We start from the raw sequence: 60,948 nt of genomic DNA, 5'->3' as shown, positions 1-60,948 counted from the left end.
GTATAATGTTTTGTGTTGGGTCTGTTACTTCCGCTATACTCTCTGCTACAAACTGTTTCTGCAAGTGTTAGTTAAGCAAATCTTTGGTGGTTAATTCGGTGGAGAAGATATTTATTTTGTCTGTTATATTCAGTAGTTGCTAATGACACGACGGATGACAGATAACTAGTAATGTTGAGACATATATTTGACTCTGAGATATTGTGATTAAATTTCTATTATTATCATATATTAATATAATATTCATCTCCAAGTCTGACATATCAATGGAGTATGGAATAGTGTAATCTGGAGCAAATAAATAAAGTCAACCGTTACAACAAAATTAAAACCTTAACCCGCACTTTATTTGTAAGAAATATTTCACTTTAACAGGGAGTAAAATGAGTTCTACTGATTGACACTAATAAGTCATGAGATGCACACATACTTAGTCTAATGTCAATGACACATGACACAATTATTGAGGAAACCTACATTTCTAGGGTTGTGTAATAGTCTAGAGGGCAGATTAAACTGTAATATGTAAAAACAATGTGTTTGTTAAAGCTTAATTCAATCAAATTGCAGACATTTCAGGTTGTAGAACCTCAAACATACGCCAGAGACAGAGTTCAAGATTAAAGACAGATCTATAGTCTAGGCTCACACACACACAAACACAAAGAGAGACACACACAAACGCACACAGTTGTGTCATGTAAAATTAGTTCACAATCCAGTTTTTTTTTATTCATTTATTTATTTATTTTTCCACAGATGCTCTGGAATTATTACAGTCTTCTTTATATTTTTTTCTTTTCTTTTGTTTCAAAATAAATGTCAACAATACATAATACATTCTTACACAGTTTCCTTTTTCAGTATTGCAATTTAACTCAATAAGAATGACCCTTTGTGAATATTTTTGTTAAACGACTCAGTTGCCAATTGCCTTCTGTTGCCCATCATCTGTTTATGGAACGATACAATAACTACTTTGGTATATGTATTAAAATAAAAACATTATGATGTAGGACCAAAGGTACAAATAATGGTTTCCTGTAGGAAAGTAGGAGTTTTTCCCGTTGAAAAATAGGGTATATTGAAGACAGTTATGCTACACATTCAAAATCCTCTAATCTGCAGAGCAAAGAAGAGAAGACGAGATGGCGATTGATAACATTTCCATATGTGCATGAACAAATTGAAAAGAAAAAGAGGAGCCTATATGATAATAAAGGTAGTTTTTTTTCTCGAGGCCATGGTACTGATGACACGTGAGACTTTTTTTTTTGCATGGCGACATGAATCCACTTTCACTTGACTTTTTATTTTGAACATTAATCAGGCAAACATCTTCAAGCACGTGAAAAAAGTGTCAAGTCATTTTTAAATGTGCCGGGGGAGGTTGTGTATCTTACTCAAGGGCACTTTGGCAATCACGAAATAAGCCTGGGACGGACCAACGACGGGTCAAGCAAACCTAACAAGGAATTCTAGCACTTATGAGCAGCTAGAATTGAGAATCTGGCTCAAGAACCGTCCGACATGCCATTTAAAAAAAAGCCAGGAATTCAACTCAAAAATTCAGGCAATGTATTTTTTTTTCTTTCATGCTTTCATGACAAATCTAAAAAGCAGAATTAAACGTAAGATACCCTTGACCTTCGCTGACCTTGACACGTCAGAAACATTTATGACTTGAAAGCAGAACAATTCTCTCTTTCTGTCCCACTTGAAAATACAGATTACAGGTGTACCTAAAAGAGTCAAAAATATTTTTTTCTTCACAGTTATTGTGTTGATGACATCACAACCGTATCGTACTCTATGGCTCCTCCCATTGATTTTTAATACCCTGATTTTCATTTTTCAGTTTGTTTGTTTCTCCCAGGATTTGGTGAGGGTCGGCCCGACTTCGACAAAAAAAGAGTTGAATATTGCATTTCTCCATTCATTTATTTGTCATTCAATTTACTATTTTCTCATTGGATGCTGACCATCACCAATATTTGCAAATACAAGGGGCCTCCATAACACAGTTGAGAAAAACAAACACATGTTTTCTTTTGAAAAATGAACGCAGGAAATGACATTATTTATGAACCCATACATGTTCAATGAAGAATGGAGCAAAAGGACCTGCAAACATAAACAATACTCGACTGATTAAAACCTTAATATTTTTACCAGACCAGAATGCTGACTCAGCATCTTCTAAAAACCCGAAGAGCTACTTTTTTTAACCGATATGTTCAATGTTACAAAAATAAAATTAGATCACAGCAGATGAGGACAGAAATCTCTGGGTGGATCCGAACGAAAACAGCTGCCGTTGAAGAGAGAAGACACTCTGGAGGAAGAACCTAAAGTGTGAGTTCATAGGAGAAGCATGGAGGGTGTTTTTCACAGACATTAACTTTAAAAAAAAAAAACAACGTTTAGATGTGGCCATGAAAACCAAATGTCTTTAGATGTTATCCTGTTTTTTCTTTTTTTTCTTAATTATTTGCATACAACAGAAATTTTACACAACTGATCGCGTCTAGCCCTGTTGCTTGAAAGGGGGGAGGAGGGGGGAGGGATAGCCTGCAGATTTCATGCAGTATATTCATGCACATAGTAAACAGGGTGTCAACAATGCATTTTTCTCTAACTTACGATCCATCTTTTAACAGCATATTAGAGACGCTCTCCTGCTGGACCTCGTCTAAGGGAGGCCCTTCACACAGAATCTTATCTTTCGTCACCTATCAGGTTTGCTGTGTTGCATATTTTAGCAGTCAAGTAATGAAGTGACTCTAATGGTTCAGCTCTCCTCATTCACTTCATCAGCAGCTCCACTTTGAAAAAAGACTATATTCCTGCTGATGTTTATCATCGTGCCATGCACTTCTTTTTTTCTTTTTTTTTTCTTCAGGAAAGTGATGCAGTGCAGGGCAGTGGCTCCTGAGCAGCAGGAGAGGGAGAAAGTAAAGGAGCTCTTCTTCTTTTTTTTTTTTCTTTTTTCTTTTTTAAATCGACAGACAGACTCGCTACGTAAACCTTTGGCCTCAGCTAAAACGACAAGTCCCGTGTCCGAACATCCGACAGAAGTTCCAGTTGCAGGATGTTCTTCTGCCAGCAAGGTTTTTTTTTTTTTTGCGGAGTAAGCATAGCAGATGTGGCTGATATGTATGAGTAGATTGAACCTGCCAAAATCCTCAGCTGGAGCGTAAATGACATCACGGTGCTCCTCCCCCATCTGTTTGCATAGAGTTTTTTTTTTGTTTTTTTTTTGAATGCCAACAGTGGTTCTCACAGGAACAGAGGGCTTCTAAATGCTGCCTGATGTATCAAATCTAGAGTAAACCCACATGAACATTGTCTCTGAAGGATGAATGTCTGCTGTAGCGCTGCGGTTTTAAAAAAAACGCTCGAGCGCTTCTTTCTCTCAATCTTGGTGTGTTTGCAGTGGCTTATGACGGGCTTGTCGAGTCATGAGAAGAGAGGGATTAAAAACTGAGCACTGTGAAGAAGAAAGAGAAAGATCGACCATTAGGAAGAAAATCAAATGATCTCCAGACACCAGACGAGTGATAAATATATGATCTAACATGGGGTTGGATTCATGCTTAACACTTACTGAGGCCCCCTTAACACGTGGCTTAAAATGCGTTTTTCTCTTTTTATTACATTAACATTTGTGTGCTGATGAATTGAAGGATATGAATAGATATCACTTAGGAGGTCAAAAGATAATGTAGAAAGAAACAATTGTTTAACTATATCTATCATTAATTACTAGTCTCTAAATTAGACTATACTTTTTTTTTTATTAGGAATTGTGTGAGCATTTATTGCCACTAAAAATATTCAAGTGGATATAAAAAAATAGTATTTTGAATTGATTTAAAAAGGGTAAATAATATAAAATAAAACAATAATTTTAGCATATTTAGCTTTGATTTTATACTTCTTGTTGACGGTCCCTTACAACAGCCACTGTATAAAATGTGGCACCTGAAGAAAATGTAATTGAAAGAAGTTCATAAAACACAATCCACTAATAGAGCTCAACACTTTTGACATGAATCCAATCTGTATTAACTCCATGTGTGTCTTGGGAATGTATAATAAAGTAAATATGTTTTCTGAAACTTTGTGGTAAAAAGAGCGGATATTCGAACAATAAACGCATTCAAGTCACCAAGTGGAAAGGGGGTCAAAGTGTTGAACAAATACATCAATATAAGCAAATACACATTTTCTTTTGCAGTTAAAATCAAAGTCACATAAAATATATTTCAATACTTTTCTCACACTTCCAAGAAGGGTTCAGGTCAGGAGCCAATAAACATTTAAATTGAAAAAAGTGGGAAGAAAATGAAAATATGGAGCCATATCATTAATTTTCACAAAGTTCATAATAACATAACTAATATAATTTTTTTTTAAAAACTAGAACAGTAAGGATAATGAAAATTAATAAAAATAAATGTGTACATTTGTGTTCTATCTCAGATTACTTTAATTACATACAATGTACCATTGCTTTTAATGTATACAGTTAAGAAATAGTCTTTATATTATAAAACATATGTTTTAGAACAAAATTAATGAAAGTGGTTAATTTTATAGATGGTCTGATGAAGCTTCATGAAACAGCGTCATTATTCTCAGAGTCCACTAGATGGCGGTCTCTGCACTAGTTCCCATTGTTTTGAACAATTGTTCTAACAAAAAACATAAGTGATGGCGCAACTTCTGACCTCTGAACAACATGACACTGTTTCATGAAGCTTTGCAAGTCCATCACTAGTAAATTAGACCTTAGTTTTTAAAAGTTGAGTTAAATTTGTAATGTTTCTTGCTTAGATTCAACATTTTTTCAACATCAATGGAGGGTTTTCTACGGCGGTAATTTGGTGCTAAAGTTCCCAACATTCATATGGCCCCATATTCTCTCACAGATGTAATGCAAAATATTATTCATTTTGATTATAACATTGTGTTACTATAAAATAATGTGACTTTGTTTAACACATGCAGAAGAAAAGTACTTTACACAACAAAAATACAATTGCTTTGCTAAACCTTTTTTTTTTTTACTAGAAAAAGTGATCAATAATTAATTTGTGAAAATAAATGTTTCCCCAGAAGGTTTCGCCAGCAATTTTGCATCATGCTCACACTTTTAAAAATACTTAATAATAACACACAATGAACATTTATCATAGTATTTTAGACGTGTTATCTGTACACATCGTGGTTAGAAATGTTTGAATACGCCTCTTCACCAAATGCATAAACCACATTAAAAGTGTCTCTGTATTCTTTTACTAACAAGATTTGACACATTCATGTAAAACATAACGCATGGATCCTCTTGTGTATTGACATTGGATTATCTGTATGCTAGAATATGACAGTTATTCATATTTTTATGTAGTTTGACAGTTTAATGTCCATTTAAATTGTTCATATTTTATTATATTGTGATTCCAATGCAAAATATAATCATCAATTGAACTGCATTTGTGAATGCGTACTGTGTGCCATCTTGAAGTTATTTTCTAAATATTTAAAATTGCTAGAACCAGGGTATCTTCAATAAGGACTATTCTTCATTTTATTAATTTTATTAGTATTATTTCAAGAGATCATTTGTTTAAGTGTATTTATCAAAACAAGCAGCAGTTTTGTTCCCCCACAAAAAAAACCAGAATTGTGTTAATTTAAGAAGTTATTACAACAATATGTGAACTATTTTACACCCTTTTCCTAGTCAGAGGGTGAAAAACATATCAAATATGTAACTCTGACTATGTAATATGAGGCTGACGAATGTATTAATAATTTGAAAACTGCACATTGTGTACTTTTCTACAAGTTAGGCTACACAACATCAGCATCAGTCACGATTTACAAAGAGGTTTCTTAAAAGTATTTCCAAAATTCGCTTTAGAAATCAACATTTTTGACTATTTAAAACATATACAATAATCTGTGTACGCAGGTAGACGATCTGAACATCATAATCAATTTCCATTTTGTTTAAATGTGAAGCTACTATTCTTTTTTTCCCAATAGAATGTTTTAAATGAGAGAATAGGTGCTTTTTAAAAGTAGTACGGAAACAAACGGAAACTAACCTCTACAAATATTCACCAGAAAAGTAAGATGCATGTGGAAATTGATTACTTACTAAACTACTTTTTATTTTAGGTGGGTTTTTTTTTCAGATCAGGACCATTTGATGGCATGCAGTTGGTGAAGCGGCATCACGGTTAGAGGTACAATGACAAAACTGTCTCACAAACTGCAACAGTTGATTGATTTGACTTTCCCTTGTGTGACAGATTGATCATTTTTTGAAAAAGCTAAAGAATCTTGACGTCGTTTAAGCAAAGAAAAAAAACCTCATGCAACATTGTTGAGCAAAACACAGACACACACACACACACACACACAACGCACACGCTGTTTAGTCCTTTGAGGCTCACACGGTCTAAAGATGATAATTAGATGTTTGACCTCCTGATTAAATAAAGCCGTTCAACTGCTGAAAGTTTGTTTCAGGGTTCAGGACTCAGAGGACCACAGCCGAGATCTGCACCAATCAATCGGAAAAAAAACTCCAGCTTGTCACATCAGGTCAGTGAAGCTAAAACACTGTCATCGCTTTGTTACTATTAGTGTCAGTGATATTCTCCTTCTTTTGCAAATGTTGGTGAACACATGGATGGACAGAGCGAACAGGGTAGATGACTGAAACAAATGATGCAGCAAATCCTGCAATTTCAAACTTTGATCGCTCAAATTTATAGACAAATTGAGAAATGTTTCAGTCTCTTGTGAATAAAACCATCACTTGCAAACATGCTCCTGACATGAGACCTGGAATTGAGATGGTAAAGCGTAGTCTTTCATGCAGTAAGAAAACAAATGAAAAGCTCAGTGAACACAACACCAAGACGACACCAGATATGACAGAAACACAAAACCAGACACGTGAGGAAAGACAAACACAGAGTGTACACATTCTTACATGGAGAAGCCATTTTGTTTCTCTTCTCTCCTTCTCCTCATCACCACACAAAGTCCTCCCAAACATTTTCCTCCTCCAGCTCCTCCGGCGGTGCTGCCAAGGTTTCTTCTCTCACATGATCGCGTCACAAATGTGCTCGATCGGCTTTATTGACAGTCTTTTGTTGGTCCATACAATGTCCATTTCTGTTCTTCGGTAGCTTACTTCTCTTGGCAACTGGTCGTATCATCGTTCTATTAAATATACTGTTGAGTCACGAGGAGTTTAATGTCTTAACAATGGGTCCTCTCATTGACGCGAGGAAACAGAAAAAAATAAAAAAAATAAAATAAGATTTGACTTAGGAAAAAGAAAAGTATCTAATATTCACCCATCTATTCTGTAGGAGCTTTTGTAAAACAGAGGAACAAAGCTGAAGATAGTTGGAGATACCTGAGGATTGTCAATACATCGAGGATACTTAGCTACATTTGAGGAAACCTCTGCAAAAAGAGACTTTTTTCTTCCGTGTTTGAGTGGAATGTGAGGGTGAGTTAGTATGATGAGTCACTGATATAACAAGAACTTTCCAGCACTTCATTCGTGGTCGCTCTTTCTGGACTTGACTGTGTAGCAGGAATATAGGGTATCTACTATATTTACTGGTTATTTGGTTCCTGTATGACCATCGTCAGGGTCTGGTCCCCTTTTCAGTCATTGTGAGGGTTGGACCACCCTTTTACCACCTTTTCTGTTCACAATATCCAAGGACAGAATCTCTCTGCACAGTCAGGGCGGAGACTGCCTTCAGTTTCGTGTCTACCAGATCTAAGTGCTGCTGTTTGCAGATGATGTGGCGCTGTTGCATACTTTTCGCCAGAACCTTCTCTCTTCCCTTAGAGTGCTATCCAGGTTTAGATAGACTCATCCACAGGTAGAAGCCAAACCTGACAGTCATGAGATCTCGAGTTGGTCTATGTGGTGTGGATAGAGCTGAGCCAAAAGGTGAAGCTCTCTAGTCAAACCTCTCACCTACTGTCACAAACTTTGGGTAGTTACGGAAAGAACAAGAGTGCAGACACAAGTGGCAAGTCGGAGATTTCTCTGCAGTGTGTCTGAACTCTTTCTTGGCGATAAGGTGAGGAAGTCGATCATTTTGGAGGGACTCAAAGTAGAACTGCTGCTACTCCACATGAAGTCAGTCTCAATGGCAGAGAGACCTTTATAGGACACCTATTTAGGAGGTTTTGGGGTCATGTACAACTGGGAGGGAGCCTCGAGGAACCCCCTGGAACACCTCGGTTTTCACTCCCACAAGAGCTGGACCAGGTTTCTAGGCCTCTTTGCTGCGGCTCCAACCATTTCTAAGTGGTGGAACTGAATCGACCTAAACTTACAAGCCAAGGTTACACGTAGAATACTTTTGTTCTTATTTACCAGTGACATTAGTAGAGATGAAAACATATTAGTGAAGTGTCTGTCAATGTAGTTTCATAATACAGATGTAAGTGTGAGTTTATGTACATTCAGTCTAAAATCTATCGCATGTAGCAAATGATTCTATGTTGCAATGAGAAACGTCTACATATCAACAGAAAGGTCAAATTGTTTGGGACAACAGACAGGGCTGCACTTAACAGAATTGACGTGCAAATTCATCAAGCAGAGGTTTCCTTCCTTAAACACAAGATTTAAAAAAAAAAAAAACATGGAACAAGAAGCTTTGGTGAAGCTCTCTGAGATACATTGATGGAAGAAGCTGGATTTGTTCTTGAATGCATTAGGTCACAGTTAGTGCTTCTTTTTGCATATATTTCTGCCAAGCACAGGTTCCCAGAACAGTTCTCTGTGGAAACCCAGCCAAAGGAAAAATAAAAGCTGCAATTATTTTACTCTCATCTCAAATCTCATCGGATCAGTCAGAAAGCAGCTATGCAAGAACTAATATATAAATGCCCCCCCCCCACCCTTATCCTGCAAAAATAAACTTTCCCACCCTCCCCCACCCTGATACAGCACCTATCTCGGCCTGTTCTGACTAGTATTATCAAAGCATATACCATGCATAACTCCAACTCTACTTGCATTCAAAGAGGTTGGATTTTTTTTTTTTTTTTTACCTGCATGCTTTGTTAGTGCATGTGTGGAAACACACGTCCACACACACACCTGGTGGTTCTATACACATTCTTTAAGCTTGACACTAGAATTCATCCAACCTCCTCCTAGTATTAGTCTTATTGCTTGCAATGTAAACCCATGCAGAGTCATTTAGAATGTCACACACTTTTACATATATACAAGAGGATGTGACCACGGATTGTACCCCTGAGGCATGTTTGCCTCGCAGAATAAATGACCTTTCATTATTGAACCGTCGATCATTCAATTCATTCTCATTCTGTTCAACTCGTCAAGGCAATATGATAGAAAAATGACATACATTTTTATCATAATCTAGAAGTTGACGATATTTCTAATCTTGAACTATATTCCAAATTACAAAGACAACAAATGTGATACTTGGAAAAAAAACAACATTTTCAAACAACATAAATGGAAACTTAACATTTTGTGATCCAAGCTACTTCCTTGACCAGGAAAAATAACTAAATGAAGCAAGTAGTTACATTTATGAAAGCCAGAGACATTTTTCTTTCTGATTTGTTCTTCTACAATTCTTTGGGGAAAAAAATAGATTTCATTTCTTCTTTTCTTCTATAGGTTTCTGACCAGAAAGGTGGAATACAGTGGAAAATAGCTAAATTAATTCATTACATCATGCTTTTTTTTTAGAAGCAGCAGATAACTGAGATATTTAGTATCATTAGTATCATCACAGAGGTAGAAGCAAGTTGAAAAGGACATGGAAACACACAAACATAACGGCCCGTGGTGCACAGACCCAGGAGCAGGACAGAAATGTTCCGGTGGAAGACAGTTCCGATCTATCTATTAGACTGAATTTTTCTTTTTGCAGTTTCTGTTGTCAGGCGTGGCTCTTCCTCCCGTGGAGCGTGCTGTGTTCATCTTCTCACCACTCCACTACCAAGGACTGTCGCTCCAGTAGCCATTTACAGGGCCCCCTACTGAGTGGCCATAGCCGGTCGATGGAAAAGAGATGGATGGAGGAAGGATGGAAGGGGTGGGGTGGTGGTGGGACAATTGTGGTTAAGGAGGGTCGACAACAGGAAAAGAAAGAGAAGCAAAAAACTAAAAATATTGCCACTGACGACGGAATCACATTGTTAGAATGGAATTAGAGATGAAGGTGGTGATGGAGAGATGACGAGAACTATATTCTTCACACTCCAGCACTCAGTTTAGAAGACAAAAACAGTAAACTTGCTGTTTTATTTCTGCTTATAGAGGATTTTAGATAACAAATAAAAAGCTGTATTCACAGTAAATAAGAAAACCTAGGAGGCTGACTACTTATTCACATTCTATTATTTTTCTGCAAAAGTTTTGATTACGCATTTACCATCTTTCTGAAGATGCAACTAATATTTTAATAATTAATTAATAAATACTAGCCATTTTTTCTTCTTCTTTTATCTTTTATTTCCTATTTAAGATGGTTGAAAATAATAATTTCTTTCATTTTCACTCTGATAGAGGCTTTTTTAAGTTACTTTCTGTTCAACTCAAAGTCTTGCATTATTCTCACATATTGCATTTAAATAATAGTTCTACAGTTATTTAATATATATATATATTTTTTTTTTAACTCAGAGATTATGCAGAATAATGCTGCATTTCAAAGTGACTTTGTTAGTCAAAGTTCTACTTCACAGTGCTCCGCCCTCTAACTGAGCTTCCCTTATGGTTAAATTCAAGGTGAAGACTGGTTAGAAGGCTTCAAACTATTAATAGAACCTGAGTTATGACAGGTAACATTTGGGTTTTTATATCCTGCGATTGCTATTTTATTCTTTAACACTTGGGAGGTCCTGCTTTTGGCCTCCGGAAGCATGGCTAGGGAGAGAGTGAAATATTTACGACAGTCTCACCTTCAGTGAAGGTGCTTGAACAACATTTTTTGTTTTATATTGGGACATTTTTTAGGAAAGGTTTAGAACAGAAAAGAGCGTGGATGTTGGTGATCATACCTTTTTTCTGAAGCTCTTGAAATCTACCTCATGTGTCTGCCATGAAATTAGTAAATATGCTGCTTAATGATCATTTCATCTGCCATTTAAAGTGTGATGAATTTCTGAAAGCGTATATTTAGTTTTTATGTGGTGATAGACATGGTAAAACTTCTGAGGCAAAATAAATGCAGCAGAAGATGTGTCTTTATTTTCTCCATAAGCCATCAATCTAACACAACTTGTATCCTTCCCTCGGAACGACTGGCCATTCAGAGGTTGCTGAGTAGATACAGGTAAAAATATATTTGCCGAGTGAATCATGCATACTCGAGTTCTACGATTGTGTTTGTGTCTGTGCTTCGGTGCATCTGAACTTATTGGAGATGAACTTGTAGTATTTATTATGTATTTGATCTCTGCTGAGATACTGATTGGTCGAACCTTAGCTAAGTATTGAGCACAGATAGAGACTACAAGATGGATGAAATGGGGGAGTGGCAGCGTCTGAGGCTCGGCGGCTCAAAGGGTTGGAAGGGGGGGACGGTCATGGGGGTAATGCGAAGCGGAGCGCCCATCATCCCAGAGATATTATTGAGGCTGCGTGACTTCTCATAACCTGTGGCTACACGTGCACAGGTCACAATGAAACGGTCATGGGAGTGAAATGGGGACGTGAAGTTATATTATTTTCATTTGTGTTACGCCAAGAAAGCATTGCACATCAGGGAGGACACACATTTTTTTTTTGGTCACAATTCAAAGCATTTGGAAAAAATAAAAGAAACAACCAAAAATATAAAGAAGTGAAATGAAAATAAAAGCCCAGCCCAACCAAGTAAAACATTTTTAGATCAATGGAAGAAGATTGACAGAGAAGGACAGAAGATGGATACAGATGAACAGAAAGGGACAGGACAAACATGGGTATGTGTTATGAAAATCCATTCATTTAAACACTTCAAACATAAAGACTTTTCTGTTTGGGTGGGGTTGAGTTGGTTCAAAGCACATATCGTCTCGTAACCTTTCTTGACTTTACCTGGACACAGACAGACAGACAGATCTCTCGAGGTAATCACTGCATTGCTTTTCTCATTTTTGTTATTACAATTTCAATATGGCTGTTGAACCTTAAGTGGAACCCTTGAGGACAAAATATGAAAATGCACTTTACGGCCAGGATTTAATATTTCTACAGCCTAATGGAGAACTTAATCTATTGTTCCTCTAGTGTGTGGGTGATCTGGGATATCCATGATGGAGAGCAGTTTATTGAATTACGTACTCCCCGCTCAAAACTCTCCCGCCTCACACCCGTTAAAAAAAGCCAGGTCAATTCTTGCTCGGATGCTGTGAGCCTAGCATACATAAGCATATAAAAAGGCATCAACAGAAGATCAGGAAATATAGTGATTCAAGCCCCTTCTTGAACACAGCCTTGGTGAGTGTTTTTGTTCATCTCCATGTGATTGACCATGTAACCTATGTAGCAACAGTCTCCACTATTTACTACACAACCATAAACGTAGATCAAGAGCACGGCTCTTAGCTGATTACCGTGTGGAACACACACACATGCACACAGACACACACACACACACATGCACACAGACCTACACACACACACACACAGATCCGATGAAAATAGAAGATTGATTGGGATCAATAACTGACTGTGTCTCCCATTCACAAGCATTATAGTATGCAGCGAAGCCTGAAACGGTCGACCAGCGTCTGTTTGAAGGTGTTAGAAGAGATCTGCATTCACTGCAGAAATCAAGCCACAGGAGCATAACCCGCATTGATCCGCGAACACACTGTCCTGAAAGTGAAAGCTGTTTGTCTTCTGTATTTGGTGACACTGTCCTGCTGTCCTCCTCAAATCTCCTGTTTAGATCCTCATTTGTTCAAATCTACTGTGGACGTTCCGGAGCTATTTTCAGACAGAAATTGGACACATTTTTATATAATTAACCAGATTCAAAGCTTATTTTCACATTCTTGATTTAGATGTCAGATCTACAGTGCGAAATAACCTTATATTTTTGGTTCTCCTTAAGTAAATCTCTGCATTATCAGATTCAACACACTCCACCACCACTTCAGGACTTCCTACGATTCAGTTATCAACACTATCCTGCTCCATAGTTTAGCTTGACTTCCTAAATCAATGAGCGTCGATCGTGAGTGAGAGTGCAATGCTGGTACTGTTGAAAACAGAATAGCAATGGCTACACTTGAATATATAGAATATAAAATATCCAGTACTTAACAATGTTGGCCTATTAAAATAAAAATAAAACAAAGAATAAAGAATATGGTATTTGGGTGTGACAAAATAACACCTGTATTTCAAACATAAGAACATTCTAAGCAAAATATACTTCGTCAACATGTTAACATTCATAGAAAAGATACTGCGAAAAGCATATTCAGGGGAAGGTGACCAGGCCAGAGAAACTATCCTTGTGTCGAAAACAGACCAAAAGAAAGCCAGGGTGGTATTTTAATGCTCCTCCGTATGCTTTGCTACATCTCTCTAATCTTGTTGCTTCAAGGTTTAGCATTCATAGATGTACTCCTAGGATTACTACATAAGTTATGGTAGATATAGGAGGAAACTTCCTTTAAGTTTTTGGCACAGCATCTGTGTGGATAATTTCCTTGACTATATTTTAAAAAACTCACAGAGTATTCGAGAGGTAAGAGTCGTCCCTATTCCTGCAAAAAGAAAATAACGTAACATGACAAAAACAAGCTGTTACTAGTTATGAGATTAGTCGTCTAGACAATCCGTACATGGGGGACCTGGGACCTTGGCCCCTGTAAGAGCCTGTCTGAGCAAAAGTGAGACACACATGTTTTTACACAAATATCCAACATTAAATATTGCGTCAGTGGCTGGAAAACCTCTGCATAGCCAGAGGTGATATCGGCCGCAGAGTAAACCGACCATTCTACACATTCATGGAAGCGGTTGAAGGTGTCGATGAGCACTTCACAAACTACTTGGTCGTAAACGTAATTTATTTAAAGTCAATGTTGCAAAAAAAAAAATCAATGCAGTGTATTTACAATGAAACGAGAAAAAAAAAAAAGATTTACAGATACTAGCAAAAGCTAGTTGTCAAATAGATAAGAGCATATTCACATCAAGAAAAGCAGAACGAAAAAAAGAAACCCAATTACAAAAGAAAACTAAAAACAACAACATTGACCTAAAATTTGAAATTGGCCTTGTGCTGATTGGATGGTATGCATTAGCATCTCTTGAAAATGAAGCTATATGAGTAATACATCCTAATCCAATACCAGTTCATTAACACTCAATCCATTTGTCAAAATATATTTTGCTCATTGTGGTCCAATTCTGCACCAACGCTGTAAAAAGAAATACTACTCACGAGAGTGTGAATTTGGCCACAACGACACTAATATATTTTGGCAAATTCACAGAAGTGGTACTTGAACCCGTAGAGCCTATTTTTTATATTTTCAACCTGTCAAGAGATTGACGTGTAATCCATCCAGTAGGTTATCTGGCCTCCCCGTTCCCTGTTCAGGTCAGTATTGTTGTCTTCTGTTATTGGAATTTTGATTTTAAATGTTGTGGTTTTTACTTTTAGTTTTGGTTATTGTTGTCTGTCATACCTATGTAACCTTGATCCATCGTGATCAATAACATGTCCTGCAGGTCTCTCTGCAGTGGATATGAAAGGCTCATATTTTGGAGGAAGTAGAGCTGAATAACATCATCCAGTATCCTTTTAAAATAAAACACATTTGGCGTCCAAATTGTCTGGACGAGCGCCGTAACACCAATAATCTTTGAGAAGTGAATTATTGGTAAATGAATCACGTCAGTACATTTCTATAGATCTCTGGGATCAAACAACGGGCTGCAGACGTTAATAATCGTCTCTCATTAGAGGGAAACCTCTGAGACAGCAGAGGACGAATCGATGTTTGTGCCAATATGTGAATGCAGGAAAAGGTCTTTGTTCTTCTTTCATTACCTCAATGAACCTTAACGTGCTGTTCAAGAGCCAGCTGCAGCTGATAGTATCAGCCTTTCAATGAGGAGAATCGATAGAGGGAAAGAAATGTGCAGAGAATTATTAAAACATGGAGGCATTCAGTTATGTAAAGAAAACCAAGATTCATGCATTTTTTAAATTGTCCTTTCACATCCTTCCACTCTCAGGTTGTGCAGCCGAGAAGCATTTGCAGTAGCACAATGCAGTGGACCATCTGTCACTCACATAGAGGGTGTAATGCACTGAGTTGGCCACTAGATGCAGTCGTGGTACTGCACCAATAATGCTTAGAGCGAGGACAAATACATCTGCAGTTTTTCACCCCTGAAAGAGAATCAGCTAAAGCTGTTTGAGTTGCAGATGCAGGACACAGATTCCGTTGTCCTGAAGGACAGTGGCTCGAAACAAGGTCATACAGAGAGACTGAGAAGTGACTCAGTAGAATATTTGTAGCAACAATATGGTAAGGAGAAATAGCTATCATATAAAACTATCTCAAGGACTGACCTTAAGATTAATCAAACGCTTATACTGCCGAATAAAATGGTGACCATGGATTCTTGCTATTCTCACCGATGCTTGAAACACTTACCCATTACTGACTCTCCAGTGTAGTGCCCCACTTTACCAAGATGTACTACATGAATAGGAAGTATCTTCTTACCGGCACCTTTTTTTTTGCTTTTGAATGTTAAGGGTGCCGATGATAGGAGGCAATAACAAATGTTGAATAAAAGGGCGTTGCAGGCAACGACTGGATGTTTTCCCTGATATACATACCATCAACTCTTAAATCCATTAGAATATATAAGTGAAATATTAAATGGTGGGAGAGCAGAGAGAGAGAGAGAGAGAGAGAGAAGGAGCTCTGTGGTTTATGACTTCAGGTTGGTGTGATGGCTGGATCAGGATATACAATACAATAAAAGGTTTGTAGACCTTTAAACTAATTGCCTTATCCCCCATGTTGAGAAGTACTCATGTCATAATACCTCCCAATGAACTCCTGGTACTGCTTTAAAGGTGCTCTGCTGTCTGACCCGGGCTCTGCCTGTACTCACCACTGAGACGATCAGTGCACTCACAACACACAGCCGGCGGCAGCGAGCCTCACCTGTACAAAAGGTCAACACTTCTGTTCTTTTTTTTCGACTTGACCAAAAGTTTGTTTGGCCCTTGTCGTACCTCTGCTGAATACAGGAAAGGGCAGCAAAGGGCTAGACCTGGTCCAGGACATATGTGAATGAATAAATGAATACTTTATTTCAAACATATGAATAAAAGCTAAATACCCTTGAACTAGTTGAGAAAAAGAAAAAACGTTTGAAGAGGAGTTGGGAGAAGCATCAGCTTATTAAGTCCAACCCCTTCTCCTGGTAACTAGTACTACAGCACTATCTTTTTTATTTACTTTTTTTTAAATATAGCAAAGTGGACGGTTTCATTAGGGTGTGTTACACAAAACATTCACGTGTTCCTAAAAGTTTGGGGTGGCATTTGCGTCAGGCAATATAAACCGGTGTCTGCACAGGGGTTCGCTTTGGCTGGATGGGATTTACACTGTTAGGGTTAATAGATTACTGATGTTCTCATCGGTAAATGGAGCTGGTTAAGATGGTAGAAAACCGTTTTCCTCCGTACCTAATCATTCAGCCAAATGGGAAAGCGTTAGGAGTTTTCATTGTAATTGTGGAACAGGGATTTGCCAGAACCCGGAATCGAAATCCATAATGAAAAAAGGAACCACTATCCAAACAATGCCTTAACCTTAACCTGAAATGATGTACAAACTTAATCTGGCTGTTTCCAATTCTGCCCATTATCGATCAAGAGCTGCAAAAACTTGATTATCTCATTCATCCTTTTAGAAAATGTTTTGGTAAGATATGTGTTACGACTGAATTGGTGCGTAAAATGGGCTCAGAAGAACAGTCTGGCCGAAAGTATCTGGGTGACAAAAATCCTCCTATGAGCGTAGACAAGTTCTTTGTTTGATCACGTGATCACACCAGATTTCTGGCTTGGTGGCTTCATGTGTAGGAAATATTCTTCGGTGTATACCTAGTTTAATTTGTCTCAATGGTTCTTCATGGTGGAGACTCACGATACCGCCCGTGAAAATCCAGACTCACTCCACCCACAGGAAGCAATGCCAAGATCACTTGATATAATTGAATACATCTTTACATAAAATTTGCTGCATTTTTCCAAGAAAATATTGCCTGCATCAAAGTAAAGTATAAGAAAATCCCTTCGTATTTCAGACGATACAATGTTGTTGAGCACCAAAGGCATTTTCTTAACCATTCCAATGTTAAACGCTAACCTGCTGGATTTTATCAATATTTTATTTGAGATTTTTCTGTCTGTCTGTTTTCCTGAGTTTGTTTGTTTATGTATCAGTTTTGAGCATAAAGCTCATGCTTTGTTCATTGAACTATGGAAGTACAACACTGGTCAGTGTTCCAGCTCAACCCAAACACAAATGATCATATTTCTTTTTCCAGTTCCAGAGGACAGAACGTGCTCAACCTACTCACCCAAACAAATAAGCAGACTTCCACAGTGACAGTTCACTCTGGCACTCGTCCCCACAGCAGTTATTAAATGGAATTGACGGAACGGACATGACATTTTTGGGGGGGAAAACAATTGCTACAAGGTGAATTATCATTTTAAATGACAAAAGATTGTTGTGAACTTTGCATAAGAAATATAATAGATTAATCAATAGTGCTGCTCACAATAATTCTTATCAAATGAACTTATTTCACGTTATTGTGTTTTTAAAAATGGTTTTAAATTATAAGCTGTAAATATATTACATTTGTATTCACATTCCTACACATCCAAATGTTTATTTTTATTGATATTTCCATTTTATCTAAGAACCAGATTGAATCAAGATTGATGTTATTGTCTTTCAAAACATGTTTTTTCATTCATCTTCAAATATACATTTTTTCCATCATATTTAAAGAGGCAAGGATGTCTTGAATGTAAACAGCATCATCTAGAACATAGGCTTAAATAGCAGTGTATTGGCGATTTATTTTGACACATTTAATTAACTTAAATATCTACATGGTTCACTAAAGTGTGTGTTTAACTTGTTTAATGACAAATTGCAGGACTTATTGATTAAGCGAACTATCTTATTGAGTGTAAAACTGGTATAATAATGAGAAAAATTAAAATTAAATAAATACATTATTGCACCAACTTTGTCAGTGTAATAATTTAATGTTACCTATGTTTCACATTAACTGGCCTACAGCAGGAATCACCTTCATTTTTAGTTTTAAGACAAATTTTGCAATCTCTTTTTCCGATGTTGTTATGTCCATTATGGTTGAGAAAAAGAGCACCAATTAGATTCTGCCGAGGCGGGAGCGAGATCCCTCGGTCAGTGCCAGAGTGAGATGAGACTGGCTGAGAGTCGAAGGAGAGGGAAGAGGACGAGCAGCAAAAGGGGAAGATGGCTACACAGAAAACAGAAACGGACACAAACTAAAACAGAGAGACAGATGAGCAGTGTAACACAGACCATGGCCTCACACAGGCTGGACAAAAAGACAGTGACAAGCATCAACAAAATTACAGTAGACCCAATGACCTTTAACCCCTTTAACCCTTTGGACTCCCTTACATGACATCCTGTCGTCTAGCCGTGCATATTGAGCTGCTGAGTACACTGACATTTGGGTGAAAACATTTGTCATATCGATGGATAAATTCATCGTATTTCTACCAGAATAGTTTGAACATCTTTTATGTTTCACTCTCAAAGGGGGTCATTTTCTGGAGTTTATAAGCATCCAACTGTATTTATGGGATTACAGGTTATAGAAATGTAAATGTTTTTTAAATAACTTGTGTAAAATGCTTTACCTATTAAGTATAACTATACTTTTTTTGGTGATATTCAGGCTGGTGACATAAGTTTATTGTTGTATTGTTGTATTGTTTAATCTTTGAACAGTTTACTGAATCATATTTGTCGACAAGATGTTGTATTGAATTATTTAACAAGCTCTGTCATGAGCGTCTTGTTCATCAGGGAGCTATCCTGTGTCAAATTTGTTGTACTTTTCTTCTAACAAAATGCACTATCACTAGAAAATAACCTTTAGAAATAAAAGGCTTCTGGACTGTGGATATACAATGATTCGTTTATAAGTGCTGTCCACACCTGTTGTGATCAGTCACACATACAGACAAACACCACAATGCGACACTTTTAAAGTGAATATAAACCAAAGATATCACCATTATGTGTTAGTTGAAACACAAAACACATTTAAAAAGAAATGTTTTACTTAAAACAAAAGTTGACAGTCTGAAGTGAGGAAGTGCTTAAAGTTACGTGGGGATGCAGAAGCTGTTGAAAAGGCTTCACGGTTGTTGTATTTGATTTAGACTTGGAGGGGAATTAGAATGTTATTGTACTGTTTTCTGTATTTGCATTATCATAATTGCCGATTTGTTCACAAATCTTCCATCTCTATATCACCGCCTAATTTAGAGGCTTGGCGGAACATTTTTAGAGTAAAACTTGAATCCCTTAAAAATAAACGATTTGGCCCTTACACATAATTAATAGGAATAGAATACAATATCAACAAAAACAAAATTAATATAATTTTACATAAGAGTTGGTAATGCAGGATTTATCATGCTCTATTTTTAACTTTTTTCTCTCTATATATTAATATTTCTCGTGCAGTAACTGTCATTGACTAATCTTTTAACGCTGCTAATCTTTGGACATATTGGCCTGGGTGACTCTGGACACTTCAGTTTACAATTACACTGTTCTAACAGTTGGGGGAGCCAGAATCAAACATGTTCAATCCTAATTGTTCGGGTTAAGTTTACAAATGTTACTTCATTTTGCACTTAATATAATCATACATATTTCTAATTTCCAATTTAGTGACAAGCAAAATATCTGAATTGAATAGTTAACTTGTTTTAATCATAATTCCCTCTGTAGCAGGTTTATTTTTTACCAATTATTATTTATTTATTGACGAAAACAAAAATAATACATTTTGATTTTTAACTAAACCGACAGGCTTCTCTTATGTTCTTGTGAGTGAGTTGTCTAATGAATAAAGTTAATTTCTAAAATAACGAAGAATTAAAATTATTTAGTTTGTTTTCCTAATTATGCACCAAAAAAAAACACTATTAAACACTTCCTTTGACATATTATTGAAAAACATAAAAAATAAGATAAGTCAACCATCCATAAAGTACTCTTCAATTCTGCCCTCTTACCTTTTCGAACATTACCATCTGTCGTCCTTTGGAATTCCCCAGCACTCAGCAGAAAACACGCCCGGTCATGAGGGTAGCGCTCATGGCTTGTTGTGGAGCCAAGCACCCCTGCAGCAGGACTCCTCTCGTCACCAAGGACCTGGTCAATGGTGGGACAGTCTTCATTGGCCAGGGCTGCATTTGCAGCATCGCCATTCTGTTTAGAGTCTGATAAGAAGAGAATTGAAGGATCATTGTCACAGTGAAGAAAGTAGAAGATTGTCTGTAGAGATTGACTTTCTGTGAATATAAAGATATTAAAAAACACTTTTTAATGACTTACATTTGTGTCATCCAAGCACATTTTTTTGTTTGTTTTTTGACTGTTGTTTTATAAAAACTCAGAAAAATACAATTGATTATTTATAAATAAGTGGCCCTCAGATAACACCTCTTAACTCATCTAAACGTTGTGATTGAAAAAAATATCTTGTGTCCTCAGATTTTTCTGCCAGTGTAAGTAAAAAAAAAAAAAGACAGGGTGTCTAATTCAAACATTCCAAAGAGTGATGATCTTTTTCATCTTTTCATTATCAATGTCCAGCAGTTGTTGTTCACAACTGTGCACGCATTATAAATAAAAGTTCATGTTTTTAGCATTTAACCTACAGAATAATTCGAACAATACGTGGCAATACATTTCAAATGATCTGGCTTAACATGTTAACATGAAAGCCTAATACAAAGAGTTTCTGTTGCTTCCTAGATCCAAACTCTTTTTTTAAATTAAACCCAAAGTAGTTCCTGGTTACTGGAAGGAAAATATTTATGAAGTTAATGCGTTGTCTGCTGTCAACCGTCTTCTTCAAATCTTTACCAATAAATTTTAAGGTATTACAAACTTAGCTGGCAACATTTGGCCCAAGTCAGTTTGTTTTCTTGAAAATAATTATCGTTGTTAAACCTATCTAGACACAAAAACAGTAAATACAGTTTGTTGAAACTATAAAGTAGTTGAATCCTAACTATATCGACGTGCGAATGCTATTGTATTGCACTGGTCAGACAATCATGCAGATTGTAAGAGCAGGAATGACATGCATCAGACCACGCCGCGACTCACCGCCTCTGTTGATTTCTATTATCTCCTCCTGTGCCAGTGGACAGTCTCCCATTATGGTTCCAGAACCCACCATGCCTGGCCCAAGCACATTGCCCATTAGCCTGTGGGGTGAGGCGGTTGCCATGGCAAGGGCATCAGGTTTACAGTAGTTAGGACTGCCAGGCTGTGGAGCTCGAGGGATGTGCTTGTTTCTCTTCTTTGGCAACTTTTGCTTTGCCATGGCAAGTGAGTAGTACATACCAAAATTGTTGACGATGACAGGCACAGGCATGGCAATGGTCAGCACGCCTGCCAAGGCACAGAGAGCACCCACAAGCATTCCAGACCAGGTCTTGGGGAACATGTCTCCATAGCCCAATGTGGTCATGGTCACCACTGCCCACCAGAATCCAATAGGGATGTTTTTAAAGTCGGTGTGAGCAGCAGCCGTTGGATCACCGGGGTCTGCACCGATGCGTTCAGCATAGTAAATCATTGTGGCAAAGATGAGGACACCCAGCGCAAGGAAGATGATGAGCAGCAGGAACTCGTTGGTGCTGGCTCTCAGAGTGTGACCAAGGACTCTTAGGCCAACAAAGTGCCTGGTTAGCTTGAAAATACGCAGGATACGCACAAAGCGCACCACGCGCAGGAAGCTCAGCACATCTTTGGCTGTTTTGGAAGAGAGGCCACTTAATGCCACTTCCAGGTAAAAGGGAACAATGGCCACAAAGTCAATGATATTAAGGGCGCTGCGGAAGAACTCAGCTTTGTCGGGGCAGAAGACCACACGCGCCAACACCTCTATGGTGAACCAGATGACGCATACGCCCTCGACATACGTCAGCCAGCCATCTGTGACCACTTCAAAGACTACCTGGATAATAGAAGCAGGGGAAGGATTAGTTTAGTTTCTAACAAAATGTAAGATTATGAGCATTAAAGTGACTCTCAAATTATATTAGGTATAACATTTCTGAAGCATGTCCTGGAAATTGCTCGCTCCCCTTTTCCACAGAATCCTTGCAAATATGTGAGTCCGCTTCAGTGTTTGAGACATGCAGTAAACAAAGTTTTTCCATTTGGATAAGTGATGATGAAAAATGTCTTTTTTATGTACTTGAAATTGGAAAATGGTAGGATTCAAAGACAGTGATTTATGTGGCTGACCAAAGCCATAATATCCATGTCCCTGATTGAAATCAGCATATTCAAAGAACCGAAGGATTATTGTATGTACTGGAAAAGTGTAAAGGAAGTAAGGCCAGGAACATTGGAGATGTATTAAAGCTCTATCATGGAATGAATAGAGTGTACGTGTAAATGACGGAAAGGAGCAAATCAAAGTCAGACACGATCATAAGTTTGAATGGATGTTATAGTAAGGATCGAGGCCGTCTGGAGCAAACTAGATGAGGTGGTTTGGAGCAGAGTTCAATGGCAATGATGGCGAAGGGACGATCGGAGAGGAGGACGTGTTGGTAAGGTATTGATTCAAGGACAAAATGAAGATGGTTATGACTCAAACATTAAAAGGGATAAGCACAGGATTAGGCAGAGTAAATAAAGGGGTTCCCATGTTCATGCAGAAGGACAAATCTGAAAGAGAACCTTTTCTGTAGGAGGGTGTCAGGTAACTGTACTAGGAAGGCCGTTGAAGTGTGGAGGAGTTTAGAAGAAAGAGCAGTAAACTTTCTCATAGGCTGAGTGGATGCCTGATGACGGGAGAGAACATCTTCTAGTGCCGCCGTTTTAGGAAAACGGGGTTCTCTAAACTGGATCTTTAGATAGATCAAGTTGGTAATCGGTGTTAAGATGTGGAAAAGAGTTGTGAGGCCAGGCTTAGTGCACCACACGGGTGCAAAGCTCACCTACTCTCTTGCCAGTACTTCATGTTCACATGCCAGGTCTGTCTGTGACGTTGCCATTTTCTCACAAACATCGATGGCATGACAATGTTTGAGCTGGCATTTGTATTTGTAATAAAACAAACTGTAAGTTTTAGTTTGCCGTTGGATTGGACTGTGAGATAAAGCATACGTCAGTGCACTGAATTTATGATAATTCCCAGTGCAGATGAATGCATCTACCAAACTTGATTTTATGGAAACCGGTGTCCTGTTTCCAAGACGCGGTTCAACTCCTCTGCTACCTAATGGCCAGTGTGGTTGTTATTCAAGTGTTCAGAAATCTGATCGGAAAACTATCAAACAACTGAATCAGCTTTGTCATTCTTTGTGGAAAGTGCTTACAGTATGAGGTATGCTACCGGATATAGATACCTCTGTTATTGGTTATTGGTTATTGCTCCAAAAATGTTTTATTTTATTTTTGTTTATGATCAGCTATTGTTTTAAGATGGTTTCTCAATGTCTCTGTGATCATTTTCAGATTTTGCCTCTTAAAAACAATGAAAGAGAAACCATAGATGTTGATTTTCTTTTTTTCTTTAGGTTTGATGGTCCTTTAGTAACAGCAATAGGAAATGCTGCTTTATAGTAGCCTCTCAAGTTCTCTTAATAGTCAGATGGATTAGTTATATATTAATATATAATTATTTATAGAAAGAAAGACCAAATATAAGTTTGTCTTCAATAGCTGGGTATACATTGTATTAAAAAAAGGTAGTTAATACCTGAATGATATATTTAAAAAAAGAAGCTCTAATAACAGTTTATATAAAGATGTATTGTTTTTGTATTAGCAATGATATGTCAGCACTTAGGGTGTATAGCTAACTAAAGTGTGTGCTGTGTGGCATCGAACTCCATAGCTGACTGTCACAAATTAAATACATGTTGAGAACAATTTCAATAAACTCATCTTAAAAAATTCTCACATCTTGAAAGTGGAAAGCCCTTGAAGACATCTTGTTTTGTGAAGTTTTTATGTATTTTTTAAGTTTAAGTATAAGTTTTATCTTCATTTTTGGGGGGAAAATATAAATTGAGAGCTTTTGTTAACCAAGTTATTTATCAACCTTTAGTTGAAATAAATAACACAATTAAGGGGCAGAGTTACATATATAATAACATATTTGTTACCATAATAGCCCCATTTAAGGTAATTACCCTCCTTTATCACTCACCTGCAGCATCCATGCTGGTTAGGAAGTAAATTTGTATAATAGCATGTGTTCTGAACACAGACCTTTGTTGTTCATGGTAATGAAAGAGGAGCTAAACATGTCTAGCTAATATTTCAGAGTATCTCAAGAGCTTATGCTGAATATTAACTTGAAATCTGTTGTCAATGTTTTGATGTGACAGAAGGAAAGACACGGCGCTAAAACAAAAATCGGTTTATGGATTTTAGCCCATTCAAACAGACAAACAGAAACACCACTTTCCAAATTAGGGTTGATTTTACACTTGGGGCCAGGGCCAAAGTCTGTTTTGCTGAACACAATACAAACTGGGCATAGGCCCACCGGAGAAATTGAACTGGATAGAGACGTAGAGTGGCATAGCAGTGGGCGAATCGGATTGCAGCCCTTGTAGGTTTGGACCCATACTGTGATTATTTAATCTGGCAGAAAGTTTCAATATGACTGAAAATCCTGGCTCAGTGTAGACAAGGGGACGGTCTAACCACACAGGATTTGTCTGGATATAACTCTGTCTCTGTGTGGTCAGAGCATACGTGTGTCCTGTGTTGGGGGTTGAACAAGGAAATAAAAAGCTGAAAGAAGGCTGCAGTGGCAATCAGTTTCAAAGATAAGGGGCAATATCAGATGAGGACAAAACTGAAACTGGACGATGTTAAGAAAGCAGTCTCTGTTAACAACTGTAAGGTTATAATTCTTTTTTTTTTTTTTAATACTTAGGCCAAATTTGTATCAACAATAAAGAAAATCATGCAACATATTTCACATTACTGTCAAACGTACCTCTTCATGTGTAGAGTTGTTGATGGTGATGTTTTCTGTTTTGTTGTAGATGGTATTGAAGACTTCGTGGGTCTCCAAGCAGAACGTGGAGATGGAGAGAAGGATAAAGAAGAGGGAGGCCAACGCCACATACTGCAGGTGGAGAAAGAAACACAGGAATTCAGGGTTCTGCTGTTGCTGAGGAATGAAGAGAAGATGTTTGGTCTATTGCAGTAGAAGTGAAGTACTTGTCGTTACAACGGGCAGACCATAGGAGGCGCCAGATCCTGCATTTGAAAGAATACAGCTAAATCTGCTGCATTGATAGTTTGTGCATGCGTGCGTTGTGTGTGTGTTCACATGTGTGTGTGTTTGTGTGTGTGTCTGTGCGTGCATGTAAGTGAGATGCACATGCAAACATGGATGTAATGCAGCGTATTATCATTTGGTGCTGCGGGTCTGTGTGTGTAGTGTGACTTCCTTTCTCTGCAGAATCCCCTGCCCACCCCACCACCCCCAACCCCTACCTTCTGATGTCGCACCCCCTTTTTACTCTCCTCTTTCTCTGCAGTGGAGCAGCCTGCACGACTTGAGCTTTCATTCGAGTGTGTGTGAGGCAGCAGTCAGTATCAAGGACAGAACACACACACACATCTGCACTGAGAGATCACAGTGATTTTCATCCCAACCAATATTATCAATACAAGAGCAATATTTTCAATATGTGTAATTACAATTTAGACTGTGATGACAAAAAATACACTTCTTAGAACGCTTAAGGTGTAGCTCAACATCACATCAAACCATGTCCTGGTCCTGCTCTGTTGAACACCGACTTATGTTACTCACACATTATCTGAATTCACTTCATAGATCGACTCACTTGTGTGTCCGTGCAGTATAGATTTGTTTACAGTAGTTGTGTATTCTAAGTGTACAGGGGCGTGCACAGACCAGTAAACAGTAGTATGAGGCTACTGACTCAATAACTAGGTGAAATGGTTGAGTCAAAAAGGATGTTGTTCATGAGGAAGTTCTACCAGATACAGAAGAAGTACAGAAGAGGTACAGAGGGGAAAAGAGAGTTGCCTATAACTAGATGTATTTAGGATAAAATAAGAGAAAGAAAAGGATGTAGAATTTGATTAATGACATGGATGGAATTTTCAAATCTTAAATGAAGAGAAGTAGCTGAAATAATAGAAGACATATATTAGGGCAGCTCTTAACCGGATAAAGAATCCTGCATATTTATGCGCCTGTTAAATAATTTACAAGATTTGATTACAACTTCAAACGATCATTATTTTCATTCCTGTATGTCAAAGAGGTGCACAAATCTATTTTTCTTCCAGTCTACTTCATCCACGCATTCATTTGTTGAATTGTTATAACGTTCTATCTATTTATCATTGTGTATTAAAACAACATCGTCTAAAAAATTAATTGGGCCGAAAGAATATGGCATTATGTAAGTAGCAAGACTGTGACGTAGTTACTGTAACACGTTAAGTAGCGTCACTGGTTAAGACACAGTTCATTTTTACCCTAACAGCCCAGCAGAAGTTGTTGAGCCTGCAGTCGGTTCTGATCTCAGTGAATCCAACAAGCATCCATACTGCATCTAGATAAGTCAACCTATGATTCCATTGTCTAAGGGTTCCCAACCTTTTGTGCACCACGGAGATTTATAATTACTTTCAAGGACCGACCTTCAGAAAAAAGCAGTAAATATAAAATAGCACGAACAGCAAAAAACGACTTAACAGTGCATGAAAAAAACATCTCACGATTATGTTGAATCAGCAAGAACTCTAAGCTTGTTTTTCTGCAACAAGATGGTGCCATATAAAGTTCATGTTACTCGCTTTTTACCAGTTCACAGGCTAATTTTTGGAGTGGACTTGAAAAACTAAGTCAGTGTCAAGAGTCGGTCAGTCACAGGCTTATCTTGCCGCTTAGAAAAGCTGGTCTTTTTTCGACCTCAAACTCCCTCCAGACAAAATAATCTTTAGAACGGAATCAAAAGGTTTTATTTCCTTCTGTGTATCCCAGTAACATATGCCTCACGGACTGGTACCAATGAACCACAGGCCGATGGTTGGGGAACTAAATGACCTAAGAGCTGTCCTAACGAGGAATAAGGCAATTGGCTTCATGAGCCGTCATGTAAGAGTAGCCAGTGTTAGACCACATTAATCAGTCAAATAGCATCTTGGTGCTAAGTCAGTGGTCTACCTTGTTGAACTGCTTCGTCGACACCAGAAAAGCTATAAGCAGATTCTCCGTTCGGTGAGGCATTGCAACCTCCATGGTGTCAGCAGGATCTACAATGTCTCATGGCAGCTGCACACCTGCTGGTGAAACTGTCACTGCTTGGCTTAAGTAGACTCTAGCAACACGCTGTGGAGGCGATTTGCGTTGCAAAAGCAGATGCCTATGGACAAGCTACCCTGGGACAACTCTCCGACAAGGGAGCGCATGTTTTGTGCATGTTATTGTATGACCAGTCATGATCGGGGGATGGAATTTGCTAAGACACCACCACATTCATCTGGGTCCTTTTGCTTAAATGTGACTTCTGAATCACTGTCTCATGGGTTGAGATGTCTATGGAGATGAAGTGGGTTAATAGGATTTACTTGGATAGTTACTGCTCTCTGCTGGGTGGAGTGTGCATTGTTTTTGTTTCGGATTGGCGAAAGAATAGAGTAAAAGTAGGATAAAGCAATAGTTTAAGTAAAATTAAGTATTATTATTAAATAAACTGCCTCTCTCTATATTTTCAAGAATTTTGACTCTTATCTAATCTAATTCATTTCAACTAATAAAAGTGTCTTAGTCTTAGAGTGAATAGAAATGTGTTTCAGCGGGTGCAAGCACATTTGTGTGTCAGGTCAGTGATGAAGACTCACAAATGAAATCTTCCAATCCATGGAGAGATGGAGTCGTGCTGCCTATTATCCTGGTCTAATTTAACAGCGCTATTTGGAGCTGTCCTGGATACAGATGCTCACATGCACATACGCAGACATGTAGATTGTATTTACATATTCAGGTTTTTCCTATTCAAATGAAAATGTGGCTATTATATTTATTGATATATTTATTTGTACACTACTTGGACTGGGGATGGGTCCAAAGTGTGTTCTTCTTCTTGGCTGATGAAGTTGGGATTTGTTCCAGCAACCTACTATGAGAATGGTGGCTCCAACATTTATTGATTCTATGGTAAATGGGAATTTTTATTTTTAAGCATACCTGCTTCAAAAAATCCGTTATCTGTGTAATAGTAAGGAATTGTAGAGAATTAATTAATGTAGAATACAAAAGAACAACGCTCAACTATATGCCTTGTGTTGAGTAAAAAATATATCTTTACAAGGCATGTGGTGCTTTTCCGTTACACAGTTATAGCCTTACTTCAATTGACCCTGCTCTACTCTACTCTTTAGTGATGCTTTTCCACCAGCCCTGCTACCCACCCGCTGCAGGCTGTCTTAACACAGTGACACGAAACAGCTGGATGCGTTCATTGGCCACTGAACACAAAAGAACAACTTTTCCATTGATTTATTAAAATGCCGGTTTTGTTTCTTATGTTGGGAATCGCACTGATGACTCTTCAATAATGTCCCTCTCTGATCATTAAGTGGCCAGCAATCGGTCAATGTCAACTTTAATAGTGCCAGCTAGTCTCACTTGGAACCAGAGCCGAGCAGGTACTAAAAATAGTATCAGCTTCGTAGAACTGTGCCAGTGGCAAGACAACATATACCGGGTAGAGTTGGTTTGAGTAGGGCCCATTTCTAGTAGTTAAAATCCAAGTATTTGATTTTGGTATATATTGATTTATGATCTCTTGGGTAACAAGATTTCCACCTGTTTTTCCCCTTCCGATTTGCTAAATAAAAAAAAACAATTTTAATATTTCTCCTTGGGTGTATTGGATTCTCCAAAAGCAAGTAACCTCTTAATCAGTGACAGTGGCAGAATAAAATGTCCCAACAGTGAGAACTACTAGTACAAAGCCACGATTCTACTAGTAAACCAAATCCGGAAACAGTTTCAAAAAGTTCATAGTTGAGGCCAACAAAGTCATGGAAGCTTAGAATTATGTGGAGGGCAGGTACCTTGCAAAGGCGGTACTTGATACGGATCCTGAAATGGTTTAAAGGTTCAGTGAGCAGCAAAAAGGAAATTTTATGAAAATCAGTTAATTTGACATGAAACTGATAGAGCTAGGACCTCATCCAGAAGATACTTTAGGCTAAGTTTGGAGAAGAGGAAGTGACAATGGCCGTGTTTCCCAGATTAATCAAATCTTAAGAAGGAGTGCTAAAATACGGATTATTCTCAGATGTGTTCTTAACTGCCTTCTTAGGAGATCAACAAGATCAAGCCAAATACTTTTCATAAGAAGCGTTCATTGGGAGCTTTCCACCAGGGTGGTGCTGAAACTGAATCCATCAACCTCAAATCAATCACCCACCTTTTCTTCAGTGCATAAGTCGCGCAAAGGGCATGTTTTGACTTTGGCAACGTGTTTATATAGATTAGCAGGTGGAGCCTTTAGGGAATATACATTTCCCTGACGTGGTTTTATCACTGAGCATTTGGACGCTAAGAAGGCTGTTAACAGTGGGTCAGCTCGAACCTACACTCCCTTCTTATTGAAAGATCTTAAGCTAAGAGCGACTCTGAGAAACACATCCTCCTTTCACAGTATTCTTAAGAGCCCTCCTAAGAAGATCACAACACGCAAAGAGCGTCTTAACCAATCTAAAAAACACAGCCCTGAGAGGTAAAAGCAGTAGAGTATAAAGCTCAGAGTGAGATATCCTTTGAACCTGACAGAAATGAAAAGGCTCTATGACAGTCTTACGGCCTTTTCGAGGGTCAACAGAGCATCTATGAACAGCAGGATTAAGAGCTGCCAAGGAAAGAAATCCGACTTAAACAAAGACAAGCCAGAACAAGTGCCAACAACTGGCCAAGTAGCTATCTCTCAGAGTGTGTCATCTGCGGGTACATTAAGCATAACAACAAGCACAGTGTGAGGTGGCAACCACAGGAATTACACCTGGGCCCATGAAGAATTATTCAGAAAGCTCTCTTCTGAATCATCTCAGCAAGTGTTCGGAAAGTGAGTGGCCTAGCGGAGTGGCCTGTCATTATAATGCTGTTGGAGCTTTGTTGTTCTTCACAGGTTACCCACTCAGTTGGTCAGATCGGCAAAGTTGTAAGTCACAAAGCAGGGTCAACTGGCCCCACAGAAAATCGGCGCTGTAGGTCACCTTGTGCTGTGGGATGGGAAATTGGGTACTGGCAACCACCCTCAGAAGATTGAGGAGATCACACCCACATAACATGAACAAACTTCAAGTGTTCTTCAAGTTTTATGAGAACTGCTGCTGTTAAGTATAAGGAACATAATTGTGTAGTCCCCATTAATCCTCTACATAGCCAAACCCCAATTGCAGTCCAACCCTAGCAATCCAGTTCTGCTGCTACCACATCCAACTTCCTAAAGCGGCATTATACACGTAGATACTGATGACCACAGTGAGAAGCCTCACTGAAAGATGAAGTAACCCTGGGTAGAAGATCTAGTCACATTACCAAGAAACAGGTGATCAAAGATAAAATCATGGCTAAGATGAGCGCCTGTCAACACTGACACTAAAAAGCAAGGATAAGTGAAAAAGAAGAGATCCTTTCTGCCAAAGTGGTAGAAATGATCTCCACTGAAAAACATCACTGGGACCAGCGAGTTGATGTAAAGTACAGCATCAGTGATGCTTGCGATGCTTGGACACCAGATGGGAGATGTTAAGTGCAGACCATGGATGAACTGGCCGTCTTTTCTCTACTGAACCAGTCAAATGTATTCTCGGTGGCAGGAAAAAAGCAAAAGTGCTCACCCGCAAAGGTTGGAGACTGAACCTTAAGAGCATCACTTAAGAGCGGGCTTTACCAATCTCCCTGAACGAGGTCTGATCATCACAGTGGCAGACATCCAAGGAAAAGTCTCAGGTAAGATACACTAGACAGCACCAGTAATGGGACCCACCAATGATGACTAAACAAGGGCTACACAGTCCGGATCCAGAAAGATCTCCAGAAGGAAACATTTCCAACCAACTATCACCTGCCTCTCCCCAAGATGGAAGCATAGTTCCAGAAAATGAGGGCCAGAAATTAGTAAGGGTTAATGTAATGTTTCAGTGATCGTTGTCGATCCAAAGGCATGCCAAGGTCAATTACTACTATGATATGTTTGACCAATAATTAGATTTTAAAACATTGTTTAAGTTGTAGGTAAAAGCCAGGTTGTGTCCAAGTTATTTATCACATGAAAAAAGGAACATTGTATTTTGTATCGTATATTTTGAATGTGTTATTTAATACTGTTTGCTACACAATTTCCTTAGCCACTTTTGTTAGATCTGTTCAACGAACAACAGTGAGAGAGAAACTCATCGCTAATTGCAAGACAAACAGCGATGAGTGCGACGGGTGTGCAAGTGCTCAGGATATGCAGTTAAACTTCTGCTGACATGAAGTGAGTTGACGTCTACTGCCGATACTGAGTTGCAAAAACAAGGATGTAAAAGTGCTAACACAAACACACATCTGCTTGATAAGCAGTAAAACCACAAATACCATCCATGGAGTCAGAAAAAAGTAATTACAGTAAGTACTTTGCTCACAATGTCAATACTGACATGGAAAGGGGATCTATGTCAGGAAGACATACGTAAAGAGAAGAAAAGTGATGACATCGGGGAGTGGAACGGAAGGATTGCTCGTCTAATCTGAGAGCTGTACGAGGAGTATGAGGCAGAAATTAAAAGCTCTCAACCTGAGAGAAGAGATCAAACCTGTTAATGAGATTAATCCAGCTGGTCCAGACTAAGAAACTGCACCAATAACCCTCATCCCTCACTGACCTATTTGGCTGCAAGAGAGCTACTTACATTCGGTATCATTCGGCAAGTCTTCTCGGTATTAGCATGTTCATGTACAAGAACACAAGGTTCAGTTTTTCTTTTCTTGGAGAAATAATAGATTACTGGCACTTTGACATCTGCACTGTACGTGACAGTTGGCCTTCACCGTTGAGTACCTTGACTTCGATTTCCAAATATATTTTTTAAATACCAATTTTATAGGATCAGTTTTAGCATAAATTAGTGCGAAAAACTGCAAATAAGATTGTAGTTTGGTAAAAAAAAAAAAAAAAGAAGCTTGTTTTATGTTATTAATGTATCTAAGAATGTGTATCTGAAAAATATTTCAGTCCCATTTTATATAATTCATCTACTTACTCTAGCAGGAACCAATTCAATTGCCATGTTTGCAGAGTGGCTAAATTAAACTATGACGACGGTAAAAAAGAGTCAAAGAATTAAGTCACCAAAAGGAACTAGTTTGGCCATCACGCATTCACAATACAGATACACATAGATCTAAACATGACTAGTTGCCTCAACCCAGACAAACCTATATATGTATATCCGTACACATCTGGCACTAACCACAAAATGTCTGTTAACCATGTAGTTTTCCTTCATGAGGCCATGATGTAAACGTTCGAGCCAATCCCCTGGAGCATCATCAAGTCTTAACCACTGGGAACCGAAACTTGCCGCAGAAAGACAAAGCATGTTTTGATACAATTAATGCTTTTAGGACGGTGACACAAAATGATTGAACAATACCTTAACACAATATCTCACCTGTAGTTAGAAAGATTAGTTTGAGTTGGGGTTTTTCGCATTGGAACCAAAAATGCTGCAGTCTCAGTGGATGCTGTGTATTTCTTTTCAAACTACCCAGAGGACATTAAATATTAATACAACCGCTACTTAGTGTTTGAGCTTTTTTCACCCTTGGGCAAGTTTAGGGTTTACAAACTTTTTACCATATATGTATGTAAAGGTTTCCTCTGGATTATTTATAAGCGACAAATAAATGAATACATGTGCTTGGAAACGGACTTCTCTAGATGCCAAAACATGTGAAGAAGCAAATCCAGTTCTGATTATCTAGATGACGATAGCTCAGGCTATACTTTCAAGCCATAAGCTTCAGAAACCCTATGTTAACCCTTGCATTATCTCTGGGTCATGGTGACCCGGTGGCCCGAAAACAAATGCGTTTGACCCAGAGGCAACATAAGGGATACCTCAAACACATTTGTTTCTCGGGCCAACGTGTCACATTGACCCAGAGATAACACAAGAGTTAAGAAAGCTTTTAAACCTTAAACCAGTATTTATTGTCCCGGCCTGAACCTAAAATACAAGAACAAGCATTACATCTTTTAGGTCTTTATTTGTCGTTTGTAGGCATTGCCTAATCATTTCGACAGGGTTGTTTGTCTTATTCCCTCAGGCTGAAGCTAAATGGAGAGAAGCTTAATGTAAAAGTGAGTGAAGATGTACAGGTTTTATGTCCACCATTACAACAAAAGGAGGAGACTCAAGCTCTTCGGCATGATGGAGAAGCTTTTGTAGCATCCGTGAGCAAGGATAAAGACCTGCCTGCAGGGACCAGCATGTGACGGCCTACTGGTCCTAACAGTGTCCCTTTCACTTCTAGCTTGAAATGTTCAACTTCCTCCCTAAAATTCTATTTCCTTTTGAAATCTGTAAGCGCACGCACAATATTTAATGGAGAATACACAAAAGAAGGATATTGTGCTTTTTTTAAAAGAAGCAAAAGGCAAAAAATATTATTTTTTTTAGAGGTCTCTTACTTTACATGACCAGTGAAACACAAAAGAAATTCACTTTTGGACAAATGGAAAATGTAAGAACTGCCAAAATACGTTTGTGTTGTGCTTTCTTTGAGAGCTGAATACATACTGAGGTGAACAGTCTCTCAGGATAGAGAGTTTCTAAAATGAATGGCATCAGCATTTTTGCTTTTCTTTTTTTACCTTCGCTGTTTTCTAACAACCTCCTTGGACTGTTTTGTCGTTGTAAGCACAAGACTTTCTCTTTTATAAATCTTCATTCCAATGCCCTAATAATACTATTGTTAAACCCCATTAATCAAAATCAACCCAGTGACCAACAGCCTCTACCCCGAGGCATTCAACCCCCTTTAATGAACACCACTTCCCTCTTCCTCCTCTTCCCACTTAACGCTTCCATCATGCTCCTCTCCCCCACACCTGCCATAGCTGTGAAATGGACAATGCAATGCTGCAGCACAACATCTTGGCTCATGTCCCACCTAGTCTACCACATACTTAGTCTTTGACCTTCTAGTGTTTATAAAACATACATAAGAATTCACTGGTATGGTGATGGAAGCGTTAAGTGGGAAGAGGAGGAAGAGGGAAGTGGTGTTCATTGAAGGGGGTTGAATGCCTCGGGGTAGAGGCTGTTGGTCACTGGGTTGATTTTGATTAATGGGGTTTAACAATAATATTATTAGGGCATTGGAATAAAGATTAATAAAAGAGAAAGTCTTGTGCGTGAGTCTTGGTATCTTTTGATATCTTTTTATTGTCAATTAAATTAAATTACGGAATACTTGAACAACTACACTTAGATGAACATAAAATAATTAGAGCAGCACTAGGTTATTATTTTGTACAGCGTAATACAATTCCAAACTATAATTGCTAAACCTGTGTAAGAAAAAGATAATTGACCCATCAAAGCTGAATTCTGAACATTGGCAAAATAATTGTTCTGCCTCATAAAAGAATAGAATATAAAATATATTCATTGATAGGAAAAAAAAAGTTCTTCTGAACACATTAAGACACACATTGATCATAAAACACTACATAACACACAATTGTATTTGTCGATGAAGCCAGATGAAGGTAATCAGTGTTCGCATATCAAGTCCTGGATAACCCAAAACTTTCTTCTACTGAACTCAGACAAAACTGAGGCTCTACTAATTGGTCGGCAACATCTTAGAAAATCCCTAACTAATGATCTAGCCTTTCATAATGGAGTCACTTCTCCTGCTGCACCACATAAAAGGACCTGGATGTTAGCTTTGGACAGGAATTGAACTCACACATGAAACAAATCTCACATACTGCTAAATAATAAAGGATTCTCCTTACCTACTAAGCTGTGCATGGTCTAGCACCATCCAAGGATGCTACAGTCTAGTTCTGGACCCTTATGGTATTACCATACCTCTTTATATGAGCCAGTACCTTCAAGTTCCTCTGATGTGGAACCAATTACCAGCCCCATTTCAGAAACCCACTCCATTTTTATGATAATTCTCAAAACTCCCCTCTTGAATAAAGCTTATAGTTAGGACTTATGCCTCTCCTTCTTCACCCCCCTGCCCCTCTTCTCCCTCCATACTGAGTCTGATTCTGCTCCAGATCTCTGCCTGATGGTTTTTAACTCACCACTCTTGCCACTATTGTCTTACATATTGGAATTTAAATTGTAAAGTGAATTGAGATGACTCTGGTATGAATTGGCACTTTAAATAAAATTGAAATGATTTGTTTAACCCAGACTATGTATTTAGAGACAGCCTGACCACTGTGCACTTATAGCAAATTTCAAATATTCTCTATGGGCACAAATCCATTTTGGTAGCTTCCAACTACCTCAATCTCACACCAAATCAGGTTGCAGTACGGTACAGTGTTGGATTTTCCTCTTTGAAATGTAGCGGCAGATGACAAAGAAAGCGTCACTCTTGTCCAATCAAAGCTGGATCTACACACACATCGGCCCCCGGACTCTGTCCTTTTGATAAAGTTGTAAGTGTACATATATCATCGATATATATATCATCTCAAGGTCAAAGAGAAAAGAGTAATGGGATTAAGTGATTTTATGACATCATCACTCTCCAGACAGAAAACCTTTTTGGGCACCATAATGGAAAATGCGGCACTGCAGCGAACCGCAACCAGATTCAGGGCGAGTCTGACAAAAAAAAGGATTTAGAATTGTAACATCAGGAGTCCAAGTACAAAATGAAAAAATACCATTACATGAACAAGAATTGTTCAAAAATTGATCAATGTCACAATTTCCAAATATACCAAGAACAGAGAAACACCAGACAAAAACAGACACCGGCTGCTTTGGAAAGTAAAAGCACATCCACAATAAAACAATAATAATTAAAATAACAAGCACACAATACAGAAAGACAAAAGTAGTCAAGAGTACTTCACCAGACACCCAGAAGACAAGCAAACTAAAGATCAAGACACCAAAGAGCAAATGACCATACCTTCATGTTTACGCTATGGTGATGACTGTCCTCTGTTCCAGATGCCTTACATAGACACGCTCAGGAAGTAGGATAAAAAAAGGATGTAATATGACAAACTAGAAGCTGACATCACATGACAACACAACAAGAATTGTCTTCCGTACCTTTCAGATGAAATCCGAACGCCTCATATCTCAAGGTTTGTACATTATAGAAGAGTTTCTGATCTATCGAACAGCACAGTGGCGTAGTTCGGACAAGCTTGCGACAACCTTGGATTGTGGGGTGGCCTTGAATTTGTAGGAGACAGAGGGACAGATGGAAAACAAGAGAAGTTGACGTGAGATGATCGGATGTCGAGAAGAATTAATAAGAATTACTGTAGCATGTTTTGTTTTTAACATTAGAGACACTAAAACAAAAAAAGGAAATCTATTAGACTCTCATGTGTGTTAAGTCTAGAAAAAAATAGATAAGAAAGAGGAAAAACACAACTCATTCACTCTTTCAGATGCAGATGATCCTGGGTCAGTTTAAGAGAAAATGTCTTTACTTCGAGGAGCAAACAGATCCCAAAACCTATTCTTATTGCACCTACTACTAGTGCTTATGTTTACAAATGTTCATCATGTTATCACTATTAATGCAGCTCTTTTTTAAAGATTGCATCACTTAATATAAACATATTTTCTGCTAGGATTTGATTTCATGACTTGCACAGTAGAACTCAAGTATTTTAAGAAAGAATTATCTTTACGTGATGCAAAAACAAGCAAATGCATGATATCCGATAACAATATCAATTCAAGCTTTGTGATGACTTTTGTTTATTTAAACAATACATTTGACTATAGCCATACAGAGAAGTTTCCATCTGACTCAAACGAGTCCCAAACTTTAAAAAGCTCATACATGCATACTAGCTTTTTAAGTTGATAATCACACTTCTTTAAAACAATACAATATTCTTATCTAAAAAATAAAAAAAAATCCTTTTCAAAAATTATTTCAAAATAATAACAATAACAGATACTTTAGTCAATAGTTTGTTTGTCTTTAAATCTCATCTTACATTTTTACAGTATATCTGTGATGAACATGCAATCATACACTTCAAAAGTCACAATTAATGTTTTGCATTGGTCATAAAAATAAGGTTGTACAATTTTCAACAACCTGCTTTTTTTGCTGTGTAACTATTAACCTTTATTCTTATGGTTGGTGTCGTTTATGATGTATGTTAGTCATGTTCTGTTGTTAATGGTTTGATGCTTCAGCTAATTGTAGCTCTCCTTAGGAGCCATCTGTGAATGCATATTGAACAGTCAAGTCAGCCCTTCCTGCAGCACTTAACCAATTAAAAAATGTGTCTGGCACCCACTGTCGAAACTGTTAAATTGCAAACTGTCGTGAAAACCCAACTTCCGCATGTGCACAAAACCAGGACGACAGGGCATGTCAAAAGGTCTTAAAAAGACAAAACAAAGAAACAGTAGGCCTGAGAAACCTTTATTTTATATGGTAAATGTTCATGTGGATCCTTAAAGTGGTGATTATCACAGTGTTTAAGTCAAGTTAAAGGAAAGTTGGTTCCGTTAAATTGAGACACATCTAACTTTTTAAGTTGAACAAATTCATTTACTATACAATAAATTGTTCTTAAATATGTGGAGCTTTGTCGAATTTACATTAAATCACCTATTTAGGCCCGCATTCACACTGGTGGGAGTAGGCTGCGGCGTAGCACAACAGCTCACCATCAGGGTTCAAGTTTCTTGCATAGAACAACACAATCATGACTGGAGCTCGGATTGAATTTATAACTTCTTAGCCACTTTACCATATGAGCTACATCATCAACAACAAAGCACTTTGTCCCAAATTTCACTTTAGACATTTTTCTAGATTAAGATGAAAACATTTAAAAGTATAATTCAAATTAAAAGAGAGTATGTTTCAAATTCTGGATTGATATGTATTTTTTTAGTTGTATCGTATATCAGCCGTTCTTCCTCCTTCTTTCTTCTTCACCCACATTGAGGTAGTGCATGATAAGGGTCTAATGAATAGTTTGGGGTCTTGATAAATTTGAGGCCCAAGTCACTGAAATATCACCGGAGTCATCTCAAAGGTAATTGCGCGTGTGATCATCTCATTGTGACCGACCTTGTCTGGGACAAAAGTACATCAAGGATCACTTGAAGGTTGAAATATTCATTACCGACATGTCATCAAATACAATACAGTCCGCTTACACTCTCGCCTTCTCCCTTCAACAATATGCGACACACAAAGAATGAAAGCTCTGTCGCAGTGTTATCCTGAAAAGCACGGGGGGGAGGGGCACTCTGGTGAATATATTGCTTATACCGCAACAAAACCACTGGAGAAGGAAAGGGGGGGTGTGGGGGGTTGTTGGGACAAATAGGAGACGCTTATGAGAGGTGGTCTGCAGGGGTCACAATTTGTTATTTTTATTACTACTTAAATGATGAGGTGTATGCATTCATCAGTGGATCCTGGATCATTTCAAAGAACATGTTTAATTGATTGCTTTAAATCACTTTCCCACTCACGGTGGCAATGTTGAAAGAGGTCCATCGAAAACAAAAACAAAAAGTCTGCTCTTAAATTTACACATTGTAAACGAAAAACATCCCTCAATCCAATTGAAAGGTCCGCCTAAGAAGCATCTTGTGATGTGTCAATCAATTTGACACTCCCCCTTCGCTTCAACCGTGAAATGTAAACAGACGACCTTTTTTGAAAGGCTACGGCAAGTGGGGAAGTGAAAATGGAGAAGGCTATGACTAGAGCATCCTGGACACATTTGCGGTCAACCAAAGAACACGAAACTGTTAGAAAGTGATTCCATGGTGGCTTTTTTTCACTTGATAGGTGATGTAACAGCTTGGTCATACAAACAAGAACACATCAATTTTATTGTTCTTAGGTCTACAACAACGGTACTGCTTATATCACTGTTTGTAAAAAATATTTCATACCAATTGTGTTGTTCTTTTGTTAGATATGAAAGTGAGGGTGTAGGGTAGTCACAGTCCTCAACCGTGACGTCTTTCAATGGATACTGCAGAGGAGGATCGGTCCGATAGTCAAACCTCAGACTTAAGAGGAGCAGTGTGATTTACGTCTTTTTTTTTGTGGAGCAGTGAACCAGCCCCTCCCCCTCAGCGGGATCCTCGGTTCTCTAGAGTATGTTCAACTAGTTTCAATTTGACCGCCTTCCTCTGGGTATCGTTAAGGAAGATACAGAGGTATGGAGAACCAAAGCTTTTAGCGCGGTGTCTGGGAAGTAAGTGGTTGGTAAGATTATTTGAATCGAGGGTTGGACTCTACCAGAGCTGACCCTTCATCAATGGTCCTCTTCACTCTATAGATGGACTTCATTTCCACTGTAGATAGTCACTTCGGTTCAGAGGCCACAGGATTTCGTCCCTGCTTTCTGTAGATGATGTGGTGTTTCTGGTTCTCTCCCGCTCGGATCTTAAGTTCTCGCTGTGAAGATTTGCAGCTTAATGTGAAGCAGCCATGACAGTAATCAGCTGCGAGACCATCATAGTTGCCCATGTGGATGAAATCTTGTGCACAGCTGAGGAAAATATGGAGGGATAATTCGACCGGGGATCATCCTTAATTATAAAGAAGCAGAAACTTAGCTTAACTTAACTTGGATATTAAACCAAAGAGCAAAGCTGGAATTAGTTTCCTCTCCTCAGGGTGGCTTGATTCTGCCTAAGGGATAAGCCAAGGAGCTAAGTCATTCCAAAGAGACTAAAGTAGAACTTTGGCCCCAGTGCACTGTAAAGGACGGTTGAGGTGGCTTAAGTCGATCTCCAGAATCAACCCTTGAGGGTTAAGTGCCGAACAGTGTGCAATACTGGGGGCCAATTAGAAAGTGTATCACTGCTGGTCAACAAAGGGTTTCTAACCAAGCACTGGCATGTTTTCCAATACTTATTTCACTTGTTTAAATTGATCATTCTATTATTATTGTGCCTGAGGGATAATTAAGTGTGGTATTTTCCATCCCTTGACTCAAAAGGTGTGCTTAATATTTAGCTTTTTTCAGATAATAATAAAGTTTCATTTGATTTGGTTTGCTTAACTGAAAACTGTCAGTCTATAGATAATTATGAATTTTGAAATAAAGAAACACCATCTAGCCACATTAACTATAAGTGTCCACTAGACCACAATAAGATTGAAGTCTTTTGAAGGTATCATTTTTATTCGGTCCCATACAACCTTGAGAATAGCTCAGTCAGTTGTATTTGATGCACTGTATCGTCCTCCAGGTCCATATTCTGAATTCTTATCTGAGTTCCCTGAGTTCTTGTCCTTGTGCTTAAATCAAATAAAGTGATAGTTATTGGTGACTTAAACCTCCACATGGTTAAATAGCTTGGTCCTGCGTTTAATTCCATACTATAAAAATTGGCTTTTATTAATTTGTAAATGAATTGGCTTGTATTAATGTGTTTGATTAAAGGCTTAAAATGTACTATTTAATTGTCCCTCCTATTAAATAGTTTTTGTCTGACCATCACACACTTTTGCTTCTATTTTAGCGGATCTGGCACTACAGAGAAGAAGCAGTCTTATTAGATGTCTGATAGGTCCATGGCCTAATTCATCATAATAAGACTGTAAAAAGTTCTCCTATATGGTATACTCAGGAAACAAGCAAGTTAAAGCAGAATTTACATCACATAGAGAAGAAATCAACTAAAGAGGATCATTTCTCTTAGGCTTGGCAAGATAGTTTAAAAATATACAGGGAAGCACTCCAGACAGCCAGAGCCAGCTATTTCTCATCACAGATAGAAGGAAATAAGACAAATTCCAGGTTCTTATTCTCCATAAAAGTCCTTTCCTCCACATCTCAGCAGCATTGATTTAATTAGAATTATTTCATGACAGAAATGTGTGTGATGACACCCAACTGTTTTTATCGATGAAGATGAAAGCAATCAGCTAACAATATCACAATTCTCTATTACAGATATCAGGTCCTGGATGACCCAAAACCTTCTTTTACTGAAGTTCTACTAGATGGTCCACACATAATCTAGGTGTGTGCTATGATCAGGCCTTTCATTTAATTTACAAATCTAACAATTCATCCATACTTTTGTAACCTCCAGGCTGGACTACTGTAAATCTGTAAGTCTCTCATAACTTTTCAGTTCGTTCAGAACTCTGCAGCACTTGGTGTTACTAAGGTGTGATCATAATGCTGTGCTGTCATTGTCGAATAGACTTTATAGTAGAATTTATTGTACACCTTACTCACATTTCATGCATCACATATCTCACTCAAACTTATCAATCTTCTTGGACGATACCATTCTTAAATTGTTTTTTTTGCTCTTCTATTATGAAGTGTTATTTAAACTGTAAAGTGTCTTGAGATAACTGTGTTTTAAAGTATAAATAAAAATGATTTTAAGAGAAATTAAATCAAAGGTTTAAACAGATTGTAAACTGGCCCTTCAACGCCATAGACTTTTGCCGAGTGGTCGACAGTTCCAAAGAAACAAGCTTCATAATGTAGACTTGCCGTCATGAACGACCTTCGCAGTTAAGTTGACAGAAAACTATTGTGTACCACACATTTAAAAATCCAAGTAAAAGTGAGAAAAGGTTTTAACGGGTTTGTTTTAATCTAAAACGAGATCATAAACAAGACCGTTCAGACTATTAAAATCAAGAGAACAGCATGAAAACATAACAACAATCTGATCCATCACTGTAACAGATGTCTATCACTACCATTAAATACAGCAAACACATAAATGATGAATTAAAAGCCTGGCAACTAGAGCTGGCAATGAATCCATTTTAATGATCCATTTTAATATTTAACCACAGATGAGGTCTGTCACGGTATTGTATTTTCACATTAAAAAAACACAATATCAAAAGAATTGCAAACAATAATAGCAACAAATCTTCTTTTACTTTACTTTTACGATACTGAACATCTCCTATACAAATATAATGCAACAGAATAATACGACAATTATTGAAATGTTTAATAATATTGCATATTGTCAGGCACAAACCAGTGTCTACATTAAATTGCTCCCTGAGGACAAATCCTATGAGCATCAAACCGAAAAAGAAATAAATATATACTATATGCTATACACAGTTAATTGTATACAACTAAATATACAATTATTACAATTATATTAGATAAGGTAGGAGAATAAGGAAGGAAAGAAGATAATAATATAAAATATAGGGTTAAAATAAATATTAAGTATGTTATAAAAAAAATGTACAGTTGCCCATTCAAAACTGCGTCACTCAGAAGAACAGAATCTTCAATACATTTGTCAATAAAATTCAAAGTTGACTAAAACATTAACGTAAATATTTTCTGGTGACAAAGTACACAGTTTTCTGAAAACTCTCCAGGTGTGACAGGAATCAAGAGTTTTGTTGTAACTTTCCTGCTTCCCTGTTTTTGGAACCCAAAGAAGAGCTCCAAAATGTTGCATGGCAATCACCCTGGCTTACTGCTGTTGTTTTGTTTCTGGTGCAGTGTTTGTGTGTGAGACGGGGGGGAGTAATAGTACACAGTCTTCAGTAGTAGAAATGAGACATGAGTCAGATGTAAAAACACACCACTTGGGCATTTTTACACAAACAAACAACACATTTTAAATCGATTTAAGTGTGACAGCTTACAGGAGTTCTTCTCACACTAAGCTCTCTCTCTCTCTTCCCCTATCTCTGTCTTTTCCAGGAAAGATGTCTCTCTGCTTTCCTGTTTCATGTACCATCACCTGTATATTTCGAACTCACCCTCTTCCCGGACACTTGTGCTCCACATTTTTTCTCAGCATCATTTGGTGATGCTGGATTATGAATCCTCTCATGTCCTTGTCTGGACTCATCCAGCTCTACACTACACTATTCTCTATTATCTGTAAACCCTCTTTTTCCTCTCTCCTCTATCCCTTTTCTTCCCATCCCCCTGTCTTTCATGCCCTCCTGGCTCCTGTCACGCCGAGTCTGGTTTGGCTTGAGGTTTCTGCCACTTTAAAGAAAGCCCTGTCAAATGTACTCATTGTGATACCTGGGAGGTGTTTTTTACTGTTATGATGTGGCACTTTAAACCAAATTGAATTGATTTGTTTAGTTAGTTATTTTCAATTTAAACTCCTGACTGATCCCCAGAGTTCAACGGTGACATGACAAAACATTCCCTCACCTGGCTTCAAACCTTAGGGTTACAATACGTTCTGTCCATTTGTTTTAGTGTTTTGGCATCATTCAAAAGAGTGAATAAATAAATGGACTTCTTGCTGTTCTATCGTTCTATCGTTCTAAATAGTGAGCCATGAGGCTTGCGTCATTTCCTCCAGTTCTTTTTGGCAGAATATAGCACTGGGGACCCCCTGCTGTGGAGACACCTGGGCCACTCTCAGCCTCTCAAAGGCCAAATAAGTTCACACAATTATTGTCGTAGGAGTTTCATTTTAGAGTCCTGTGAACTCGGGTACTTCGATGTTCTGACGTAAAGCCATGTCTTTTTATTCACCATTTGTTTGCTGTGGAAAACAATCCCATGGAGCCTCAAGAATGAGCTCTTAATGTTGGGCTGACACACTGCATGAAAATCCTTTTTTTTTAACTAGAAGAAAGCATTTTAAAAGAAGTCTGCACTCTCTTAGTGCTTTTCATTCACTTATTTATTAGTTAATTAACTAAATAATAGTCCATGTGCTGACATTAAAAACAAAGGTGGCTCGTCAGCAAGGTTTTTGCCAAACACCTTTTATCGAGATGAGAAGAAATCGATGGAGATATAAAAAAAAAATGAGGAGGGTAAAAACAAAACAAAAACAGCACGGAAAAAGTGCCAAATGTTTTCTGCGGCAGTGTGCCCGAGGGGGCCCAGCAGCAGCAGCGCCGATGCTGCAGCTTCAGCGGGACCTCATAAGAGCAGCTGCAGGTGTGGAGCCAGTCTGCTCCAGTGAAGATGCAGCCTAAATATATTATTGTTCACATATTCTTTCGGTCATTTCTTGTTCTGTTGTCACTTTCAGGTTGCGTTGTTGTATTCAATAAAACAAAAGAACTCATTTTGAGGTAAAATATTAGTATACAAATTCTATGCTGCACATGTGAAATTTCCCCCGATGTGGGATCAATAAAGCCTAATCTAATCTAATATGTTTTATTTCCACAGAAATTTTGGAATGAAATAGTTTTTTTTCAAAGCCAGGTTTGTAACCCTAAACATAGCAAAACAACACAAAAGTTGTCGTATCTATTACGGAAAATTGTGTTTTGATTCCAGCCCCAAACTTTTTTTTTTCTGTTTATTAAGTTGATTTTCATTCACTGGTTTTTCTATGAATAATTTTGTCCAGCACTATTGAACCACCATATTAGTTCCTAAAATCCTTCATTGTGGGGGGGGGGGAAACCCTTTTCCCCCCTCCTTTTCTCTTTTATTCACATGATAATGTCTTGTTTATATAATATTTCTCCATAACTATCTCATCAATGTATGGAAAACAATGTATGATTATGTTATGTTGAGATGTGCTGTACTCTCTATTAAAAATTCAAATGTTTGTCTTTTTTTTTCAAGCCACACAAATGGTTTTCCTTTTCTTTAGTCAACTGTCTTAAGTTCTGATTGCATACAGTTTCATTAAATTGCATGTAATCTTCTTAAAAAACCTGACTAATTCCAGACTATTTCACTTCTTTCCTGGTCCAGATTTCTGCCATACAGTACGCAGCCTGTGGACATCATCTCCCCAGTGACTCCAGTTAGCACACCCATAAATTATTTCACCAGGTTGGGACATTCCAGTCAGCTGTGTGCTTGTTGGCTACTTTGCCACCTGTGCCCTTTAACAAATGATGAATAAATACGTAGATTTGGAATATTGTTGCGCTTAGTGGTTTTATCACCCTTGATGTGGAAAAGAATCTTAAATTAGAGAGAAAATATAATTCGGTAAATAGTAACTAAGTGAGTAATTATTATTTGTATTATTACAAGTTAAAATACATACTTTAAAAAGTTAAGACAACATAGAGGTAAACACTGCAGACCTAAGAAAGTTAAGAAAAAAACTGCAGAAATAAAAATGTCTTAAGATGTTTCTTGAAGGAGTCAGTAGATCATCAAATGCAAAGAGAGAGGAAGATCGTTCCAAAGCTTAGGAGCAACAGCCTGGAAGGATTTCTCTCATCTGGTCCTGAACCGTGTTCAGACACCATCAGTAGATTCTGATCCACAGACCTCAGAGCCCGAGCTGGGATGTAAGACTGGATCAGATCACTGATGTTAGGAGGAGTCTGACCATGAATAGATCTGAAAGTAAGAACCAGAATTTTTAAACTGATCCTGAAAGAAACTGGCAGCCAGTGAAGAGTTTTAAGGATCGGAGAAATGTGAGTTCTTCTACTAGAGCGGGTCAGAATTTTTGCTGCTGATTTTTGTATTTCTTGTTTAGACACGAAAATAAACTGTTACAATATTCTAAACAAGAAGACACAAATGCATGGATTATAAGCTCCAAATGATTATTATTATATCACTATATAAATCAGTGCTTATTGTACTTATTGTACAAGTGAATCACAAATCTTTGCGTATCACAAAACAAAAATAGTAATGTTACCTTGAAACACCATTTCCTTTATAATCTTTGAAAATATTATTTAAAAAAACGATCATGTTTTTAAAGAATCACATTAGTTAAACTTAATTTGACTTTCAAACTAAAGGTCATCAAAATATGGAGACACAGGTGTCAATTCATGTATATATATATAGTTTATTTTATTTTTATGTATCATTCAAATTTTCGGTCCAATTCTATAAATAAAACGACTTATAGGAACAACAACAAGTCAGTACAATGCCAACACGTTTACCAGGACAGATGTGGGTGTCCCAGGGTAACAAGCTCAGCTAAAAATAAATAAGTAAAATAAGGAGAAAGGAAGGGGAAAGGGGGGAGGTTGATATGTCCTGCCCCCACTTGATGACTGATGCTGTTCTGAACCCAGTGCACCCCTCAACCCTCGCTCTCTCAGTCGCCCTCCATCTCTGCAGTACACTACAGTGGAGTCAGCTAATAGAGGGACTGCAGTGTTACGCTATAGCACACAGAGTGGGAGTTGGTGGGGTGTGTGTGTCTTATCTGAGTGCTGTCGGTGCACCCCAACCCCTCCCCGGTGCACTTCTTAATCATCACTCTGGCACCTGAAACTATTGACAGCAACATTTACAAAGTCACCCTGGATGTCCCCTACATCAGAATAACCCAACAGTGTGTATCCAGTCAAGGTTTTTGTGTAGCTATGCAGGTCTTCTTGTAGAAAATGTCCGGTGTTGTCCAGAGTCATTCTCAGAAGCTTTTGCTGAGCATTGCAATTCCCTCACTCAATGTTGAAATATTGTTTCATTCTTGTTCACCTTCATCGGGCCATAGTAACAAAAAATTCAGTTTAAATGCAGCTAAACTGGAGAATACTATATTCTATCTTATCTCTCATCAGTATGTGTCTGTTTGTACTAAACTCTCTTTGATTGAAATATTTAAATTAGGAAATGTGCTTAAGCCCCGCTCACTGAAAATACTTAAACTATAATCTTGCTTACTAGTGAAGCATGAAGGTTTGTCATCATGCGTCATTAATCTGCGAGGTCTCCACTTTCAAGGAACTCATTGTATAAACAAAGCAGTGACTACAGCTGGGTGAAGGAGGAGTGAAGCCATTTTTAAGTCACAACTCTGCTCTTGTAACCTCTCGTTTGCTGGGATTTCAGACGGGGGAGAACCTTATAAAGTAATAAATTAAAAACATGGTCATGATCATATTCAGAATCACAATCAGATGATGATGAGGGACTTGCTGCATCTTGGAGAGGAAGATTCAACATTTGAAAAATGAGTCAGGAGAGTTCGTTTTTTTCATTAGTTGACCTTTAAATGAGTAACAGATCAGAACTCCTCATATACACAATGACATGACATAATGAAGGAAAAATATAAGGCTGCAACAACAAATTGATAAAATCCCAAAATTATAAGGTTTAGCAATTATAATAATCTAGGTGTTGAGTCTCATGATTTTACCGATAGTCTGCCTCTTTCATAAGCATCTTGAGAATTAGAAAGTTAAGATTTTTTAAGTATTCTACAACAATTTGCTCTTAAGTTGCCATAAAGTACTGAATTTCTTGTTTGGCCTCCTCCCCACTTTCACTCCTTTCTTCAGCTTGATGACGCAAGAGAGGGGACACCAATAACCATAAAAAAAAAGCCTTGTTTGTGCATTTTAATCATGTTGTGAAGAAGGCAGGTTTGTCATTGGCTTATAAGTAGACACTGCACAGTTGTGTTTGTGTTGCTTCTGCAGCATATATTTCACAGACTCATTGATGCCAGTTTATTTAAGAATCTAAAACTAAGGATGTGATGTGTGACTGGGATGTGTTTATGCAGTAGTGAATGCTCATCCCTCTTTCTCACTGCGTGTAAAATCAAGTGTATTTCTGTGTTCCAATACAATGGAACATTTAGTTACATATACGTGTACACACACTTTCGCACACACACACACACACACACACACACACACACACACACACACACACACACACACACACACACAGTGAGACAGGAGCATCACCGGATCTGGTAAATAGAGATATCGTAAAACAAATATCTTGACCGATGCTTGACTCTACTTACATTCCGCACTTAATATTACAGACACATAATTTATTCATTTCTATTTTATTTTATTTTTGTTTCATCTGCAAAACAACGTGTTGTAGGTACATGTATGTGTATTAAGCGAGGATATTTGACTGCCTAGTATGAAGTAATTTCACATTGGATCTAGGATTTAGTTGTTCTCATCTTGACTGCACTACTTATGTATGTAGAGAAATATGAAGACAGAGTTGGATTTGACTTAAATTGAAAAATAAAATGAATAAAACGGACAAAAACTATAACAGGTCAAGTCGTGAAAGTGATAAATCTAGAGAAGGGCTTTTTGACCCGCATCCAGATCCCCTTTCCTACAGCCTGAAATCACCTGGTCACCTACTTTTCCCACTATTTCAGTGCCTTGTGAAAGTTGCTGACTGGCGAAAGCTTACGCTAAGTGCATCAGGAGGCCTGAATCCCTTTATAGAGTTTGTCTTTTACTTATTTACACCAATTTACAGGCTTATTTTGAGCATACTTTAAACAGTCAAATATTGCTTAGGGTAAAAGCTGGTTATTTTTTCAAATTAAAACATCTTTCAGAGAGTAACAATCAATATATAAATGATTTATTCTTTCTGTTTTGCTCGTTAAAATATGCTTCACAGATAACTGTAGTAGAGAATATTTCTCACATTTAAACAGTTTCTTTATTTATATGTTAATTGTTCTATCAGCTCAGGGATCTTTACAGAGCAACGCTGTTCATGCATTTGGTGCAGATGCTGTGCTATGGTAGATTGATTGAATTAATAATCGACACAAGATATTTATTATTAATGCAATCTGTAGTTGCAGCCCGAGACACATTCCACTCATTCCATACCGCATGTAGGTAGCCATTCATGCAGAAAAGGTGTTTGTTTTTGCATGCACCTGCCCAGGAAAAGCCGTTCTAGCACCGCCCCTGCCTGTTACTTAATTCTAACTGACATACAAACAGAGGAAATTGTTTTAGATGTGAAAAATTACAAAAAGATATAAAGAAGAAAAATGTAATTGTTATCAGAATGGTAATGGTCGTCCTCGTGACATTAATTCAAATGTTGCCTGAAAACCGAATAAGTACATTCAGTGGTAAAAGCAAGAAATGCGGACGCACAGTAGTATCTACCTGTATTAACGCATGCAGCAAAATAGGCTGCAGTTCTTACCCGATATACTATATACTATATATATAATGGAAAGCAATGTTCTGGAGAAACAAGAAGCTGAGAAAAAACTGAGAAGTCGGAACTGGAAAGTAAAGTTGCTGCAGCAAAACTAGCTGTTTTAAAAGCTGCTTAATAATGTTAAAGTGCATCTCAAGCATCATCAGATGAAATGAATTCATATCTGCAAAAGAAAAACACAAAAACAGCTTCCAAAGACTCAACCCTGCAGCACAGAGATGAGAATGTCGGACATAGGGTGCAATGCCACAAACGGATTTCCCAGTCCATCATAATGACTAATGCACACAACACACACATGCACACACACAGTAGAAAAATCCAAGGGGGCATCCTTGCTTTTGTGCAATTGCTAGAGTGTTCTCCTGTACAATTGAACATACTAAATAATTCACACTATTATGCGAATAAATATTATATATGGTTTTTATATTTGTCAACATGGAAGCAAAGCAAAACCCTCAGATTTGTCAGATCAAATGAGTCAAACATCTAATCTGAATTACAAGGTTCGTTTGAATCTGAGACATTTTTCTTTTAGCAATGTAGCAAGCTGGGCTAAGATCAGTTTAAAAAAAACGGCAATGAAGACCTTATGATGATGAAGATGCAACAGTAGCTCAACAGAGGTCAAAGCAATACAAGAGGCTACTTGATTGATGATATGGTCAATTAATGCTAGATTCCACATAATTTAAACATTATTTTTTCACATGTGTTAATTAATTAATTAATGTGAATGAATAATGTACAAGTTTCCATTTTCCAAGCTATAAATTCATTAAATCAAATCAAAAGATTTTTCTAGAAGACAACACATGTAAGTATAGATTAAACCAACAAGCAGCAACCAACAGAAACAATGAGGTCAATACGTATTGTTTGCATACCTCTGAAATCCTGAGGGACTTCTTTTTCAAACGGGGCAATCTGAGATTTTGCATTGAAGGTGGGTTTGTTAATGTGCCAACAATGACTTGACATGAGGAAATGCTATGCCAGTATAATAACTAATGCTATTAACAAGCGAAGGAGGAGCTCAGGATGCTTGACACCAAGTGTCCAGTTTGTGTCTAAATCATCCGCCGCCTTGAACCATGTGTCTCTCTCACGCCAAGGTGCATCTATCTCAGATGTAAACAAGGGCTGATGCCGACAAAAATGGAAACTGTTGCCCACAGCGCATTGATCACAAGCTCTCAGGCCCTATCGCCTGATGTTTTCCATGAGAAAGTTATATATTCTAATAGGATGAGGACTGAGATATCTGGGTCATCTTGACGAATGAGTTGATCAGCATACAAGGGTCACACATTTTTCTTTAATATGGACCTTGAAAACATGAATTGTTGGCTGTACCGTGGTAGCATTAATTCCAAATAAAGAGCAGGGGGTTTTGAAAAATCCCACATTGGAGTGATTGGATTTATTTCTATTTTTATGATGGAAGATTTACAGTTACTTTTTAATGTCAATGGCGACAGCTGGTGCTGTAAATTTTACTATGTCATAAACTGGCTTTAATTTGGGATTCGTAACCTTTGTCTTATCTCAGGGTCAAGGTGACCCGTAGGCCCAAAAACAAACGTGTTTGTGCAATCCCTTGTGTTGTCTGGGTCAAGGTGAACGACCTGCAGCATATGTATTACTGGAAACCACCTTCAACCAAAAGGAAACACAAGGGATACCACAACGCTTTTGTTTTTCGGGCGTGCAGGTCACCAGAGATAACATAAGGTCTAAAAAAGAATGTCTGTCTTTTTAAATCTGAAAAGAAAATGCTTTTAATTGCTTGATCTAAACCTCATACGCCAGGAATGCAGTTGTCTTTGTTATAGTCAAATGTGAGTCTAGCCAACATTAATCTAAAAAAGCCTCTCCCAAAGTGTCACGAAGCAAAGCAATTTTATTTATGACTGAAAGATCGCGAGACGTAAGGAATGAAAGCATGGAGCGCGCTGAAACGCTCTTAGTAGTTGCACCATAACCTCTTTCATGCAGTCCAAGAAACATTGCCTTATTAGTTGCTTATGTAGAAGTACCTGAGAAGTTATCCCATTTCCTTAACCAAATTTTGTTTCCAGTTCCCTAATCAATTATGTTAAAAACAAAATTAAAGATAACTGAAATATCAAATCAGTTGTTTCTAAAAAAAAGTTTCTTTAAAAGATAAAGTTTCGGAAGCACACCAAGTGTTGTAAGGAGCTGTGTGTATACCTAACTTGTCACCATGGGGTTGGAAAATTAAAAAAATCATCTGGTATGCCTTCATTAGGATTGGGAACCAGTCCTCTGGACCAAGGGTCACCAACCTAGCTTCGAGTTTCACCAAGGAGACTGTGCTACCATCAGTTTGTTCCCCGCTTCTGAAATGACTTCATATAAATTATAATGGGCGATAAATGATATTCCTGTGATACACAAGCGACATTATTGATAAGCAATAAGGAAACACCAAATCAAACATAATAAAATGTGTGAAAAATATATTTTTTTATCAGGCCAATGGGCTACTCCTTTAGTGCCTGAGGGGACAACTTTGAAGACCCCTGCTCTGGACCATAATGGCTTCGGTACCAACTTAAAGGATAAAACCTGAAAAAATACTTTACATTTTTGGTATTCAAAAGCAGTTATTGCATTAGTTTTGAGATGTAAATTTTCCTTTCTTTAAGCACATTTTCCACCAAGTAAAAGCACCAAATGTTTGAACAATTCCAGTTAGGGGCCAGTATGTGTACATAACCCGACCCTTTATCTGCCAACCATCCACCTTCTTACCAATGCAGACCAACAATCTGAACCAGAATACGAAGTTCACCACTTTTCAGAGTTCGATTCCTGAACGAATTAAAGCAAAATTAAAAGGGTACCTGCCGTTCACCAGTTACTCTATATAGTCCTGTCATCCCTGCATGGAATTGTCATCATCCAGTGCGGCCCAGTAAATAATGGAAGAGATTTGAAGAAACAAGGAGGGAGCTACATGGTTGATCCTGTAAGTAGTAGCTGTTTGTTTGCATTGGGGAAGCCTTGCAACCACCCGGGGCCGCATCATTTCATGTCAAGTGGGGGGGCAGCTTGAGCACTTAAATGAAATCATCTGCACTGTGAAGTGGTTTTCTATTATCTATCATATCAATTGTTATATTGCTGCTTGGGCAGGTGCCAAACCCAGGCACAAGTGTGACACAAACGACTGTATTAATATATATTCTAATGGAAAATGTGAGCTTAAGTCACTAACACATCCACATCTTCAAAAATATCCTATGTATATATATCCTTCAGGTTTTTTGTTTTTCTGAATTGTGTGAGAAGTTTAATAAAAATTATACTATGAATTCTAATGTTACTATGTTTCTTCACACTTTTTTCATTTAGAAGAGTAATATGGCCAAAAATAATGAACTGTATCAAAGATTTTATGCAACATTTTGAGGGCAATAAAAGTGAACTGCAATCCGGTGAGTTATAGCTTCTAATATACAGGATAGAATTTGAATCCCTTCAAAAAAAAAACTTCCATACTGTCAATGGGTTAGGTAGGTGTCATCTGAGGGTTGGCGGTGTCTGCTGCAGAGATTTTGTTTGATGTATGACTGACATCCCATTATACTTGTTAGCGATGAAAAAAGGGGAAAGTGATGTGAAAAAGCATGTCCCCTTTGGTCATTGGGGAAAAAAATAGATGTTAGTGTTGTTATTCGAGCCTTTTAAGGGTTGCCTTCGGGAAAAATATAAAGTTTACTATTGCAAACCTCAGCAAATCCTTGCAAAATAAAGTTAATCAATAATTTAATTAAATGGATTCCAATTCCTATAGATTTGTGCGAGATCAATTATTTATAAAAAAATATGTTAAAGTACGTTTATCAAATTGACTTAACCACATTATTAAAAGCCTTAAGAGATTTCTCATCTTAAGATTGGAACTGAGGAGGAAAATCACCTTTGACCTTGTGTATTATATCCAAATTGGGAGCCCATTGGACTAAGATAATGTAGGACTGAAGATTACCTTACCTAGAATTCAGATGCAGCCATTGAGACGTGTACATGGAAGCACTGCGTTATATACCAGTAAATAAGTGTGAACTAAATCTTTTCTTTAAGTTTCAGTTTTCTATCTTGACAATTGCTCTCCCCCATTCTTATAAAAAATCCCTCAGACTGAACATGAATTGGTCCGACACTTTGGCGCATTCCTGCGCTTCTTCAACTCAACGCATCACCAGAAAAAAAAAAGAAGATGATGTGTTATTTTGGGGGGTCAGTATTCAGGGAGTATGTTCACACAATATCAACACAAGTTGGGTCATACTAATGACCATCTCACCCGGGCATATTTCGACGAGTAGGGGTCCTCGAAGAGCGCCCACATCCAGGGCTGCCACACTTGCCACTTGGTGGCCCGGCGCCCGTCCTCCTGCATGCAGAGCCGCTTCAGGTCCCCGTCCGCCCCGCCGGTCAGCGCCGGGTCATCCTCCGGGGCGTCCGGCTCCGGCGTCTCGAAGCTGTCCAGCGCCTCCTCCGCGTCCCGATGCTGCCGGTAGTTCATCCAGCAGCAAGCCTCCACGTCGGTCTCGTCGATGCCCCAGAAGGCGAGCTCCTCCTCGAACAGCGGTCCGCACACATCGTTGGGACAGTGCAGCTTCCCGGTGCGGTAGTAGTTGAGGATGAACGCGAAGGTGGCCGGGTGGCGGTCGAAGAAGAACTCGTCGGACTTGGGATCGTAGTCGAAGTTGCTGAAGGCGTCGGGCTCCGTCAGCCAGGAGAGGCGCGTGCCCGGCAGCGTCTTGAGGGTGCTCCGGTACGTCTCGTGGCGGACCCCCCCGCAGTTGATGACGATCTTCTCGCTATCTGACGCCGAACAAGTCATGGCTGCGCTGGAGCATACTGCGGTGAGTGCGCCCGACTGATGCTCCTCACTGCTCCCCTCTGAGTCCCGGAGAGAAGTGAGGAGGAGAGAGGATGGAGGGATGGAGGGAGGAGGGGGGATGGAGGAGGAGGAGGAGGGTCACCTGTTTCTGCGCAAGTCGAGGGAGAGAAAATAAAGGGAGAGAAAGGAGTTGATTTTATGAATCGATACAGCTCTCGCTGAATGGTTGACCGCCTGGATTCTCATTATTGGGATTTTTTTTTTTAGGTGAACGTGCTCGAAGATAAATGTCAAACACTGCGCATCCATCCGAGCGACCCCCCCATAAAGGGGGGGGGGGGTCTCATTTGAATACGGTTTCCCCGAGACACCGGTTTTTCGCATCGAGTATCATCCAAACCAAGTGGTTGTTGTCGATGCGGTGAGTCATATAAATAAAAAAAATAATTAAAAAAAAAGTCATTTATTACGGTAATGCTCGCATTCAAATATTGATTTAAATCATGTGTAAAAGGTTAAACACGTTATTTATTGTTTTTTAACTTACTCACAAATTTCTAATTTTTCCCTTCATCCGTTTTTTTATTTAAGCTGCGATCCAGAGTGTAAAAAAAAAGTGCACCGTCCTGCATGTCAATGTGTTCACTCAAGCCCACTTGCCCCACAACACCTCCCGCCCACCCCACTACCCGCATGGCTCCACCCCCCCCTCCGTGCTGCAGCAGCATCACTCGCCTCCACCCAGCAATCTTGAAATCTACTAAAACACTTGGCTCAATTAGAGTAGCGCAGGGAAGGGATATGATGGAGTGTTTGGAAGCCCGCGTCTATTTTCTCATTTTTCCTCCCTTTTTTTTTCCAAGACAAGGGAGGAGAAGAAAGAGGGGGGGTTGAGGCTCAGAAGCAGAAGCAAGTATTTGCTGAGCTCCACACAAAATGGGGCAATAGACTGCAGACCATCACGTCATTAGTGTTTTCCCATTTTTTTCTCTTTTCCCTGGTTCTTTACTCTACCCCCTCTCTCTCTCTCTCTCTCTCTCTCTCCCTCTCTCATGCAGCCTCCTTCCTTCCTCCTTATCCTCCCCCCCTCAGAGCACCCCCCCTTTTTAGCGCAGAGCTAATGTGCTGTGTCGGTGTGTTGAGATTAGTCTGCAGTGCCTTGCTGGACTATATTAGCTATGTTCTCTCTCTCTCTCTCTCTCTCTCTCTCCCCCCTTCTCTCTCTCCTACACACACACAAATACAGGTATCTGTTGGACAAATAGTAAGATGGGTACCAGAAATGTAAACAAATGATTTACTTGTTTGGCTCATAGGGTTTCAAACTCCGTGCTCGTGGGACGATTTTCAGTCCGGTGAGATGGTCTTCTGTGGCCCCCCATCTCCATTTTTATGAGTGCAGGCCTAGAAAGGGACTCCATTTTTGTACAATGTCAGATGGTTGATAATCACATCGAATGTTGTGGTTTAATTGATAGTAAAATCTAGGGCAAGAATCTGGAGATGCGAAATATATCAGGGGCGACGCTACGATAAATTGCTTAATAGTGATACAGTAGGAACAACGATATATGGTATTTGTAGTATTGTCCGAGTACTTGACTCCGGTGATTCACATGACCCTTGTCAAAGTCGTAACATCTTTGCGCTTGATGGAGTCTACTGACTCCTTTAAGAAACATCTTAAGTTTTTATTTGTTCAGGCTTTTCCTTTATTTTCTGGAACTCCTGTTGTGTTCTCAGTTTTATCTTGATCTTTAAAGTATATACTTTATTGAATATTGTTTTGATTGTTTAAGCGCTTTGTGACCCTGGTCTGGAAAAGCGCTATACAAATAAAAATTACTTACTTACTTACTTAAACAATTTCATCAATAAAGTTTTACCTTACCTTACTTGTTTTTGAAACCAAAACATGTCCAAACATCAGCTTTTTAAAAAGCTTTCTGGAGTTGGCTGTATCCTCTTGTCCTCAGTTGCGATGGGCTCTCGCGGGATTTCAATGTTCACTTAGCTACGAAGGAGGTTATGACTGCTACCATCTAGCGGCCAGAAGTTTAATTGTTATGGAGAAATTAACAAATTCCTGTTCATTTTAAAACATGTAACTATTTTATTTTCAGGCACGTTATTGAACGTATAAATTGTAACAAACCCATGGTAACACATAAAATGTGATTTGCAAAATCATGAAAAAAACAAAAACAAACATGTATATACAGTATATATATATATATATATATATATATATATATATATATATATATATATATATATATATATATATATATATATATATATACATTATATACAGGTATATATATTAATAATCAACAGAAGGCTGTCGAAAATCGATTCAGTACCGTGGAAAAGAATATTGTGATATATAGCCATATCAATATTTTCATATCAACACCAACAGTAAAAACTAAGCAGCATCTATGTTTGATTTTTGAAATTTTGGTGAAAGTAGGCAATCCTTGATGTTTGTTTTATAAGTGACTTAAAACACAAATACCATACAGTGGCGGTAGCAGCGGGAGACAGTTTGTTATGAAAGTCTATATCATAAGTTATGGATTGTCTCAGATGTTGTGGACTAGTAGAACCCTTACTTTTATTGTACTTATATTGTAGATTTAAGTGCTGTTTAATTTCATTTGGCGCCAGTGATAACTACAACTCTGTGTCATCAGCATAACAGTGGAAATTTGACGAGATCACATTGTTGAAGTCTGAAGATTGTGAATGGGATCGTTCCAAGAACAGAACCTTGTGGGACACCATAGCATAACATTTATGTGCAACGACAAGTGGTTATTGACATGACCACTGTTAGTTATGTATCTCAGTTAAGTAAGATTTAAACCAGTTTATAGCAGTTATAATTATACCTATTTGATTTGATTTGTTCAACAGTATCAAATGCAGTAGTGAGGTCCAAAAGAACAATTACTAAAACACGACCATTGTTGTCTTCATCCAGAGAGGTCTCGGAAATGTTTCCTGAAAAAAGAATGAAAAAACTTGACTGTTAACATAGAGATACTTACACTTCTGGCTGCTGACAACTTTTTCCAGAATTAAAAAATTAAAGACGAGATTGATAATAGGCCAATAGTTGGCTAGAAACTCTAAATCCAGATTGGGTGTTTTTTTCAGGGTTTTGATTACATGCAATACATCCATTACATATATAGCAGTTAACATACATCATCAATCATTTTTATTGATCACCAAAATGAATGCATCATAAAGACATCCAGCATTTACATCTGCCTTACTGTGAATTAAATAGTTGTTGCTGTGTCAAACATTTAACCTGTGCAATCTGAGGTGCTGCTGTTTTTTTTTGTAAAATATGTGAATTTCGGTTTCTATCATTTTCCTTATGTCATCTCACTATTGACCACTAGGGTGTGTCAAACACCGTCAATGAGACTGCCTTCCTGATGTCCTGCAGAGGCATGTTTGGATTTATTAATTTAAATTTGTATTATTATAACACAGTGAAGAGAGTCATACCGTAAAAAAAAACAACCTTATCAATTAATTTCAGTTAAAATATATTATCTATTTGAATTATACTATGATATATTTAAATAAATATACACAAGTTTTTTGTTTTTGTTATACCAACAGGGTGAGATGTTTCCTGCTCTGTAACAGGATTTTTTCATTTAGTTCAGGAAAATTACCAAATTTCAGAGGTGGCAAAAGAACCTCTTAAGCCTCTCACAGCCAACAATGACACCTAGTCTTGCCCCTGAGCAGCTAACCTGCAGGGGTCTATGTGGGGCTGGAGCCAGGGGCCCCCCACTGAGGGGAGATGAGAGCAAGAGTTAGATTTGTGTTTGAGTGAACACTACTGGCTGTAAAAAGCATCTTATTTTTTATAGATAGACGATTTAATTTCAAGATCAATTTTGACAGGTTTGTGGTCTATGTTTTAGCATATCCGTTGTTCTTGTGCACTTGAAGATGGTTATTCTGTAATTCACATTTTGAATGTTGATTGCATGTTTTAGCTCTGTTAAGCGATGTACATGGTTTCTATCACAAGTGTTTAGTGATAGAACTAGAAGTAGTCTGCGCTTAGTTGTTAAAGTAGGTTTTGCCTTTAACTTTATGTACATTCTGGGTTTACTTTCCCTAATATTGAAATGAAGTGTTGACATTAAACATATATTCCTGGGGTTTTATTTAGGGATTAAAGGGTCTTGTTTGTTTGTTTGTACAACAGCAAACAATAGGATGTCATAGGACATCAGTAAAACCTTGTAAACACCTTTAGAGTATTTATTGATGCCATAAAAGTGTTGTCGACTGCACAGGAAAAAAACTAACTGAGTTTCTACTTTGAGTATAACGTTTTGTCCAAACTAAGATTGTAAACAAAGCTAAGGATAGGCAGCCCCTGAAGGCAAAAAGCACCAAAAAGCCAGTGTTAAAAAGTTTGGTACAATATAAATACTCCACTTTTATACCACAGATGTTGATTCGAAAAGTTTCCATTCCACTGCCAATACTTATAGAATATTAACAGATTCCGTAAAACTGTAGTGAGATACCAACCCCAGATTCTTCACTTCTCTCATGTAGCCACACTTTTACAGCCATTCGATTCTTCAGCAGATTTTTATTTAAGGCCAGGGTGTCGTCCAGGCTCTCCAGATTCAGCCAACAGGTAAATGCAGTCCACGAAGCACCTAACGTCCAACAGTTCGATCCCTGGTGGTTAATTATCGGAGCGAGCTACTACAAGACAAACGTTCTTCAGAGTAGTTCTCTCTCACCTTGCGGTAACATAATCTACATGATGGAAGAGTCAGTAGAGCACTTCACTTACGAGAACACTCGAGCTGAAGATGAGATTGGAAAACACATCTTTAAGAAAAACAACAGCTGGCTCTTTCTGCAGACTTTTTTTCTGAACATAGTGCAAAATTGGATTTCAAAAACATTTGCCCTTTTTTCACAATCAATCCTGTTTTCCTAATAACTAGTGGTAGGTCCAAAATCCAACACTACATTATTTAACAGGTGAACGACCTCAAGAATAAACTGAACTGGACTCCTAACCCTGTACAAGAAGGGCCAGAGTTGTCTACATTTGCTGAGGAGACCGAGGTCTTTGGCGTGTGCAGGGAACTACTGAGGACCTTCTATGACTCTGTAGAGACTGAAAAAACTGGTCAGAAAAAGCTGGCTCAGGCCCGAACTGTTCTCTGGGCTCCATTGAGTTGGTGGGTTAAGAGGAGGATGTTATCCAAGCATCTATCATGGACAACACCTCTCACCCCCTTCATGTTACTCTGGGAACCTTAAGCATCTCCTTCAGCCTCAGACCGCTGCACCAAAAAAAAACGCTTCCGCAGGTCATTCATTCCAACCGCAGTCGGACTGTACAACAATAACCTGTGTTAACTGCTGTGCTTAACTGCCTTCTTCATTCAGTGCAATTCATCCCAGGGCAATAATCTAATTCTGTGCAATAATCAGTAGCATTAGTCAGTTTTGTAAACGTAAGCTTTATTTTCTTTTAATGTATTTTGAGTACTCTACATATGTATGTAACATATAACATTATTTTACTTCATTTTATTTTTTCTTATTTGCATGGCTTTGCTGCGCCATTCAGCATCGAACGCCCCTCAAATCTGAGGGAGTTCATCAGCCAATTGAGTGGTTGGCGTGTGGCCTGAGAAGATGCGGTTTCACTTGTGTGTGTGTGAATGGGTGAATGCACAACTTAGTGTAAAGCACTTTGCGTGCTGAATAAGCATAGAAAAGCGCTTCATAAATTAGAGCCATTTACTATTTAACATTACAAGCTTCAATCACTAACTAGGAGGTCTGATCTCGTAACTTATGGACCACCATTAGTCTTGCACCCTTCCAAGCCTCGCATAATTGTATATGGTCAGAAAATGCTTTCTTTACTGTAAAGTCTTTCCCTTTTCCTAAGTTTTATAAATGCATTTATAGAAAAGTAATAATTTGTAATGGTAATGCCCGTGTACGTCATTCTTTTATTCTGTACTGACACAAAGAAGGTTGGTAATAAAAGTTTCTGATTCTGATATAGAACAGTAATACATCGATACTAAATACTGTAAATTGCTTCTAGCTAGGCCCTCGGTTTTTGTCTCCGCGGTTTTACGAATTTTAAATGGAAAGTCAAAGCCATTAACTGTCTTATAAACTCTTTAATTTTTTTGGTGGATTCTTAATATAATATATTTATATGAATATATTGCCAGCATCATTAACAAGCGAACAGGTAGTACCTTGGGGGTAGTTTTTTTCATTCATTAATTAAAGGGGTCATCAAACTGTTTTATAACTTTTTGGTTACTTTGTGAGTAGAACAGAGGTCTACAAAGACAAGAAAAATAAAAAAAAGTACGGACAACTTTGTATCAAACACCTGTGCACACCTTCATAGTCCAATGATTGACTTACTAGAAAAAATATTCCATAGGTCTGTATAAAAGTTATGGACGTTTTAAAAATAACCATTTTATCTCT

At 38.1% G+C, this 60,948-nt stretch overlaps 1 protein-coding gene across 4 annotated transcripts; it reads right to left on the bottom strand.

The window, feature by feature from the left end:
- Positions 1–722: 722 nt before the first annotated feature.
- On the bottom strand, positions 723–54,456 carry LOC148065305 (voltage-gated potassium channel KCNC1-like). Of its 4 annotated transcripts, none has more exons than XM_087809098.1 (5): positions 53,875–54,456; positions 25,376–25,507; positions 21,508–22,363; positions 20,406–20,612; positions 723–3,490 (listed from the first exon to the last, which is right to left on the bottom strand). In XM_087809098.1, exons 1-5 carry the CDS (start codon positions 54,415–54,417, stop codon positions 3,477–3,479), a joined length of 1,752 nt encoding a protein of 583 aa, XP_087665224.1. In that variant the 5' UTR covers positions 54,418–54,456; the 3' UTR covers positions 723–3,476. The 4 variants fall into 4 exon arrangements, with proteins under 4 accessions (XP_087665224.1, XP_087665223.1, XP_087665222.1 ...); XM_087809097.1 differs by lacking the exon at positions 723–3,490 and adding an exon at positions 9,121–10,077; XM_087809096.1 differs by lacking the exon at positions 723–3,490 and adding an exon at positions 9,122–10,080.
- Positions 54,457–60,948: the final 6,492 nt, after the last annotated feature.

Source organism: Callionymus lyra, chromosome 15, assembly GCF_982586985.1.
Source record: "Callionymus lyra chromosome 15, fCalLyr1.hap1.1, whole genome shotgun sequence".
Classification (NCBI taxonomy): Eukaryota; Metazoa; Chordata; class Actinopteri; order Syngnathiformes; family Callionymidae; genus Callionymus; species Callionymus lyra.
Note: the sequence above shows the minus strand (reverse complement) of the source record. Positions and strands in the feature narration are given on the sequence as shown.

Bases quoted from the DNA above. Each gene is read 5' to 3' on its own strand.
- LOC148065305 (XM_087809099.1), bottom strand. From the start codon at position 54,417: ATGACTTGTTCGGCGTCAGATAGCGAGAAGATCGTCATCAACTGCGGG. The intron at 25,508-53,874 runs GTGAGATGGTCA...CTCCACCTGCAG, and splicing joins ACTCGTCGAAATATGCCCGG to TATGTGGCGTTGGCCTCCCT. The intron at 11,708-20,405 runs GTAAGAGGGCAG...GTGCACGTGTAG, and splicing joins AGATGGTAATGTTCGAAAAG to CCACAGGTTATGAGAAGTCA.